General features: G+C 36.8%; 1 pseudogene; it reads left to right on the forward strand.

Annotated features, from left to right (window-relative positions):
* The first annotated feature begins 23,486 nt into the window (after positions 1-23,486).
* LOC100346661 (glyceraldehyde-3-phosphate dehydrogenase pseudogene) lies at positions 23,487-24,592 on the forward strand (annotated as a pseudogene).
* Positions 24,593-72,089: the final 47,497 nt, after the last annotated feature.

Raw genomic sequence — 72,089 nt, forward strand, 5'->3', positions numbered from 1 at the left:
TATTTGGTGTTAGAAAAACTGTTTATTCCAGATCTTCAACTTTAATGATAAACAGACATTAACCAAAAATGCATTAAAGATTGAAATGTAAAATATAAAACTAAAAATTGTCTGGAAGAAAAAATCATTGGCCATGGAAATGATTTCTGCTATAAATTTGTAAAATATATACAACAAAATAAAAAAGTAGACAAGTGAAATTTTATCAAATGAAAAAACTTGTATTACAGTAGAGCCAAATAAAAGGTCAACTAATAGAATAGTAAAAAAATATTTACAAATCATATATCAGAAAAAATGTTAATATACCAAGTATACAAGAAAATCCTTAAACTCAAAAGTGCAGTAAACTGATGAAAAAATAGGTCAAGAAACTGAACAAGCATTTCTCTGTCAAAAATATACAACTGTGTAACAAGTATTAGTGAAAGTGTATAGAAAAGGAAACATTTGTACACTATTAATGAGAATGTAAATTGACCTGTACTTTTTCTACATATAGGAGCATGTCATGGTCAGACACAGATAGTTTACCTTCTTTCTTTTTTTGTTCAGATGACTTTTATTTCCTGACTGACTGCTTAATTTGGCCTTGGTACATTGTATATTTTTAGGAATGTATTCATTTCTCTTTTTTTTTTGCTCTATAAATATTTATAGCAATTTCTTATGACTGCTTCTGGAATCATAATATCCCGACTTTCTTTTATAATTTCATTTGAATCTTCTTTTTTATTGTAGGTCTAAGTAAAGTTTTGCCAATTTTGTTGATATTTTCAAAAAACCAACTCTTAGCTTTGTTGATTACTTTGTTGTTTTATATTCACTATTCCATTTTTTTTTTTTTTTTTTGGACAGGCAGAGTGGACAGTGAGAGAGAGAGAGACAGAGAGAAAGGTTTTCCCTTGCCGTTGGTTCACCCTCCAATGGCCGCCGCGGCCGGCGCGCTGCAGCCAGCGCACCGCGCTGATCCGATGGCAGGAGCCAGGTGCTTCTCCTGGTCTCCCATGGGGTGCAGGGCCCAAGGACCTGGGCCATCCTCCACTGCACTCCCTGCCCACAGCAGAGAGCTGGCCTGGAAGAGGGGCAACAGGGACAAAATCCAGCGCCCCGACCGGGACTAGAACCCTGTGTGCCGGTGCCACAAGGCGGAGGATTAGCCTAGTGAGCCGCGGTGCCGGCCCACTATTTCATTTTAATTGCTCTAAAATTTGTTCCTTAATTCTGCTAGCTTTGGCTTACTGTTCTTGTTTTTTAAGATGTAAAGTTAGCTTGTTTATTTGAGAAACTTCCTTTTGATAAGTACTTTTTCTAATTTATTATTTATTGTTTATTTAATTTCACTATGGTTGTAAAGGAAGTTTGGTGTGATTCCAATCTTCTTAAAATTACTAGGACTGTTTTGTGAGCTGCATGTGATCTATTCTGGAGTATGTTCCTTGTATGTTTAGTATGGATGTGCATCTTGCTGCTGTTGAGGGAGATGCTCTATAATGTCTGTTATATCTGTTGGGTCTATAGTGTTCAAGTCTTGTGTTTATTGATTTTCTGTATGGGTATTCTATCCATTATTTAAGGTGAAATACTAAAATACTCTACTGTTATTGCGTTCATGTCTATTTCTCTCTTTACACATGAAATGGTTGTGTTATATATTTTTCTGTATATATTTGTAATTGTTTTATTGTCTTAGAGATTTGGCCCCTGTATCATTGTGTAATAGCCTTCTTGGTTTCTTGTGATAGCTGTTGACAAAAAGATTTTTTTTGGTCTGATATGAATATAGCTAACCCTACTTTATTGTTGTTACCATTTGTATGGAGTATTTTTTCCATCCCTTCCATCCCTTTCCATCTCCAGGTACCACAGTTAAAGGAAAGAAAATGAGCAAATGACTTTGCCTTGAACCTTAACATCAGGCCTACCAAACTAAAAGTCAGCCACAGGTCTATGGCATCTAATGAATCTAAATTCAATTTTCTAAATATTTTGCTCCATAATTTGTTCTTACCTCTTTTAATTGTTTCTATTTGATTATTAATACTCTCATTTTGTTCATGTATCATTTTCCTGATTTTATTTCGTAGTGTTTTCTACTAACTTAATGAGTTCCTTTAAGCCACTTATTTTGAATTCTTTGTCAAGTAATGAATAAATTCCTTTTTTTTCTAATTATTCAGTTGAGATTTATTTTCCCTTTGATTTTTTGGTCATTTTTCATGATTCTCAATTTCTTGAATGTTTCTTTTTTGTCTTCATATTTGAATAAACAGACCCCTCTTCCAGTTTTATGGATTGTGTTCAGCAGTGAACGACCTTCATCAGTCAGGTTAGGGATTCTGGGAGCTTTTCAAACCATTTGTATGAATATGTCTTCCCTGGAATTTGCAAGTAGGTTGTTAATTAAAGTGGATTTACTGGTTTCTTTTCTTCTTTTTTCCCCAAAATCCATAATCTCTACTTTTTCTGGTGTGTGACTTCTATACCATTGCCTGGACTTTAGAAGTTAACTCCACTCCTCTCCCTTGTTTCAGGTGGGAAAGCCTGGAGTTCTGTTTCTTCTCCAAGGCTTTCTGAGCCATGTTGGGTGCAGAAGATCACATGAGTATTTTCCTTTGTGCTTAATTTCCCCCATTCATCCAATTTATTCCTCTTCTGTCAGTTTTCCGTGTGAAGTGAGTTCACTGACTCCTTTATCAGCAGGGCAAGAGGCTGAATTTTTTTTTAACGATTTTCATCTTTATTTCCTCAATCAATAATATACTGACAAGGTTCAAAAGTCAAAATAATATCAATAGAGATATACTGAGAAGTCTCATTGCTACCCAACTCCCAGTCACATTCATACCATCCATTCTCCCCAACAAGGAATAATTATATTAGCTTGTTTTTCTTTTATATATATCTGTAGGTAAATACAAGAAAATATGAATATATATCTTATTTACCCCAATTTATACTATCAAATAGAGTATATATTGTTCTCTTTTCACTAAAAATCTATACAGGTGATCTCTCCATATCATACATAGTGATGCTCATTTTTGTTGCAATTTAGGTTTTGATTATTTTGCATCTGGATTTTTGTTTGGTGTCTGTTTTTTTCCTGAAAGAACATATTCTGTATGCATGTCATGGTACATATGGAAATTTGTACATACATTTTTTTAACTTTTATTTAATGAATATAAATTTCCACAGTACAGCTTATGGATTACAATGGCTTTCCCCCCATAACGTCCCCCCCACCCGCAACCCTCCCCTATCCCACTCCCTCTCCCCTTCCATTCACATCAAGATTCATTTGCTATTCTCTTTATATACAGAAGATCAGTTCAGCATACATCAAGCAAAGAGTTCAACAGTTTGCTCCCACACAGAAACATAAAGTGAAAAATACTGTTTGAGTACTAGTTATAGCATTAAATCACAATGTACAGCACACTAAAGAAAAAGATCCCACATGAGGAGTAAGTGCACAGTGACTCCTGTTGTTGACTTAACAAATTGACACTCTTGTTTATGGCATCAGTAATCACCCTAGGCTCTTGTCATGAGCTGCCAAGGCTATGGAAGCCTCCTGAGTCCACCGACTCTGATCATATTTAGACAAGGCCATGGTCAAAGTGGAAGTTCTCTCCTCCCTTCAGAGAAAGGTACCTCCTTCTTTGATGATCCGTTCTTTACACTGGGATCTCACTCGCGGAGATCTTTCATTTAGGTTTTTTTTTTTTTTCCCAGAGTGTCTTGGCTTTCCATGCCTGAAATACTCTCATGGGCTTTTCAGCCAGATCCGCATGCCTTAAGGTCTGATTCTGAGGCTAGAGTGCTGTTTAGGACATCTGTCATTCTATGGGTCTGCTGTGTATCTCACTTCCCATGTTGGATCATTCTCTCCCTTTTTGATTCTATCAGCTAGTATTTGCAGACACTAGTCTTGTTTATGTGATCCCTTTGGTTCTTAGTCCTATCATTCTGATCAATTGTGAACAGAAATTGATCACTTGGACTAGTGAGATGGCATTGGTACATGCCACCTTGATGGGATTGAATTGGAATCCCCTGGTATGTTTCTAACTCTACCGTTTGAGGTAGGTCAGCTTGAGCATGTCCCGAATTGCACATCTCTTCCCTCTCTTATTCCCACTCTTATATTTAACAGTGATCACTTTTCAGTTAAGTTTCAGCACTTAAGAAGAATTGTGTATTGATTACAGTATTCAACCAAAAGTATTAAGTAGAACAAACAAAAAAAATACTAAGAGAGATAACATATCAAGTTGCTCATCAACAGTCCGGGTGAGGGCTGATCAAGTCACCGTTTCTCATAGTGTTCATTTCACTTTAACAGGTTTCCTTTTTGGTGCTCAGTTAGTTGTCACCTATCAAGGAAAACAAGTGGTATTTGTCCCTTTGGGATTGGCTTATTTCACTCAGCATAATGTTTTCCAAATTCCTAACAGGGATCACTTTTCAGTTAAAATTTAAACACCTACGAAGGCTGAATTTTTAGAGTCCTGCTCTGCTCTCTCGCCTCCATCTTAGGGCAGGCAGAGTTACAGACAGTGAGAGAGTGAGAGAGAGAGACAGAGAGAAAGGTCTTTCTTCCATTGAGTCATTCCTCAAGTGGCCATTATGGCCAGAGCTGCACTGATCTGAAGCCAGGAGCCAGGTGCTTCCTCCTCGTCTCCCATGCGGGTGGAGGGCCCAAGCACTTGGGCCATCCTCCACTGCCCTCCCAGGCCACAGCAGAGAGATGGACTGGAAGAGGAGCAATCAGGACTAAAACCTGGCACCCATATGGGATATCGGCACCACAGGTGGAGGATTAACCAAGTGAGCCATGGCGCTGGCCCCACAGGCACCAGTTCTAATCCCATCTGCTCTTTTTCCAATCCAGCTTTCTATTGTGGCCTGGAAAAGCAGTGGAAGATGGCCCAAGTTCTTGGGCCCTGCACCTGCGTGAGAGACCTAGAAGAAGCTCCTCTCTCCTGACTTCAGATTGGCGCAGCTCTGGCTGTTCCAGCCAGCTGGGGAGTGAACCAGCAGATGGAAGACCTTTCTCTCTGTCTCTCTCTCACACTGTCTGTAACTCTACCTCTCAAGAAAATAAAATCTTTTTAAAAAAGTGACAAAAAAGAGCATGCATAATAAATATTTTAGTGTCCCTGTACCAGATAAAAATCAGAAGTCAAGTTCTCCCTGATCGGTGATAACTGACTGAACACCAAAAAGGAAACCTGTTGAAGTGAAATGGACAGTATGAGAAACGGTGACTTGATCAGCATAGCCCTGACTGTTAATGAACAACTTAATACATTATCCCTCTTAGTAGTTTTTTTTGTCTGTTCTACTTAATATGACTGGTTTAATTCTGTAATTAATACACAGTTATTCTTAAGTGTTGAAATTTAACTGAAATGTGATCCCTGTTAAACATAAGAGTAGGAATAAGAGAGGGAAGAGATGTACAATTTGGGACATGCTCAAGCTGACTTGCCCCAAATGGTAGAGTTAGAAACATACCAGGGGACTCCAATTTAATCCCATCAAGGTGGCATGTAGCAATGCCATCTCACTAGTCCAAGTGATCAATTTCAGTTCACAATTGATCATAATGAAAGGACTAAGAGTCAAAGGGAGCACATAAACAAGTCTAGTACCTGCTAATACTAACCGATAGAATAAATAAAGGGGAGAGTGATCCAACATGGGAAGCGAGATACTCAGCAGACTCATAGAATGGCAGATGTCCTAAACAGCACTCTGGCCTCAGAATCAGCCCTAAAGGCATTCTGATCTGGCTGAAAAGCCCATGAGAGTATTTCAGGCATGGAAAGCCAAGACACTCTGGTAAAAAGATCTCTGTGAGTGAGATCCCAGTGGAAAGAACAGGTCTTCAAAGAAGGAGGTACCTTTCTCTGAAGGGAGGAGAGAACCTCCACTTTGACTATGACCGTGTCTAAACAAGATAAGAGTCGGAGAACTCAAGGGGCTTCCATAGCCTTGGAAACTCATGACTGGTGCATAGGGAGATTACTGATGCCATAAACAGGAGTATCAATTTGTAAAGTCAACAACAGGAGTCACTGTGCACTTACTCCTCGTGTAGGATCTCTGTCCTTAATGTGCTGTGCATTGAGACTTAATGCTATAACGAGTACTCAAGCAATATATTTCACTTTGTGTTTCTATGGGGGTGCAAACTGTTGAAATCTTTACTTAATGTATACTAAACTGATCTTCTGTAAAAAAAAAAAAAGCAGAAATTATCAATTCCCAACTTGACTCTCACTGGGATTAAACATGACGATAGGTCTGATCTGATTTCATCATCATTAAAAAAAAATCATCTATTATTTTTCACTTTATGTTTCTGTGTGGGAGCAAACTGTTGAAATCCTTACTTAATGTATACTAAACTGATCTTCTGTATATAAAGAGAATAGCAAATGAATCTTGATGTGAATGGAAGGGGAGAGGGAGTGGGAAAGGGGAGGGTTGCAGGTGGGAGGGACGCTATGGGGGGGAAGCCATTGTAATCCATAAGCCGTACTTTGGAAATTTATATTCATTAAATAAAAGTTAAAAAAAGTATATAAATTTAAACTTAAGCTTATCAGTGAATAATTATTTATATTTCTTGGAAATAATCTAGATATTAAATGAATATCTATCATTTTTGCATAAGTCTAAGTTTGCAAGTTATCAAACGTTTTGAACACTTTTCTGGAAGTTGAATTATAACACTAAATAAAACAATGCATCATCTCAAATTTTTGCTGTTAACCTTTGTACACCACAAGCTGATTAGCAAGTATAAAAAAATAAAAATAAAAAATAAAGAAAAAACCCCCAAATCATTACATAGATTTTTACATGGGTTATTTTTAGCTTGTTTTATTATTGTGCTTAAAATATATATAAAGTAATGGATATCAAATAATTCATTAATACTAAATATTTATTTGAACATTTACTCTTAGGAAAATTTATAAAGAATTCAACCTTAAGTATCTAATAGATATACCTTATTGAGCTAATAAGCAAATAAAGTAAAAATGTATAATTATATTACACTAAATACTGATAAGAAAGAACACGTATCAATTTTGATTCAATCAATAGTATTAATCTACTCTTTTTTGCCAAAATTGTGCTCAGATTAAATGAATTTGAAAAGCATTTGAGCTTGGATTTCTTTTAATATTTCTGAGAATTTTATGATTGTTTAATTTATTAGAATGCTTATTTTGTCAATTTTAATACATCTTCTTTATGAGACTTTACATGTTAATTTGGTAATATCAGTTGAAGAAAATGATTACATGTACATTCCATACATATTTGGATACACATAAATATACAGGTGTACATACGGACAGAGGGACACAGAGTTGTCATAGTTTTAATTCTGTAATTTTAACCATGATTGAGTCAAGTAATGATACTCCCATCTTTGCTTGTGGGTGGCAGTAATCTAGCCTTTTGGGCCATTACAACTGCCTCCCAAGGTCTGCATTAGCAGAAAGGTGGAATGAAGAGCCAGGAATTAGGGTTGATTCTTGTGGGTTAAGCCACTGTTTGTGATGCTGGCATCCCATATTGGAATGCCAGTTCAACTCAGCTGCTCTGATTCATATCCAGCTCTCTCTAATGAACCAGGGAAGGCAGTGGAAGATGACCCAACATTTGGAGCCCTGGCACATAAGTGGCAGACACAGATGGAGTTCTGGGCTCCTGGCTTCAGCTTAACCCAGGCCTGGTCATCGTGGCCATTTGAGGGATTAAAGCTTGATGGAAGATCTCTGTCTCTCTCCCTCTTTATTTGTCACACTGACTTTCAAATAAATAACTTTGATGTGAAATACAGATATCTTAAGTAGTAAGCTAAATGCCCAAATCTAGTCAGAATCTCAAGAATCAAATATTTCCCTTTCTGTGCTTAAATATATTGACACTCAGGTTAGTGATTCAGGAAATGGACTCACCACGGACTTCTCAATAAATCAGTCATAAGGGAAGACAAAGGCTTCAAGGTGAGCTCCTAGGGTCCTTAGTGAATAGTTGAGGCCTAATTGATGAATTTGATCCTGTCAGAGTTGTGAAACCATAACTGTCAAATATAACCAAGGTAGACTATAGTTAAAGTAGTAAAAGCAGATTTTATTCAGAAAATATTGCAATAGGGTAGAAGAGACCTCAGTAGAAAATGAAACTCTCTTCTGTTTACAAGTAAAAGTGAAAATTCATACTTAAAAGGAGTGGCTGATTGATATGAAACTACCAAGAGTAAATACCATTAGTAAGGGGAGATTTTGGTTAAACTAAACTTCTTGATTCTTGCTTAAGAAATGGAAGATGAAGAATTTCATCAGTTGGCTTAAGATTGATAGTGAGTTTTTCTCCCTAAAACCTACTTAGCAGGATTTTTTTTCTCTGCTAAAATTGGATGACATAAAGACAGACATAGAACTTAAAAGGAACCTCAAAAGGCTCCAATCAGAACCAATCCAAAGACTACTGCAAAACATTATAGTCGAATTGTTAAAAAAAAAAAAAAAGACAAAGGGGATTCTGAAATCAGCAAGATAAAAGAAACAAATTGGCCATAAGGGAATTCCAATGGGGTAACAATGGATTTCACAACAGAACTATTTTTCAGGTCATTGGAGACTGGCATGATATTCTCAAAGTGATGAAGAAAAACCCTACCAGGCAAGAATACTTTATATGTAATGCCAAAATGAATTCTTAAAGGTAAAAGTTAGAGGTGGACATTTGGCACGACAATTAATATATGGCTAGGAATGCCCGCATACCATCTCAGAATGCCTAAATTTGAGTCCTCACTTTGCTCTCAACTCCAGCTTACTGCTTATGTGCACCCCAGGAGTCATCAGCTGATATTTCAAGTATTTGGGTCCCTGCCACTCATGTTATCTGAATTGAATTCCTGACTCTCAACTTGGGCCACAATCCAGAGGTGGTTTTGAGTATAGAAGAAGTGAATTGGCAGATGAGATCTCTCTCTCTCTCTCCCCCGTCTCTTTCTCATTATCAGAATGACGGATGTCTATATATAAAGTAAATGTAGCAAAATGTTAAAAATTGCTAAATTTTAAAGCTAAAAATAATAAACTTTTAAAAATCATTATCTCAATATCTCAGTGGATGCAGAAAAATCATTTGAAAAAAACCAGCACCTTTTCATGACAAAATCCATCAATTAATTAGGTATAGAGGGAATGTACTACAGCAAAATAAAGATTATGTATGACAAACCCATAACTATTAACACAGTCAGTGGTGAAAAATTGAAAGCTTTTTCTAAAATCAGGGAAAAAAAAGATCACACTTTCATCACTTTTATTCAGGAAGTACTGATGGTTTTAGCCAGAGCAACCAGATAAGAAGGAAAAAAAGGAAGCATCTATGCTGGAAAGGAAGAAATTAACATTCCCTGTTTGTTGTAGACAGCATGGTCTTTTATCTAGAATACCCTAATAGTTTATCAAAAATGCTTTTTACATTAGTTAGTGAATTTAGTAATTTTGGAGGGTATAAAATAAATATATGGGGCCAGTGCTGTGGCATAGCGGGCAAAGTCACCGCCTGAAGTGCTGACATCTCCCATGGGCTCCAGCTAAAGTTCCGGCTGCTCCACTTCTGATCTAGCTCTCTGCTATGGCCTGAGAAAGCAGTGGAAGATGATCCAAGTCCTTGGGCCCATGCACCCACAAGGGAGACCGAGGAAGAAGCTCCTGGCTCCTGGCTTTGGACCAGTGCAGTTCCAGCCATTGCAGTCATCTCGAGAGTGAACCAGCAGGTGGAAGACTTCTCTCTCTCTCTGCCTCTCTCTCTGCCTCTCTCTCTGTTTAACTCTGCCTTTCAAATAAATAAATATTTAAAAGAATACCCTATAGATTTCATTTAAAAATAAATATATAAAAAATCAATAGTTTTTATATGCTAAAATGAATTATAAAAAATGAAATGAAGAAAGTATTTCTTATGCTCTTTGCAGCACTATGCACAATAGTCAAGACATGGAGGGGCCAAATTTTGGCACGTGGGTTAAGCCACCACTTGTGATGCTGTCATGCCAACTCAGAGTGCCAGTTTGAGTTTTGCTTGTTTTTCTGAAAATTCAGCTTCCTGCTAATGCACCGTGGAAAGCAGCAGAAAATGACCCACGTACATGGGCCCCTGCAGCCCCCATGGGAGACCTGGATGGAGTTTCTGGGTCGTATTGCAGCCATTTGGGAAGTGAACCAATGAATAGATTCTCTCTCTCATCTCTCCTCTCTTTTCTCTCCTTTCTCCTCTCTCCTTCTCTCCCTCTCTCTCTCTCTCACTCTTTCTCTTCCTCCCCCTACCACTCTGTCTTTCTAATAAGTAAATAAAATAATTTAAAAAAAAAACAAGATATGGAATCAACAGAAGTGTCCATCAATGGATGAACGGATAAAGAAAATGTGGTATAAGTATCCAATAGAATATTATTCAGACATATAAAAGAATAAAATCCTTACATTTTCAACAAAGTTGATATAATGAAGTTATATCAAGTGACATAATTCAGACACAGAAAGACAAATATGACATGCTGTTGCTCACATGTAGAAGTTTTAAAAATGTTTATTTGAACTTAGAGCAGTAATTAATAGAGTCTGGGAAGGGTGGAAGGAGGGAAAACGATAGCTTCTAGTGTTCCATAGCACAGTAGGGTGATCATAGATTACAAGAATGTGCTATATGCTATATAAATAATAACCGAAGGAAAGGATCTGGTAAATTCCAGACATAGAGAAAGAATGAGGAGGCTGATGGATTTGGTCATTTTATGCTGCATGTATCTGTTGAAATATTGTTCTCAATAAAGGTATACATGTATTACATGGTAACCAGCATTTTAAACAAGCAAAATAAAGAAGGAAAATAATTCCAATTTTAACAGCTACATAAAGGAAAATACCTAGAATTAAATTTAACCAAAATGGCAACAGATTTGTACACTGAAAACTATAAACATAGATGAAAGAAACTATTGAAGACATAAGTAAAGTCTCACACTGCTTAATATTTTGGCAGATACAATGGACTACATACACAATGCCAATTTCAAAATAATCTAATTCCCAATTATAGTATAGTTATACCCGTTTGTGATAACAATACTCAATAATCTAGGAAAAATTCCCTGCAATTGATTAAAGGACACATATGGTAAAACCATGAAAGATTTCCTCACTATGATCAGAAACAAAATAATGATGTGTAACTTTATCACTTTTATTTAACATTGAACTAGAGGTTCTAGTCTAGGAAAACTGGGTGAAGAAATGCAAAAATGCATATTGGAAGGGAAGAATTAAAACAATCTCTCTTGGTAGATCACATGATTATGTGTAGAGAAAACCCTAAATAACCATCCAAAATCTATTAGAAGTAGGAAACCAGTTCAATAAATTTCAGGGGACAAGATCAATATATAATAATCACTTGTAGCAAAAATTATCAGTCTAAAATAAAATTTAAAAAATTACATTTAATATAGTATAAAAATGATAACATTCTTGGAAATAAACTTCTCAAATGTAGTATAAAATTTTAACTCTGAAAAATTTTTAGATACTGTTGAAATAAAGAAATCTCCCTAAAATAGAATGGTGTTCTGCTTGTGTACCAGAAATTTAATATTGTTAAGATGGTAACAAACATCAAAACACCTAGCACTAAGTTACTTTCCAGATGCCTAGTTGTTATCTTTGCAGACATTGGAAAGCTAATCCTAATAGTCCTATGAAACTTCAAGACATTCAAAATAGCCAAAATTACATTGAAATACTTTTATTTTTCGGATTAATTTTATTTATTTGAAAGACATAATTGAGAGAGAAAGAAAGAGAGAGAGAGAGAGAGAGAGAGAGAGAGAGATTGATTTTCCATTCATTGGTTCGTTCTCCGAATGACCAAATGGCCAGAGCTGGGCCAGACTGAAGCTAGGAGCCAGGAGCTTGTTTTGGGTCTCTCACATGTATACAGGGGTCTAAGCACTTGAGCCATCTTCTGCTGCTTTCCCCATGCATTAGTAGGGGGCTGGTTCTGACATGTACCAACAGGCACTAGAACTGGTGCCTATATAGGATGCCAGCACTGCAGGTGGAGGCTTTACCCATTACATCACAACTCCAGGTCAGAAAATGAATTTTAAAATATTAAGGACTTAGTCTTTCTCATTTCAAAGTTACAGTAGTTAGGTTAGTTTGGTACTGGCATAAAATAGACACATATGTCAGCAGAATAAAATTGACCGTGGAGTAATAAATCTTCACTTTTATTCTCAATTGACTTTTGGCAAGGTTACTAAGACAATGTGACATAAAAAAATATTTGAAATAAATGGGGCAAGGTAAACTTGCTATTCATGTGCATTAAAAATTGAATTTTAACTCCCATTCACATCATACAAAAATTAGGTCAAAGACCTAATCAAACAAAACATGTTAAAGATTTAACTTAAGTAAGAGGTAAAGCCATAATACTCTTAAGAAAGTTCTCTATTATTTTGTATCATGTAATAGTTTCTTATACATATATACATACATACATATAAAAACATACATAACAGAAGAAAGGGTGGATAAGTTTTATATAATCAAAATTTGTTTTAAAAACGAAATTCAAAAAGCTGTCAAGAAAGTGAAAAGATGGGAGAAAATATTTGCAAATCATATGGCTGATAAGCTATATGCTTAATAGTAAGGAATCTTTGCAACAACAATAAAAGATAAATAACCTAATTTATTAAAAGGGTAAAAGATTTAAATAAGTATTTATCAAAAATGGCTGACAAACACAGGAAAAGAATCTCATAATCTCAAATGAAATGAATATGTAAACCAGAATATGATATCTACTGTGCATTCATACATTCTAGGGTGCTTATAATAAAGAAAAGATACACAATAAGTATTGGTAAGTCTTTGTGAAAATGGAACACTGTTAGTGGGAATGCAAAATAGTGCAATTGATTTGTAAAACTATTTGACATTTCACACAAACTATTAAGAAAAATTTACCAGATGATTCCAAAATTTCACACTCAGATATATGAGGTACTTGAAAAGTGTTTGAGGGAACTTGTGAGATATGTTTATTTCAACATAAAAACTCTGTAAATGCATGTGTAGTTTTTTCATAATACCTAATTTTTGTGAACTCCTTTGGTTAACTCATATTATTATGACTATACGAACAGATATAGAAAGTAGGTGGTTGCTTAGGTCTGAGGTTTGGAGGGAAATAGGAAGTGGTATATGTTTGGGATTTTCTTTTTACAGTAATATAAATATTATAAAATTGATTGTGATGATGGTTGCATAACTGTGGATATATTGCAAACCAATGACTCATACATTTTTAATGCATGAATTCCATGGAATGTGAATTATATCTTAATAAAGTTGTTATAAAAATGAGTACCTCCATTCATCAAAAAATACTACTGAGAGAATTAAATGTAAAGCCAACACACAGGGTGGGAGAAGTTATTTAAAATCTGAATATATCTGACAAAAGGACTTTTAGACCCATACTTGTATACTCATACAATTTAATAAGAAAATGACTGCCAGCCCAATAGGAATGTGAAAAAACATTTTCACTATGCATTTCACAAAAAAAGATGATTAAATGGCCAATAATAATATTGTACAGTACTCAACTTTCTTATTCATTAGAGAAATGCAAATGAGATGCCATTATATTATTACTAGAATGACTAAATGGAGACTCCGAATACTGCATGTTACTATGAAACTGTATAAACTAAATGAATATAGCTGCATATGTAAGTATAGGTTTGTATAATCCTTTTGAAAATTGTTTGGACATGGCTGGCGCCGCGGCTCAATAGGCTAATCCTCCGCCTGTGGCGCCGGCACACTGGGTTTTAGTCCCCGTCAGGGCGTCGGATTCTGCCCCTGTTGCTCCTCTTCCAGGCCAGCTCTCTGCTGTGGCCCGGGAATGCAGTGGAGGATGGCCCAAGTGCTTGGGCCCTGCACCCCATGGGAGACCAGGAGAAGCACCTGGCTCCTGGCTTCGGATCGGCGCAGCACGCCGGCCACAGCAGCCATTGGGGGATGAACCAACAGCAAAGGAAGACCTTTCTCTCTGTCTCTCTCTTTCTCACTGTCCACTCTGCCTGTCAAAAAAAATTGTCTGGACAATGTCAGTTAAGCTAAATATCACAGTGGTTCTCAACAGCTATATTCCAATGAAATATGTGTCTATATTATTCAAAGACCTTTCTAAGAATTTTCATAGTGATTTTCATAGTGTTTGGTCCACAATTTAACAGCATATATATCAACCTTAATGGTTAAAAAAAGTAGCTTTTTGATTCAATGAAATACTATGCAGCAATGAGTTTGAAGAACTCTTTGCTATATGAAACACCATGGATGCACTAACAAATATAATGTTGAGAGAATGAAGTTATACACAAGAGTACAGACTATGTGATTTATTTCAAGTTCAAAGAATACAGTTATTTACAGTGGAAGAAGGTAAAATAGTAATAACTCAAGAGGGTAATCACTGGAAGAGTGCATTGAGAGCTTTCTGGAGTGCTAATAATGCTCTACTTTTAAAACAGGGTGCTGATTACATGGATATGGTTTCTAAATGATATGTTTACATTCTTTTATTTTTCCCATATTTAAAATAAAATAGAGATGAATTAAAATACTTTAATTAAAAGAAAATCATAGAAATCACCCATATGCTAGAACCACGATCCTTCCTGATTGACCTTGGAATGAATATAATGTGTCAAACAGGTGAAAAAAATAATAATATTAAATTTAGAGATATTCAAGATGTATCACTTAAAACAAGCTGACAGAGTACTAAGAAAATAGATAATCAGATAGAAAGTCAACTCTTGGAATAAAAAAGTAGATAATTGCAGATGTTACAGGTTGAGTAGGACTTGTCTCCCCAAAACTCAAGTGGATGTTTAAGTTATATTGCCATAATACTAATGGTTCATGGAGTAAGGGTTGAGATTTGATCCAATTACGGCATCTGAGACATGGGTTTGATAGGAGGTCTTTAGGTCCTTAAAGGTCTGCCCTCTCAGAGGGTGTTTCTCATGAGAAGGTTGATTATTTGAGTTAAAATTCTGCTTAGGTGTTCTCTCCACTTCCTGGATCACCATGTGATTATTCTTCTGCTCTACCATTCCAGGTACAAAAAGGAAAAGAGTGGGGCCAGTGCTGTGGCACTATAGATTAATCCTCTGCGTGCAGCACTGGCATCCCATGTGGGCACTGGTTAGCATCCCAGCTGCTCTTCTTCCTATCCAGCTCTCTGCTATGGCCTGGGAAAGCAGAAGAAAATGGCCCAGGTTCTTGGGCATCTGTACCCATGTGGGAGACCTGGACGAAGCTCCTGGCTTTGGATCAGCTCAGCTCTGGCCATTGTAGCCATTTGGGGAGTGAACCAGTGGATGGAAGGATGGAAGACCTTTCTCTCTCTCTCTCTCTCTCTCTCTCTCTATCTGTAACTCTACCTCTGAAATAAATAAATGAATATTTCTTTTTAAAAAAGGAGGGGAAGAGAGTTAGAAAGGCATGCTCACACTTTCACCTTACAAATTAAAATATAAAGAAAATTCTCTATAATTGATAAGAGGAAAAATTAAAATGGAATTTTGACAAAAAATTAACCAATAAAAGAAGTGATGATTCAATATTTGAAGGGAAAAGAAGAGAAAATAAAATTTCTCTCTGTCTCTCTCTCACTGTCCACTCTGCCTGTCAAAAAAAAAAAGAAATTATTAGCAAAATAGGTTGAGGCCATAAATGTGATTTTCAAAATCTGATTAATGCATTACTTTAAATTATTAAAATAGATTTTAAAAATGTAAAATTAAAGAAACACAAGTATATGTAAAGAAGCAGAACACAGCCCTTATGGATACTTCAATTCTATCCCTAATCAATTTATTTGCAACCTAACTTTTCAATTTATTGGTTTCTGTTAGCTTACTATAAATTTTGTTTTTAGAATTCCAAAAGAACACATTTTGATTTGTATTCTCAACTTTGTGTTTTTCTTTCCTACTTCTGTTCTCAATGTGCTTTAGGTAGCCAGAAGTTTAATAATGTAGGATATTTCATTAGCTGACATAAAGTTATTCAAATCTACATATTATCAATTGGATAACAAGCTAATTTATAGTTGAGAAAAGCAAGTTTTATTTATTTATGCTTCACAAACAAAAATTATACATATTTATGGTGTACAATGTGATGCTGTGATGCTTCACTATTTATATATATATATTATATATATATATATATATTTAGAAAGGAAATGTATTTAAGATGAGAACTGGACAGCCATACATAAAAGGGGGTATTTCTGCTAAACTTATTTAAAAACCTGTCTTAGGTAACTCTTTATAATCACAAGCAATGTCTATATGTTGTAAATATACAGATAAAATGAAAGACTTTCAATCACATGCCCAGATGTAAGGGCAACCAAAGTCAAACAGCAGGTAATAACTGGAAGTCTGACCTAAATATTTAAATTTTATGCAAATATTTGGAACCACAAAGTGGCAATGGAAATTGATAGCATTCAAGGTATAATTTTTTTATTTCTATACTATAAAAATATTTCTGTTCCAATTTAATAAATTCCACACTTATGATATTTTGACAACTAGCCTAAGACTACAGTAGATAAATAAACAAATTATTTTTGTGTGTAGGAACTGTTTGTCCAGCAACACTTTGCCAGGCCTAGAAAGAATGTAATCAATCCTACATCCTACCCTTAGACTTCTTCTTGCAGTTATGGATCCCAATGGGATAGAGATACGGTAATAATGTGAGATACATATGATGAAGTCACACAGAAAAAAAAAAAACTGATTCTCTCTTGGTCTCTGACTTAGCAAGAAAGTTACTACTGTGCCTCAAAATGTAGCCCTCATCCAGCTGACTCAAAAAAGGTGTTTATGAAAGCAGAAACTCAATCCAGTCACCTGACCTTGAAACATGTCCTATCTTACCTCACCATATGGAACTGCCAATTCTTTCCCAGGATACCCTGTTTAGACACTTTCATAATTGTGAGTTAGTTTTGTAAACATGAAAATCCCCTTCAGTGGACATTATCATCCTCTGCCCCTTAAAACACGTTTGCAGGTTTTAGATCAGTGACCCTTGCATTTCTCCCAGCATCCTATTCTATTTCTGCATCAATCCTGGTTGCCAACAACTTTCCTGAGACTTAGTTTCTTTGTTTATAGAGTGGATTGTGTTTAACCAACCAAGGGCCTGATGTCAACTCTCTTGTAGTTGTTTATGTACCTTCAGCCTTGGAAAAATCTCCAACTTCAATATACATATGAACTGGTTTATGTATAAGTACTTATCATGCCAGTGTACCTTTCCATGTCACCTCAGATCCAAAACTATTCTGTCCATAATCATTGATATAAAATAAATTATTGAGGCCAGTGCTGTGACATAGCAGGTAAAGCTACCTACTGCCTGTGACATGGGCATCACGTATGGTGCCAGTTCATGTCTCAGCTGCTCTACTTCCTTTCCAGCTCTCTAATGGCCTGAGAAAAATAGCGGAAGATGGCCATCTATGTGGGCGACCTGGAAGAAGCTCTTGCTCCTGGCTTTGGTGTAGCCCAGCCCTTGTCATTGCAGCCATCCAAGGAGTGAACTAGAAGATGGAAGATATCTCTCTCTTTCTCGCTCTCTCTCTCGGTCTCATTCTTTCTCCCTCTCTGTAACTCTGACTTTCAAATAAGTAAACAAATCTTTTAAAAATAAATTATTAAGTTGTTGATCCCAAAGCACTTAAAATAGTGAAGTAGTGAATTTACTTGAATTTTATGTCACAACAATTGTAAAATTCATTCTCAGATAAATTTTCCTAGAGAACAGTAGTGAGAAGGAGCTGACACATGTTAGCAGGCATATTTCTATAAAAATAAGCAGGGAAATTGATGATGAAAAAATAAGTTATTAAGTGAAACAGCTTTAGAGGAAGGTAAAGCATTTTGATAGTAGAGCTACTTTGTATGTGTAAAATATTAGCAATATTTAAGAATACACTATTCTGAACTTAACAATCAATGTAAGATTGTTGATCGATGATATTAGTTGGATTTTTTTTTTGTAGAAATGGTTATTCCACTTGAAAATCTTATAATTCTGAAAAAACTTAACAGTAATTTCAACTTAAATTTTCATAACAATTTGATTAATTTCTCAATTTATTTAGGACAAAAGACAAATCAGTATGACATGTGGCATAATGTGGCTCCACTTCGCATACAATGAACTTAATGGGTTAAATGGAGATTTTTGAATCCTAAGGGATTTAAAGTAATTTAATTTTATTTTCCTGTGTTATTATTTCAAGAAAAATATTTAATGTCCCAAAAATCTATTCAAAGTGATTTTATAAAATAGGAAACAATAATTTTACTATTTGATCTTTTGTCCCCTCTGTTTTCCCGCATCATATCTTGATATAGCATATTCTTTGGAAACATTTTTATTATATTTCATAGAAAAATTTTATCAATACTTTTGACATTACATTCCATTGTGGAATTTGAGTCATTTAATAACTTGTATAGTTCTTATTTTGTACCTTGTTTTCATTTATAAGTACCTTCTTTGTAATGTTTATCAGTTTACTATAAAGTATGTCCAAAGAATACAGATGAAGAGATGTGTAGGGTAGGGTAGGGGAGAAGGAGTTCAGAGCTTCTATGTTTTCTCAAGGTATGCTACCTTCCTGGAATCTCCTTGTCTCCAGCTGTTTGGAAAATCTCTGTATCTTTCATCCTGTCCTTTGTTTATATAGAGAACTCATTAAGTAAGTGTGATTGCTTGCAGACTGGATAGGGAGAACCAACAAAGTCTGTCCAGATTCTTTAAGTAATCCTTCTGCACAGGAAGAAGACAAGAACTTCTGGAGTGAAGAGATTCTTATCTATTATCAGACAAGGTAAGTCAGAGAAAGACAACAAAGATTCAATTTTTGTCTTTTCTGGGGAAGAGAATTCTAGTTTCAATGGCCTACCTTGGGGAGAAAGTTTTGTACAGTTAACTTATTTTTCTAAAAGACTATTTATTTGTTTGTTTGAAAGGCAAATTGTGTGTGTGTGTGTGTGTATGTGAAAAAGAGGGAGAGAGAGAGAGAAAATTTTCACTCCCTAAATGGTCCCAAAAGCCAGGACTGAGGCAGGCAGAAGCCAGGAGCCAGGAATTTCCTGCGTCTTCCATGAGGATGGCAGGGGCACAATATTTGGGCCATCTTCCACTGGTTTTCCAGGTGCATTAGCAGGAATTTGGATTGGAAGCCTAGAAAACAAGACTGAAACCAGCACTCAGATACGGGATACTGGAGTCATAAATGGCAGCTGAATTTGCTGCACCACAAGGCCAGCCCCACAAATAACCTTAGTGATGATTACTGCTACTAGTTGATATGTTAACAAAATTTCAAAATGTAACTCTCTACCTCAGACATCTTTACAAGTGTGAGTAAAAAATGAATAAAGAATTAAAATGATTATCTGGATACCTTGCTTCCCACATTCTTTTTTCTCAATTATCTGAATTTTTCCCAAGCTCAACCTAAACTGGTTTAACACTAAATGTTCTGTTTGATGGCACCAATTTTCCACTTCAAATAAGCAGATGGTTTTGTTTTTGTTTTTTAAGATTTTATTTATTTACTTGAAAGTCAGAATTACAGAGAGGCAGAGGCAGAGAAAGAGAGAGGTCTTCCATGTGCTGGTTCACTTCCCAGATGACTGCAATGGTCGAAGCTGTGCAGATAAGAAGCCAGAATCCAGTAGCTTCTTCCGGGTCTCTCACGGCGGGTGCAGGGGTTCAATGACTTGGGCCATCTTCCGCTGCTCTCCCAGGCCACAGCAGAATGCTGGATAGGAAGTGGAGCAGCCGCTATTCGAACTGGTGTCCATATGGGATGCTGGCACTGCAGGCAGCGGCTTTACCCGCTATGCCACAGCCCCGCAGATAGTTTTAACGTCATGAAATGCAAATCTATTTGAAACCTATTTTTTTTATGCTGTGAAACGTAGGACTGTGCATGTACTTGGGTTTCCATTTACTCAAGGCAGTTATAGTCATATGCATAGGCAAATACAGGCATGCATCTATAAGTAATCATATCTATGTTCTTCTCCATGAACACATTTCTTTCATCATAACAGTACAGTACTTTCTATTTGCAATTGGATTGAGTTCTGCTTCCAATCATTGCACATAATTTACTATTAATCTAACCAGTATGGTCTGTATCTCCCTTAATGCTGATTTTCAAAAATACTTAAAGGAAAGGAACTTATTTAAAAAAAAAAAAGTCTAAGTCATTCTGTAATTTACACATTTTTTGTATCAACCCACTTACTAGTGACATACATAAGTGTTTCCTCTGAACAGATTTAATTTTTAATTTTCCTGAATCAGTGTTAACCAGGAAAAAGGTAATTGTTGTCAAGAGTATTCAAACTGTCAGAATATCCTTCAATCTAAAAGCTGTTAGAATCTGTGCAAAAGTAATTACTGAAACTCTATTCAACTGTAATAATAACCTGCCACTGATGACAGCAATTACTGGGAAAGTGTAATAGAAATCAAAGGCGCATTTTTCTCTGACAAGTACATTTCTAACTAAGGTTTACATTGGCTGAATAGTGTTGACAATGATGATGTGCTGTATCATTCTTAATCACGGCTGGCATGATGTTACAGTTTGAACTGCTCACTGCTAGAGAGAGACTAATTGCTTGTTTCATTTGACACTGTCCAGGCTCTCTGTACATAAGAATATATATTTTAGATGAATAGAGGTTAAGTGTTATGCTTCCTTGCCTGTTTTACATCTTTTTAAGTGCAGGTTTAAAGTACATTTTACCTCAAATAAAAGAAACTAATTGCAGTTAGGCCAAACTGGCAGGGCCAATTTCTAAGATTTTCCAAAGGTTTGGTAACCCATAATTAGGTCAAATTATGGGTGCCTCTTTCAATTCAAACCTTTAACAGTGGTCATCACTATCAGCATTCTTGGACATTCTCTCTACCTTGTTTTTAAAGTGATATTGCAGAGATTCTTTTCAAGAGAATTTAGAAAAAAAATGTTTTATCTCTAATAACAACAACAAAAGAGGTATGGGATGGCCTATTTTCTTCAATGAATCTGAAAGTAAAACTATGATTTCTTTGGAAAAATTGAAATATATATGCAAACAGTAAAAGGAAAGAAATGAAATTCCATTCTACAGAAGAAAAAAAGTATGAAGCTTTAAGACTATCAATAAAAGTTATTTAAATTTTTTACCCTGTTCAAATGAATTGAATTCTTCTCAATACTTAAATTCTAAGGGACTTTCACAGCAATTTAACCTTTTATTAGCTTATTGGTGAATGCACCACTAACAAAGTTGTAAGACAGAAATAACAAATGTTTTGAAGATTTTTTTGGCTTATTAGAATGTCAGAGTTATGGAGAGAGGGAGAAACAGAAACACAGAGAAAGGTCTTCCATCTGTTGGTTCACTCCTCAGATGACTGCAATGGCAAAGGCTGGAACAGGCAGAAGCCAGGATCCTAGAGCTTCTTCTGGGTCTCCCACATGGGTGGCAGGGGCCCAGTCTCTTGGGCCATCTTCCACTGCTTTCCTCAGGCCATTAGCAGGGAGCTTGATGGGAAACAGAGCAGCTTGCACAAGAACTGGCACTCTTATGGGATACCTGTACTGCAGGAAGTGATTTTCCCTGCTATGCCACATTGGCAGCACCAACACAAATTTTTAATAGAGAGAAATCATATGGCTATTTGTCTTAGTGCTCAGGATACAAAGTAATAGTTTGGATAAAGATATTTACTTATTTGATTTGAGATTAGGCTCATCTTGCTAGGACAAATTTTCAAGACCAAGCTTGAATGACACCATGGTGCTATTGTTCTTTGTTCCGGGCTTGACTCTGGAGGGTTCCCAATGAATTAAAGCCCAGTTCCTGTTAATAATTTAACTAGCAACACTCAGTTGATTCATCATCTCTGGTATATAGTATTATAGACTGCAGTCTATAGAAACTACTAGGAAAATGAAATCTGCATCTTATACAGATACAGACAGTAAATAAACTATCCTTTAAAAAGCTATGGGGTCAAATTATGGGTATATACACATTTACTATGATAGTATAGGTTTTCACAGCTTAATCCACCATGAGTTAGAAGAACAAGAATAATGAAACTTTGATGATAAAGATCTTTCAGTTGACTTCAGCTCTCTAGATTTCCAAAGAACAAAATTACAAAAAAAAGTAAATTGTGTAAATGTAAAATGTAAATTGTGATTTATATACATTTTAAAAGAAATTACATTTAATGAATTGGACAAGAACTATTCCTTCTTTTTTAGCATAGTAAGAATTATAGATGTAGAGACAACAGTGAATTAGGCACTAAAGAGACTTGAATTCTATCAAGATAGTGGTAATTATCACTATGTGAATTGGGAAGGATCATAATATTGATAATCCTTGGTTTCTTAATCCATAAAATGGGATAATAATATATATTCTATCTGTTCTATACAATCATTAAAAGAATCAAGAGAGAATGCATATTAGATTAATTTTAACGTATAAAGCATTTCACAGCAATAATGAAGTATTATAATGTTATCCTTTCAAAAGCTGGAGTTGTTACCCAGAATTAAATAAGTTGTTCATACACTTTCAGAAGATGCCAGTTATAAATTATTAGAGTCATAATTATGTAAATATGAATTACAAATAAAGTTCTGTTACAAAGCAAGCTAGGAAAAAAACAGGTGAAAACCATACTTTGAGAGTCGCTTGTGTAGTAATGACATGGCATGAAACCCTCTGAGAGTCAATGTCCTCCAAACAGAAAGCATTGATTGGACAAAGGAGTTTTAGCTTGGAAAGGAAGTCAAGGCCTCTTAGGATGCCATCTCGCAGCATATTCCAGTTTTCTTCATGTCTTCTCAAGGAATGGTTTTTTGTTTGAGCAAATAATGCTGGGATCGCATAAATCAGTTTTTGATAGTCTGTTCTTCACTGAGCATGTAGCATTACATATCCTCAAACTTAAAATGCTCAATGAATGCAGTTCGCATTTCTGTTTCTTAGAAGGAAAATTTGCAATGGATTAAGACAAAAAAAAAAAAAACTTTTCTGATTCAATTTCCAATGCTGAGCTTTCCCTCAGGCTCTGCCACAAACCATAAAACAAAAAATGGTTGTATTTGCATCTTATTGTATTATAGTGTTTTTAACATTATGCATTTTAACATTATGTACTACCAATGCATCCCCCAAACAGAAAATTATGGCCAGAATAAATAGATTTGTTCCTACTGGGCACCTGGTCACCAAGGCTGCTTTTAACCCTAGCAAAGTGAGTGTGGTCCTGTAAATCTGTGAATGACGCTTTCTTTGACTTCAAATACATAGCCTACATGTTCCAGCATGACTCCATTCACAAGTTCAATGGCACAGTCAAGGCTGAAAAATAGAAGATTTTCATCTATGGGAACCCCACCTCCATCTTCTAGGAGTGAGATCCTGCCAGCTAAGATGGGATGATGCTGGTGCCAAATATGTTGTGGAGTCCACTGGTGCCTTCACCACCATGGAGAAAGCTGGGGCTCACTTGAAGGGTAGCAGTACTAGGGTAATCATCTCTGGCTCATATGATGATGCTCACATGTTCATGTTGGATGTAATTCATTAGAAGCATGACAACTCCCTCAAGAAAATCAGCAATCACTTCTGCACCATCAACTTTGTAGCCCACCCTGACTGAGGTCATCTATGACAACCAGGACAACTTTGGCATCGTGGAGGGACTCATGACAACAGTTCATGTCATCATTGCCACCCAGAAGACCATAGATGGCCCCTCCAAGAAACTGTGCTGATGGCTGTAGGGCTACTCAGAACATTCTTCTTGCATTTAATGGTGGCACCAAAGGCGAGGGCAATGTCATATCTGAGCAGACTGGGAAACATGAGTATGGCCTTCTGCATGCCCATCACCAACAATTTGGTCATGGATCTGACCTGCCATCTGGAGAAATCTACCTAATATAACCATATCAAGAAAGTGATGAAGCAGTCTTCAGAGGGCTACCTGTAGGCAGCCTGGGCTACATTGAAAACCAGGTTGTCTCTTACTTTAGCAGTGACATCCACTCCTCCACCTTTAATGCTGGGCTTAACAATGCCCTCATGAGCTTTGTCAATCTCATTTACTGGTATGACAGTGAATTTGGCTACAGGAATATGGTGGTGCATCTTTTTGTCCCAGAGCCTCCAAGAAGAGGAGAAGTAAAAATCTGTGGAGCACCAGCCCCAGCAAGAGTTCCAGAGGAAGAGAGAAGCTCTCACCTGCTGAAGAGTCCTTGCCCCTACTCAGTCCTCAACACACTGAAAATCTCCCCTCTTCACAGTTTCCATCCGGGCACCCTGGAGTAGGAGAGGGCTCATGAATCCTTTCATTGTCTTATTATCATCAATAAAGTCTGCTGCAACCCTTCCACTTCCCCTCCCCTCACAAAGGAATGTCTCCTCAGAAGGATTCTAAATCTGATCTAATTACTTGTTTACAGTCTCACTGAGCTAATATCATCCAAGAGTTCTCTATGTAGAGTAACAATAAGAAAAGAAAAATTAAATTAAATTAAATCTGAAGCCCTTGAAAATAGGTTGCTCAGTTAGGGGGTGTGAATTTTTTCTTGTATTTTGCTACTCTGTATTGAAATGCATCTTATTTAATTGTGCTTGCTCCCTCCTGTTCCATGGATAGTGCACAGCATGTACTTCACTGTTGTGACATATCAGCAGTATGAATCATCCCCTAAAATCATCATGTGCTTAAATCACTTTGGTTCTTCTGCTCCTTAGATCTAGGCAATTCTGCCAAAGCCCAGCAGGAAGGATTATTTCACAGCCTGAGCCATTGACTTTAAGACAGGGATTATTGGAGTCATGTTATGTTGCATACTTCAGCCGATAGGCCATTTTCATAGAGGCCCACATAGTTCTCTATGTGGGAAACCTAAAAGCCTATGTAGATTCACAACTTATATATAGACGTTAGGATGCCCTTAATGAATTTAAAATTTTTTTCTTATATTTTCTTTATTTTCATGCAGGAAAACGTTAGGTGAGAGCAAAATCTAGTGGAGATCTTTATAGTCCATCTCTTATGTGCAGTATTTCTCAAAATGTAATTGTTTAACCACCTGAATTGCAACCTTCTGTTGTTCTTGTTCAAAACTGTAGTTTGTTTGTTAGAAGTCACAAATTTCTTCTTTTAATATGCTATTGCAATTTATCTGGAACTAACTCATTAAGCCATTTTGAAAGTATCTTTTGTGTAAACCAAATATATCCTGCTATTTGCTAAATATTCAATTAATGCTTTTATAACAGTAACTGGGCACAGATCACAGCAATATATTTCCTAAGCTATGAAAAAATAATCAATATGATAGTTATTAGGCCCAGATATTCATCTGTTTTAAAAATGTTCTCTATTTCAGTAGCTCCAAAACATTGGGCCCCATTGTGGACAAATTCAAACCACTGTAGGTGGCTTAGAGAATCTGAATTTTAAATACAAAACCAAGGTGAGTCTGATACGAAAAGTCTTTGAGGAGCCAGTGCCAAGACACAGCAGGCTAAGTTTCCACCTGCAGCTCCAGCATCCCATGTAGGCACTGGTTACTGTCCCTGCTGCTCCTCTTCTTATCCAGCTCTCTGCTTATGACATAAGGAAGCAGTGGAAGATGGCCCACATGCTTGGGCCCCTGCACCCACATGGGAGACTTGGAGGAAGTTCTTGGCTCTTGGCTTTGGATTGGCTCAGCTCCAGCTGTTGTAGCCATTTGGGGAGTGGACCAGAAGATAGAAGATCTTTGTCTCTTCATCTCTCTGTCTGTAACTCGACCTCTCATATAAATAAATAAAGCTTTTTTAAAAAGTCTTTAATATCATTCTAGCTACTATATGTTCCAGAATTTTTATAATATAATTTGTAAGCATCTTGAAAACATGTAAATACTCTTGATTCTTCAATTTTTATGTATTCTGACATATTGGTAGATGGGCAAAGAGATGGATAATTCTTAGGATTACTGTTTCTTCCATGATCATTGTCAGATTAAAACTGATATTATACACCATCTAGTCTGGAAATTTTCTACATAATTAGATGTGAAGCTCATCAAGAAACCCCTGATCAAAGTATTTCCCCTTCCACATAGTCATAGTTCTCAGAAACCTAACATTAGGAATGTATTCTGGTGAATCATGAGGACTTTTCAATTCATTCATTTTGCAACTTTCTCTCTACATACCTACTACTATGTGCCACAAATTATACCAATTTAAACAATCTCCCAGAGTTCTCCATTAAAATACAAAGATACATGTGAACAGATTTAGAATATTTATTAGCTAGTAGAAAAAATAAGAACTAACATTTATTGACCACTATTTTTGTCATAGATATTTCAAATGCTTTATGTATAATATTAACTCTCCAAACAATCCTATTGCAGATACTATTTATCATCATCATCATCATCATCACCATTTTATAGATTAAGAAACCACAGCACAGAAAGGGTATATAACATGTTAAAGATCTCAAAGCTAGAAAATGGCAGCATTTGGATTCAAATGTGTGTAGTCTATCACCTCAGCCTTACGTCCATAATTACTGCTCTCTCTGGAGATAGTCAAATTTGTTTCTCTGGGACTAATATGGTCCTTAGGAAACATGATGCTTAGCATTGTAACTACGCTTGAGGTGAAAGCAGAGAAATGCATAGGGAGACACAAAAACAGGAAGTGGAAATAAAATCTAAATTTAGCCTTCTCTGTCACCTTGCTGAACCTTATTTGTGAAGCCACAACAGACTATCCGCCTCTTTATATCAAAACAAGAACAATGGTCCTCCAGTTTTATGTAGCACCTGGTAATTCATTAATCCTTTCCATACTTTTTACTTTATTTGGGAATCATAGTTCCATGAAGCAGACAGGATTAGCATTATTATCTATAGTCTTTAGTTGAAATTGAGGCACAAAAGAATAAATCCCTAAGTTGCAGAGGTAGTTTTGATCTAATTCTTTGGATTTTAGTCTGACTATTGTAAATCCCTTGGCATATTTACTCTAATTTTATCCCCAGCCACACAGAAAGAAAATGAGGTAGAATATTTGTCGAAAAAGAATACTATATTTTCTGTTTTTCTCTTATCCTTTTCAATAAATCAGAACTGGGGGGCAGGAGAGAAAGATTAAATCTGACATGTGGTACAACCTGAAGGCATCACCATTCCTTGGATGCTATTAAGGGGTAGCTCAGTTTCAAACTTCCTTGGGAATTTATATAAAACAGTCTCATATTTTCATTTTCATAGCTCTCTCATGCCTGCCTTATCTTCTCTAGTTTCCTCTGAGAAGAATATTTAAAATTCAAAAATGAAAGATGATTCATGCTTCATCAGTTCTGGTGCCCTACCTTCAAACATGACAGTACCAGCAGATAGGAGAAAACTAAAGAAACTCTCACACCTACACAGCTGAAGAAGGGTTCAGGATGTAAGGAGACTATTTGATAATTTCACAGTCATAGAGAGGTGACAAAGTAATCTGCTCAAATGTTGAAAATAGTGACACATACAAAATCATTTCAAGGCGGCTCTTGAACTCTGTTCTCTTTTGTTACTTTCCCTGTTATAAAGGTCTATATAGGAAATGAATAAGACTTGTCAATCTCCAGGAGATAAATACTCCTGTCTCAATAGGGAGCTATTCAAATTGATAACTAATACCACTAAGCAAAATTCTATAGAGTTGGCCCAGGAAATATTAACCTTAGATTTACCTGCCTACTGAGGATATTCATATTCTAACAGCTCACATATATTTGGGAAACAACAATTACAGGTTTAAGCATTTTTGTTAATATGTTCTGAACTTTGCAAAATTGAAAAGTAAAGAGAAAAAAAAGTGTATTTCAGAAACGTTAGCAAGCTATTCCTCCAAGGAATCAAGGAGAGACTTCAGACAAATTCACAATTTAGCATTTCACATGTCCCCAAAATTTGAAGTATTGTATTCAGACCATACAATCTCTACCTCTTAAAGTTGTGGCCATGCAAATTGGTGAGTAAATGAACAAACATATTTCCAATAAGCATCTACTATAGGCCTAGTATTGTGCTGCAACTTTAAGTATTACTCATATTTGTCACCATGCCTGAAGCTCTGGGAGACAGACCATAATCATATGGTTAACAAGAAGCACAGTTAGTTAAATGCTCTAAAATTTCTGGATGTAAAACACCACGGTAAAGATCACTACTTAAATCACTGATTGTTCCAGAAAACACAACATTGTTATGTTACCTGAAAAGTATGATCATATAAGTAACAACTATAGCTCTGTGGGATAAAAGCAACTTAAAGAAAATAATTGCCAGTAAGAGTCACCATAGCCATGGATACTAAAAATGCATAGAAAAGTAACTTAACAAATTTCCACAAACTGAAACCTTCAGTTATTAGCAATATCCCCTGGAGGAAATATGCCTATCAATATTACAGAAAAATCCTGTGAACACTCTGGAAAAAAACATGTGGAACCCCCAAATTATGTGTGCTTGCAGTAGTTAAGATTGCTTTGGAAAGGTCTAGAGGTCATGCTCTAGCAGAAATGGTGAGATACAGAAAAGCACAACTTAACATTGTTATTAACGTAACTTCATTTTGATCCTTCACTGTAAGCTTTATGGTCTGAGGAAAGATGCATTTCTGTCAAATAGCCAAGTACTCATCAAATACTAAAATATGGTTTTGGTAACATCTGCCATGTTTATCCAGTTTAATATCCCTCTACTACTCTGATCTTATTCAGGAACTCTTCAGTTTTCCTGAGACTGTCCCAAGCTATTAAATAGCTTTCTGCTTTCCTTTGCTCATACTTTCAGCTCAACAAATTTCAATTACTACCCACATCCATGTTTAGGAGACAAAGTAAACATTAGAAAACCCAAAACTATCATCATCAAAAGCCTGAAAAAAATTTAGTATTTTCTTATTTAATATTATCTCCAACAATTTTCATAAATGTAGAATAATATTCCATATACTTTGTACCATTAACTGTGACTTTGGGATTCAAAGTCCACCACACTTTAGAGAGGCAAATTGTATTCAGACTACAGCAGTTATTTGTCTTTTTATGCTATTGTTTATTTTGCTGTTCAGGAAGTTTTTAATTTGATGTAGTTTTATTTTCTATTTTTGCTTTTGCTACATACATTTTTGTGCCATACTCAATGAATCACTGCCAAATCCAATTTCATGAAGCTTTTATCTCTGTCTTTTTTCTAGGAGTTTTACAGTTTTAGATCTTATGTGTTTGTCTTATATAAAGTTTTAGTTGGTTTTGTGTATGATGTATGATAAAGGATCTTTTTTATTAACTTGTGGATATTCAGTTTTCCCAGAAAAATTTCTTGCAGAGATTATCTTTTCCCATTGTGTATTCTCGACACCCTGGGGAAAGATCAGTTGACCAACTATATATGGATTTATTTCTTGATGCTGTATTTCATTAGTTTCTATGTCTGCTCTTATGCCCAAACCATATTGCTTTAATTATTATTGTAACTTCATATTTTTAAATCGGAATGTATAGAAATCTGTTGTCTTTTTATAAGATTATTTTTACTACATACCATACTTTCTGGTTCCAACAAACTTGTAGGTTTTTTTCTTCAATTTGTGTATAAAATGCCATTGAAGTTTTAATAGCTATTATATTAAATCTGCAGGTAAATTTGTGTGGTATAGACATTTTTAACAATATTAATTCTCCAGTCAATAACCATGAAATGTCTCCATTTATTGGCTTTTTAAAAATTTTTTTCATCAATGTTTCGTAGTTTTTAGTATACAAGTCTTACAGCTTCTCAGGTAAGTTGTTTCCTAAGTGTTTTATTATTTAGATAGTATTGTGAAGGGAATGATTTTTTTAAAATTTTTTCTTTGGAATGCTCAATAGAAATACAACTAATTCCCACATGTTAAATTTTTTATCCTGCAACTATATTAATTTGTTTATTACTCTAACAATTTTTGTGGGATCTTTAGGGTTTTAAATATGATCTGTAACCAGAGATAATTTTACTTCTTCCTTTCCAATTTGGATGCTTTTTTTCATATTAAATTCCTTTGACTTGGACTTCCAGTAGTTTGTCAAATAGAAGCGTGAGATTGAACAGCCTTGCCTTGTTGCGTGGTCCTTTTCCAAAAAGGTTTCATATTTTCACCATTGAGTATGCTGTTAACTATGGGCATTGAGTACACGCCCTTTACTGTGTGGAACAGAGATAGATTTCTTTCTATTCACAGTTGTTGAATTTTTATCATGAATGGATGTTAAATTTTGTCAAAGGCTGTCTTCTGCACATAAAGAGATAATCATGAGATTTTAACCTTCATTGTATAATACTCTATATCACATTGATGTATTTTTACAGGTTGAAGCATCCTTGAATCTCAGAGTTAATTCTCACCTGGCCATGGTGTAATATTATTTTAATATGCTTTTAAATTCTGTTTGCTGATATTTTATCAAGAATTTTTACATTGACATTTTTCGGGGATATTCAGTAGTTTTCATTCTGTTAGTTTATTTGGTTTTGGTATCACACTAAAGTTGGTCTCATAAAATGAGGGCATTTTTGTATTCCTTCCTCAATTAGAAGAGTTTTAGAAGAATTGGTATTATTATCTATATGTTTGGTAGAATTCACCAGTGAAGTTATCTGGTCCTGGGTATTTTTCAAAGGGAAGGCTTTAATTAATGACTGAGTGTCCTCACTAACTACTAGTCTGTTCATATTTTCTTTCTTCGTGATTCAGTCTACATAGGCTTTATAGTTGTACATACTTGCACCTTTTTAGGTTATTATGTTTGTGAGTATATACTTGTTCACAGCTACCTCTTATGATCCTTTTCATTTCTATATAATCACTTGTAATGTCACCTCTTTTTTTTTAACTTTTATTTAATGAATATAAATTTCCAAAGTACAGCTTATAGATTACAATGGTTCCCCCCATAACTTCCCTCCCACCCACAACCCTCCCCTTTCCCTCTCCCTCCCCCCTTCCATTCACATCAAGATTCATTTTCAATTCTCTTTATATACAGAAGATCGGTTTAGCATATATTAAGTAAAGATTTCAACAGTTTGCACCCACACAGAAACAAAAAGTGAAAAATACTGTTTGAGTACTAGTTATAGCATTAAATCTCAATGTACAGCACACGAAGGACAAAGATCCTACATGAGGAGTAAGTGCACAGTGACTCCTGTTGTTGACTTAACAAATTGACACTCTTGTTTATGGCATCAGTAATCACCCTAGGCTCTTGTCATGAGTTGCCAAGGCTATGGAAGCCTTTTTGAGTTCACCAACTCTGATCATATTTAGACAAGGTCGTAGTCAAAGTGGAAGTTCTCTTCTCCCTTCAGAGAAAGGTACCTCCTTCTTTGATGACCTGTTCTTTTCACTGGGATCTCACTCGCAGAGATCTTTCATTTAGTTTTTGTTTGTTTGTTTGTTTGTTTTGCCAGAGTTTTTTGGCTTTCCATGCCTGTAATACTCTCATGGGCTTTTCAGCCAGATCCCCGTGCCTTAAGGACTTGTCACCTCTTTTTTATACGGTTGCATTCTCTCTCCTTTTAAAATTCATTTAGCTAAGATTTTGCCAATTTTAGTGACCTCTTCTAAAAAGCAACTTTTAGTTTTATTACACGTTTCCTTTTTTTCTAGTCTCTATTTCATTTAATTCTGCTATAGTCATAACTTATTTCCTAATGGCAATGTTGGACATGGCTTGTTCTTCCTGCTCTATTTATCTGAGATGTAAAGATAGGTCTGTGATTGGCATTGTGACACAGTAGGTTAAGCTGCCATCTACAATGCCAGCATCCCATATTGGAATGCCGGTTTGATTTTCAGCCATTCTGCTTCCAAACCAGCTCCCTGGTAAAGCAGCAGAAGGCGATCAAAATGTTCACACCCCTGCATTCCATGTGGGAGACCCATATGAAGTTCAGAGCTCAGGATTTGGCCTAGACAATTCCCAGCTATTGCCGGCATCTGGGGAGAGAACCAGCACATGAAAGATCAATCTCTCTCCCTCTCTTTCCTCTCTCTCACTGTCACTCTGCTTTTGATATAAATAAAATTAAAACTTAGAAAATAAAAATATAGATAAGGTTTTTATTGGAGTATTCTATTATTTAATGTTATATATTGCTCAGCATATACTTCTCTCTGTTCTGCTTCTGCTGCATTCAATTGATTTTGGTATGCAGTGTTTTGTTATTTTGTTTTTATCAAGGAACTTTATGTATTATCCTTCGATATTGTTTTTGAATCATTCCTTGTTGTGATGGATCCTTAATAATTTGCACTTATCTATGTTTTGCAGCTTTCCTTTTGTTATTGATTTCTAGTTACATTCTTCATAGTTGAAAAGATTTTGCATGCTTTCAATCTTTTTTATTAGTTTTCATTGGGGTATCATTGAAAATAAAAATTATGTTTTTTTTCCTTTTTTTTAAACTTTTATTTAATGAATATAAATTTCCAAAGTACAGCTTATGGATTACAATGGCTTCCCCCCCTCCATAACATCCCTCCCACCCACAACCCTCCCCTTTCCCACTCCCTCTCCCCTTCCATTCACATCAAGATTCATTTTAGATTCTCTTTATATACAGAAGATCAGTTCAGCATACATCAAGCAAAGATTTCAACAGTTTGCTCCCACACAGAAACATAAAGTGAAAAATACTGTTTGAGTACTAGTTATAGCATTAAATCTCAATGTACAGCACACGAAGGACAAAGATCCTACATGAGGAGTAAGTGCACAGTGACTCCTGTTGTTGACTTAACAAATTGACACTCTTGTTTATGGCATCAGTAATCACCCTAGGCTCTTGTCATGAGTTGCCAAGGCTATGGAAGCCCCCTGAGTTCACTGACTCTGATAATTTTTAGACAAGGCCAAGGTCAACGTGGAAGTTCTCTTCTCCCTTCAGAGAAAGGTACCTCCTTCCTTGATGACCTGTTCTTTCCACTGGGATCTCACTTGAGGAGATCTTTCATTTAGTTTTTTTTTTTTTCCCCCAGAGTGTCTTGGCTTTCCATGCCTGTAATACTCTCATGGGCTTTTCAGCCGGATCCGCATGCCTTAAGGGCTGATTCTGAGGCCAGAGTGTTGTTTAGGACATCTGCCATTCTATGGGTCTGCTGTGTAGCTCACTTCCCATGTTGGATCGTTCTCTCCCTTTTTTATTTTATTAGCTAGTATTTGCAGACACTAGTCTTGTTTATGTGATCCCTTTGGTTCTTAGTCCTATCATTATGATCTATTGTGAACTGAAATTGGTCACTGGGACTAGTGAGATGGCATTGGTACATGCCACCTTGATGGGATTGAATTGGAATCCCCTGGTATGTTTCTAACTCTACCGTTTGAGGTAAGTCAGCTTGAGTATGTACCGAATTGCACATCTCTTCCCTCTCTTATTCCCACTCTTATATTTAACAGCGATCACTTTTCAGTTAAGTTTCAGCACTTAAGAAGAATTGTGTAATGATTACAGTATTCAACCAAAAGTATTAAGTAGAACAAACCAAAAAAAAAATACTAAGAGGGATAACATATCAAGTTGCTCATCAACAGTCAGGGTGAGGGCTGATCAAGTCACCGTTTCTCATAGTGTTCATTTCACTTTAACAGGTTTCCTTTTTGGTGCTCAGTTAGTTGTCACCTATCAAGGAAAACAAGTGGTATTTGTCCCTTTGGGATTGGCTTATTTCACTCAGCATAATGTTTTCCAAATTCCTAACAGGGATCACTTTTCATTTAAAATTTAAACACCTAAGAATAATTGTGTGTTAATTACAGAGTTCAACCAATGGTACTAGAACAACAACAAAAAAAACACTAAAATGGATAAAGTAAAAATAAAAATTATGTTTTACTATCAAGATGCACAATGTGATGTTTTCATACAAGTTCTATTGTAAATTTATTATCATAACCGTTAATAAATCCATTACCTCATATACTTTCCTTAAAAGTATGTATATTATAGATAATATATACATATATATATATATATATTTGGAAGGCAGTTATAGACAGAGGGGAGAGAGAAAGAGAGAGAGAGAGAGAGAGAGAGAGAGAGAGAGAGAGAGAGAGATTCAATGAGTTTACCTCCCCAAATGACCACAATGGCTGAGACTGGGCTAGGCTGAAGCTAGGAGCATGGAAATCCATCCAGGTCTCCCACGTGGGTGCGGGGGCACAAGGACTTGGGCCATCTTCTACTGTTTTCCCAGGCACATTAACAGGAAGCTGGATTGGAAGTGGGGCAGCTGGCATTCAAATCAGTGCCCATATAAGATGCCAGCATTGCAGGTGCCAGCTTAACCAAGTGAACCACAACACCGACCCCCATAGCTGTCGCTTTATGTTTAGAATACCTATGATCATCTCTATTCCTGCATTTTAAGTTTATAAGAAATTATTATGTATTATCACCATGCTGGCCACTAGATTTCTAGCACTTTTTTTATCTTATATCTTTATACCCTTTCACCAATATCTCCCATATACCTCCAGTTCTACTAAGTTTCCTTTCTACCCTCTGTATCTTTGAGTTCAATTTTATAAATTTCAGATAAAAGTATAATCACTCAGTATTTTTCATGAAGTGTTTGGTTTATTTAATTTAGTGTAATGTTCACAATGTTAACTTATTTTTCCACTAATGGCAAAAATCCCTTTATTTTTTCAAGATGTATAATATTTTATTGGGTCTACACAATGACTTTAACAAGTCATTCATTGATGAACAATTAGATTATGCCCATATCTTGGCTACTATGAATAATCTTGCAATGTGCATAGGCTTATCTTTTTGGCTTACTGGTTTAATTTCTTTTGGATATATACCCAGCCATGGAATTACTGGATCATATGGTAATTCTGTTTTTAATTTTTGAGGAAACTCCATAATGGCTATGCTAGTTTGCAAGCCTCCACAATAATACATATGGGTTTCCTTTTCTCCATATATGTTCTAACACTTGTTATCTTTCTACTTTTTGATAATAGCCATAAAAAAGACATGAGATGGTATCTCATTGTGGTTTTGATTATCGTTTCCCTATTACTAGTGAGTTTGAGCATTTTTCATATATCTCTTGCCTATTTGTTGATACTCTGGGAAAGTGTCTATTATATCTTTCACTAATTTTGAAATCAGGATATTTTGATTATATTTGCTATTTAATTGTATTATTTATTTATTTTAGATAGTAACTTCTTACTGGATGTATTCTCTACTCACCACAACACAGAACATTCTGTCACCCCAGTGACAATCTGTCAAGTGCCATGTAATTTAGTTGAATTTTGATACTATCTGCCTGGGGATAGTGACAGATTCCATAGGCTGAGGCGCATATTTCTGCGAAAAGAATGAAAATTCAGTTCATTTTCTAGAATGGATCATAGAAGTTATAGAAATACTTTACTGACATTTACCCATTTATTAAAAGGGGTATTACAAAGGATACAGATAAACAGGCAAATGAAAGAGATGCATAGACCAAAGGAGAAGGGCCAGTGGACTTCCTTTTTTTTTTTTTTTTCTCAGCAGACTAGCCTTCAGGAACCTACATGTGTTCAGCTGTCCAGAAGCCCCCATTAACTCAGTCCTTTTGAGTTTTTATGGGCGCTTCATTATGTAAAGCCAAGTTGTTAACCACTGACTTATCAACTCAACCTCCAGCCTCTCTGCCCTCTTAGTTTTTAGGTTTTTCTGTTGTTTTTCTAGGTTGCATTTATGTGCTGATCTCTGTTATTTACTTCTTGGACATATTTGTTGTTCTTTTCATGGTTTCTGGAGGTGTACTGCTATTTAAAGTTTTTGTGTGTGTGTGGTATAAGTATTTGTGACTAGAAACTTCTCTCTTAGAAAACTGCTATTGCTGTATATCCCAAGTTTTGTTCAGTTGTGCTTTCCTTTGTTTCTCTCAATGCATTTTTTCCTGTTTTTCTTTTTCTTTTAAATAATTTTAACATATATATAATTGTTCATATTTATATGTACTATGTGATTTTTTACATGTATACATTGTGTAATATCCAATCAAGGTAAATATATTTATCCTTTCAAGCATGTAACATTTGTTATTATTGAAAATACCTTAAATGCTATCTTCTAGATTCTTTTATAGAGAAATACACACTACACGAACACTACAAGTACTCACCCTACTGTGTGGCAGAATCCCAGAACTTCTTATTCCTATCTAGCTAGTACTTGCCAACCAAACTTTTGCACCCCATGTTGGAAAGACTAGAGACTCATTCTGTGAGGACCAACAGGACCTTGAGGTCTTTGAATTTTATCGGGTGCCAGATTTTGGAGCCGTAGCCCCAGCTTGGAAGCACGTGGCCTCTCCATGTGGCAGCAGTTTTGCTTTCTGCTTGTAGTTAGGGAGATGGGCTGTGGCAGAAGCACCTGGCTGTGGGCGCTACACAGTTATGGGACTGCGGGCAGGGATATGGTGCTCCTTCTGACAGAATTTTTCACAATGGGCCAGACCCAGGAGTCAGTTCACTCTCCCTCTCCCATGTGGGAGGTATCTCTCCTCCATCCCATGCTCCCTAGAGCTGGGTGACTGGCGATGTGAGCAACTCTTCCCTTGCTCTCTTCAATATGACTTGTCTTATGATTAAAACAAGACTAGAGACTGTAATATCTCACGTGGATTCCATATCCCTTGTGTGTATGACTTCACATTCGTGTCTCTGGAGGCTTTTACTCAGCTCTTACCTTGCTTCCCTCCTGTGCTGTCTTCTTTCCGTGAACTTTCTAAAGCTGCCTTAAGTAGCTTGCTGGACTGGCTGTCTTTTGGATTCCATTTGCATTGAATATCTTCCCAGCATTTCATTTTCAGTCCATGTGTTCCTTAAAGCATAAGTGAATGACTCATATACAGGATATACTTAGATTTTGTTCTTTTTTAATCCAGTCAGCTATTTTATATCTTTTAAAGGAAGTAATTCTTCCATTTCCTTTGAAGATAATGATTGGTAAACGAGGACTTACTATTGCTATTTTGTTAAATGTTTTCTTACTGGTTTGTAGATCCTTTGCTTTTTTCTTTCTCTTTGCTGTCTTGTTTTGTGACTTGACGATTTTCTGTAGTGACATTCTATGATTCCTTTCACTTTACTTTTTGTGTATTTGCTTCTGAACTTTGATGTATGGTTCCCATGATTCTTGTATTTAACATTTCATGATTAAAAGCTATTTTAACTAATAACAGATTAGCTTCAATCCCACACAAAAACTCTTCACTTTTACTCTTCACTTTCAATTTTTTTCAATGCCGCATTTTACGTTTTTGTATTGTGCATCCATTAACAAATTATTGTAAGTGAAGTTGGTGTTGGTGAACGTTTCAAGAATCCTCAGTGGTCAAAGCTATGTTTCTACTGTCTGTGAGTACTGTTGGGTTCTTCAGTGGTAAATCGTTCTGGGTTTCTCCCAATCTCTTTTTTCTAATGGGAAATCATGGCCAAAGGGATTAGTCTTGGCACTAAGTCCAGCTTGCCAGGTTGCTCATTGTAGAATCAGTGTCGGTTGCATGGCGTGCACTGAGCAGCCACAGTACTGGAGTCTGGAGCACAAGCGGGAGCACTGAAATCTCTGTTCTAGGATTCCTGGCATGGATGGAGCTGCTGCAGTGCTTATTCTGGTGTCTGAAGTCCAGGCAATGGCCAGCCAGTTATGCAACTGGAATCAGGGGCACAGGTGTACTTAGAACTACCAGCTCCAGGTTGAGGACACAGACTAGCCTAATGTTGTGGTTGCTCTTATGTCATAGTCATTGGCACTCCCTGAACCACAACAGAGTCGGGGGCCGAAGTACAGGCATGCTCAGACATATACCAAGATTCTAGGGTCCATGGTGTGACTACTCCACAGAACCAGTGACACTGGTGTCTGCTGCATAGTACACAGATGATCGGAGTATACGCAAACATGGTGCTATTGCTTCACTTTCCAAGGTATGCATGGGGTGCAGAAGTGGCTCTGATCCTGGGGTGGTAAAGAGTGACTCCTCCTCATGGGCAGTGCAGCATCATCTCCCTTTTCAGGGGATGCACCGTGGCTACTGGTCATCTCTGAAACATGCCAGTGACCTCTGTAGTACAGACCACTGGAGTCCACACTGATGAACACTGCGACTCTGCCATAAAGTTTGAGAAGAGTTCACAACTGCTGTATGGTCTGTGCTGAAGTCCTCAACGACAAAGGCTAATGGGATTCTCTGCAGAGCAGGCCATTAGATATCACATGTCACCTGCCCACAGGCTGATACTAATAGCCTCTGTCCTTCTCTGTTTCAAGCCCCCTCCAGACATTTCAGACATGCCAATCTAACCAGTGATCACTGCTGTGAGGTTATTTTCTCATTTTTGTTCCACAATGTTACTGCAGGCTCTTCATTGGACTTTTGAGTCTTCCCTTATCTGTTGTTTATTTTGTGCTAGTGTTTTTTTTTTTTAATTTATACGATTGGTAGAGTTATAGACAGTGAGAGAGACAGAGAGAAATGTCTTCCTTCCATTGGTTCACTCCCCAAATGACTGCCACGGCCGGCGCTGCACCGATCCGAAGCCAGGAGCCAGGTGCTTCCTCTTGGTCTCCCATGCGGGTGCAGGGGCCCAAGCACTTGGGCCATCCTCCGCTGTCCTCCCGGGCCACAGCAGAGAGCTGTACTGGAAGAGGAGCAACCGGGACTAGAACCCGACGCCCATATGAGATGCCAGCGCCACAGGCAGAGGATTAACCTAGTGCACCACGGCACCGGCCCCTGTGCTAGTATTTTCTAAACATACATGTCACTTATATCATTCCTCCATTTTGTTAGTGGTCACTTCATATATTTAGATGATGATAATTGCAAACATATGTTTACAATGGTTAAATCCTTTTTGTGACTTGATCAATTTATTATTTTCTAATATCCTTTGTATCTTATAAGAATTTTTTAATTAAGGTCTATTTTGTGTGATATTCATTTACCACCTTCATATTTTCTTTTTGCTTACTGTTTTTGTGGAATCTCTTATACTCTTTTTTACTTTTATCCTCATATCTGTACCATTATATCTAAGTTGAGTCTCTTGTAGACTGTACATACTTGGATCCTACATCTATGACTTTTGACTGAGGAGGTGGATTCACTTACATTTAAAACAATTACTTATAGGGAGCTATTTTTTTTAAAAAAAGATTTATTTATTTATTTGAAAGGCAGTGTTACAGAGAAGCAGAGGCAGAGAGAGAAGTCTTCCATCTGCTGGTTCACTCCCGAGATGTCCACAACTGCTAGAGCTCCACCGATCCAAAGCCAGGAGCCAGGAGTTTCTTCTGGGTCTCCTACATGGAAACAGAGGCCCAAAGACTTGGGCCATCCTCTACTGCTTTCCTAGGCCACAGAAGAGAGCTGACTCAGAAGTGAAGCAGCCAGGACTCAAACCGGTGCCCATATGGGATATCAGCACTACAGACTGGGGCTTTAACTTGCTGCGTCACAGTGCTGACCCTGTAAGGAGCTATTTGGTGTTGCCATTTAATTTCTATATATCTTTATAGCTTTTTTGGCCTTATTTACTCACATTTTATATTCGTTTGTTTTTTATGGATAGTTTGTATTGACACCAAGGATTCCCTTTTCTTTTCTTTTGTATTTCTTTTGTAAATGTTTTGTGGTTATCATTGATTTTTACATATAATACCATAAAGATATGACAGTCACATTTAAACTGATACAATTTAACATCAACACATACAAGAACTCTACTGCCTTAAAGCTACCACTAGTTTATATTGTTGGTGTTACAAAATATGTCATTATTTATTGTGTCTCCATTAACATATATTTATACTACTGTTTTATTCTCTTTCTTTTAAATATTATAAAAGTGAAAAGTGGTTACATATCAATATTTAAATAATACCAGTTTTATATTTGTCCACATATTTTCTTTTATCAGATAATTTTATAATTTCATATGGCTTTAAGTTACCTTTTGTTTCAAGTTAGAGGGAGCTCATTAACACTTCTTTTTTGTATGGCTGGTTCAGTAGTTGTGCAACTTCTTTTGCTTATCTGGGAATTCTTAATTGATACATTATTTTGAAAGGTTGTTTTGTTAGATATGATTCTCAAATAACATTTTTTCCCAGCACATTAAATTTATTATCCCACTGCCTCTGGCTCCCAAACATTCTACTTAGGTATCCATTGATATTCTTATTAAAGAATCTTTCTATGTTATGAGTCATTTTATTCATTCTGCTTTTAAGATTTTTGCTGCTAGTTAAACTACAATGTATCTCAGTGTGAGTTTTATTATATTCATCCTACTGAAGTTCACTGAGTTTGTATTTGTAGATTCATGTTACTCCTCAAATTGCGAGATCATTGTCCATTAGTTCTCCAAACAACTTCTTCATTAAATTCTTTCTTTTCTTTAGGACTCCCATAATGAATATTTTGGTCCTTTGATGATATCTTATTAGTCACCTAGATCTCTTCTATTCATTTTTCCTTTTATTTTTCTTTTTTCATTCTTAAATTCAGTAATTTCATGTGATTTGACTGTATAGTTTTGATTCTTTCTTCTTCCTGTTTAATTCTTTGTTGAATTCTTCTAGAAAAATGTGGATTCATTTTATATTTCAGTTCTAGAATTATTGTTTTAACTAATTTCTATCTCTGCAAGTATATCCATTTTGCTCATATATAATTTTACTTATTTCCTTTAAGTCTCTGTTTGTGTTACTTTTTGGATCTTTGAGCATATTTAAAACCATTGTTTTAAAGTTTTGTGTGTTAGGTACAAAGGCTATCTTTCTTCATGGTAAGTTCCTGAAAATTTATTTTGTTTCTAAAAGTGGGCCTGTTTATTTTTAAACCACATCATCATTGCTGAAAAATGTGCATTTAAATAAAGATCCACTCTCCCAGAATGGTTCTTTGCATGGGACGATCTTCACTAATCAGCTTAACGTGAAAAATTCCCTAGGTCATGTGAGGCATATATTTTCCTGTGTGTGTTCTCTTTTGCCAATTCCCAAATCCATGGCTGCCATTAATATCTTAATTTCCCTGATAATCTCACCTCTGTTTCTTCTTTAGACCATTTATTTTCTATTGCCATTTCTCAGCCTGCAATCTCTTGCCCACAGGCTCCTGCATATCTGTAATCCCCCTGAATTTTTCCCATGATATTGCATCCACCACGATTTTCTGTGGTCTTTTCTCAGGTTAAGTTCTGAGGTATTCCTAACTATGTAGCACCTTTCATCTTAATTCCAAGTCCATCAGGACATAACCCAGTCTCTCATCAGCTCCTAGATAGACCAGAATGTTACAAATGTCTTGCATTCTTTCCTTTCCACCCTAAAAGAGAAATCACAAATTAGATGGCTTCCTTCTGAGCACACTATGCCAGGGAGAAGGCTTGGTAATTTTTTCAGAGATTTATTTATTTATTTGAAAGGCAGAGTTGCAGAGAGACAGAGGCAGAGGCAGAGGCAGAATGGAGAGAGGTCTTGCATCCACTGGTTCACTCCCCAAATGGCTGCAATGGCTGGAGCTGGGCCGATCCGAAGCCAGGAGCCAGGAGCTTCCTCCAAGTCTCCCACGCAGGTGCAGGGGCCCAAGCACTTGGTCCATCCTCTGCTGCTTTCCCAGGGCATAGCAGAGTTGGATTGGAAATGGGGCAGCCAGGTTTCAAACTGGCACCTATGGGATGCCGGTAAGGCAGGTGGCAACTTTACTAGCTATGCCACAGTGTCAGCCCCAGTAATTTTGAATAAAAACATCACTGCATTTCCTACCATTCCGAGTATAGCTTTTTGTTGATTCAACATTTCTGGCATCTCTCTCAAATTAAAAGCCTGAACTTTGTATTACTGACTAGACATAATCTTTTGTCTGTCCCTCTGGCATTTTGCTTGGCTTATCCAAACATTAACTGTCTTATCATTTTGCTACAAAACAAACTAGCACCTCTGAAACTTTAAAATATACAGATTCAACAATTCACAATAATTTCTAAATTATATCTATTTTCCCCTCAGCATTCTCAATCCAAGTCTCAGATTCTATCAAAACAATGAATTTTTAAAGTTAAAAGTGAGAAAATTTAAGAGATTTTTGCATTAATCATCTTTCCTTTCCAAATGAGCAAACTATCTCCCACTGAGATTCAGATGATTCTCAAGTTTGTGTAAGTTACGATAATGTTAAGTTAAAATGTAAATCCCTTGAGTCTAAATACTGTGCTCCTTGAGAAAGGGTAAGATTATACTTTCCAATATAGTGTCTCTCATTTTAACTTTTTCTAATTATTTCCAAATATTTCTGGCCTAGATCATGACTTGTTATCACATGCCTTGACCACTGTACTATACCCCAATATATTTGTTTGTCTTCAGTTCTATAGTTTCCCTCATTGCCCCATTTATTCCTATTTTCTGTAACATTCTTCCTATAACACTGTTATATCAAAACTGTTCAAGGACAGTTCAGGTCTCCAATCTTAATTTTTGAAAGTTATAACTCTATATTTGATTAATTAGTTCATTTTATGCTCTATAATCTAAATCCCACTTTCAATTTTTTTTTTAAGATTTATTTATTAGAAAGGCAGAGTTACAGAAAGACAAGGAGAACCAGAGAGAGAGATCTTTTTTTTTTTTTTTTGACAGGCAGAGTGGACAGTGAGAGAGAGACAGAGAGAGAAAGGTCTTCCTTTGCCGTTGGTTCACCCTCCAATGGCCACCGCTGCAGCCGGCGCACCGCGCTGATCCGATGGCAGGAGCCAGGATCCAGGTGCTTTTTCCTGGTCTCCCATGGGGTGCAGGGCCCAAGCACCTGGGCCATCCTCCACTGCACTCCCTGGCCATAGCAGAGAGCTGGCCTGGAAGAGGGGCAACCGGGACAGAATCCGGCGCCCCAACCGGGACTAGAACCCGGTGTGCTGGCACCGCAAGGTGGAGGATTAGCCTATTGAGCCACGGCGCCGGCCCCACTTTCAATTTTCTTCTCTACTCTTTTCCATACTTTTTGTGATCTGAGTTCTCCTTACTGCTCATATATTGCCAATCTATCATGTATAGTTTTAATTTCACATGCAGTAAGAAGTCGCTTTGGTCACTTTATTCCAATTTAGAAATTTTGTAGCATGGAGTTTATGTATTCTTCTTCTGACATTTAAAATCAACAGCCTTGAAATTAATACATGTTTTCCAATGTCATTAATGAGCTGGTCAGTTCTTGAATGCAAGGACCATATCATATGCTCCTTGAAAAGTCCTTCTTTCCCTGGCATAGAGCAATATTTAGAGCAAGCTCTTAATATTTGTTAATTGCTGACTGACATGTAAAACCACTAAACAAATGTTGAACAAGTAAATAAATTAATTATTTCTACATCCTCTGAACATGCAATAGCATATGTTTACAAGATACTTAACACAGTATGAAAAGCGGCTGAAACAATCTCCCCAGTCTATTCCTTTGGCACAAAAAGGAACTTGTAATTACTTCCAGGTACTCCATCATGATTTTCTGCACCAAAAACTGGAGCTCATCCACAGATTTCCCCAACTTTTTTCTATTCTTTTACAGAAAAAATTTCCAATACTGCCATTTTTTTTTTTTTTTGAATTAAGCTCTTGGCAAAGACTTCCAGTTTGACCCAGTTCTTGTTGCTGCTTCCCTGTGGGGTTTGTGGCTGCTTTGTCTGCATTTGATTGTTGCCACATGCAGTATACTAAACTCTCCTGCAAGGGAGTGGTGCCCAATTTCCCAAGAGAAAGTCTTTGTCACCACTCCTGCTGTCATGTTCCTAAGCCATTTGGATCTTAGCCATAGAGTGGCACAAATTGTGATTTAGTACTTTTGCCCTCAAGGGCCAAATTTGTATTACAATTTAGAAAGAAAAAGGAAGAGAAGAATAAACTGAATTTTGAGCCAACTTTCCTGAAATCAATAAATCTAGTTTCTGCTACATGCCGTGGTTCCTGGCTTTGCCCATAGAATGCAGTTCTGGCAATGTTAACAATGCATATTTTCCCTTGTCAAACATTTCATTTATTCAACTCTGTTTCAACATCTTTGGAGCTTTATCCATTTCCCCCCAATGCTACTACAACTGTCTGTTTCTTTCATACGAAGTTCATACTCGTACAATATATAACCACCAACAATCAAAGTACTGCAGAACCTGTTTCATGTTTATTCCTTTGCTGCTTTTCTCTAGAAAGACTAATTCCACAAGCAGGAATCTAAACTGGTTTTTCATTTCCAGTGGGTGGTAAGAAGGCCAACATCAGTCTTTCTTAGCAGTTTGCCTACATAGCCCAACAGTTAGTTCTCTATTGTTCCAGGAACCGTTCATGCATATAATAAAGTTCCAATGAGTTCAGACCTCCAGTTTTCAAAGATGTTTTAGGGAGGTTTTTTTCCTAGCATAGCTTGAATTGCATTTTCTCAGATGGCCACAATAAAATATCTATGGATTATCCATGTTATTAAAATACATTATTGTGTTTCCATAATTCTCACTGTCTTCTAGGAATAGGTTAGGTAGTTGTTCAGATGTCATTATAGTGAAAATATATGCCTCATTCTATTTACACTTCAGAAAATTATTGAATAACAATCCATAGTCAAATACCTACAGTATGTGATAGGAATAATGTTTTAGAGAAAGACTCAGATAACACCCAAATAATTTTAATCATTACCTTCCCCAAATATTTGAATGATATAAAGTAAAATTCAAGTATCATATGTAATAAAGTTTAAGACAGATCATTAATGTTGGAAGGGTTATTAGAACATGGTATATTATAGTATGTAATCTGTTGTAAGACATCACTATCCTGAATTCTACTCTAACATTGTCAGAATAATTTTCATCAAATCATTCACTCCTTGGGTAATTTTTCTGCCTAACCATTTTTAGCAGGTCCCTCTTATATTCAGAATAAATCTCAAAATATCCATTCATCTTCTAAAGCCCACAGTCTTCTTATTAATCATTTCTGTAAAACCTTATCAGAGACTTACCTTCAAAGCAAGCTCCCCTATCTATTATGATGAAGTTTTTCATACATTCCACCACTAATGACCTCCTGTATGCCTTTACTTACACTGTGCTCCAGGCTAAATACCTTTCTTCAACCCTCAATATTTAAAAAATGAGTTAATATTTACAGATCCAACTGAGATATATGCCTCTACAAAATCTTCTCAGAATTATTATAACCCAAACCATACCCACCTACGTAAGTTCCTTAACATGGCACATGGTAAAGGATTGATATTTAACTCTTATTGCTCTATTCCCCCCTTTTTGTGTTTTTTTATCTTCCTATGTAAGCTATATGCTCCTTAGCGACAATAACTTTTCTTTTATATTCCCCCTTAATAACTAAAATACATTTCTTGGGAAGTCCACAATAAAGTTTTTCTTAGGAGCAGACATTTCATACCATCCTTCTCCAACTCCATCAACACATTTAATGCACAAGTTCCGGAGAAAGAGAAACAATACAGAATACTCTGTTTGAATTGGCATATCAGTGAATGAAAATTTTTGCAAATATCTACCCACATAATGCAAGCAAATTTGTAATACATGAAGTCTCCTTTGATCATCTAAGAGCAGCTTTTTATAGGATGAATGCATTTCACTAACTAGTAAATGAGAAAAACTGGCGTGGTGAAGCAAGGCAGAAATCGGAAAGAGAGAAGTGGTAAATAAAAATCCTAACAAATTTTATAGACATTAGTCCAAGTTTATAGAAAATGCTATTAGTATCTGAGAGGAATAATATAGATAAAATATCAGTGCATTTTAATGGCAGGCAGAAATTCAGTTTCCCATGAAAAGAGATGACATGGAGAAAATAGTTTTTAATTCAGTGTTTATTTTAGATTTTAAACTAGTGAAATTAAATATATTAATTTGTGGGCTCGTGCTACAAGGCCCACACTGTCAGGATGGTGGGGTGACGGCATTCTTTAACAAGAAGCACCGGAGACAGTTTTGGTGAACATGTCCGTTTATTAATAGTTGGACACAAGCTTTTATAGGGCAGGCAAAGGGGAGTAGCTAGCTCAGGGTGGCAACACTAATTCTATAGGATAAAGCTGATACTGGAGCCTCTACACTTCTCCAATCAACTTGAAGGTCACATAGCCCGTGTAGCATTCCATGTTGTCTTTATGGGTCTGGGCCACACCTGAGTGCTGTTTACCTAATTGACAACTACAAGGCCTCTCAACAGGAAGTGGGGGTGGGGGAAATGTGCTTGGGGCCTCTTCCACCTGCCAGCAGTCAGGTCATATATGGGTCCAAGTGAGCTCAGCCCCCGACCAGGGTCTTTCCTTGGAGGAATGGCGTGTCATGCCTTCTTAACCTCCAGCATGGGCTAGGCAGGAAGTCTCCCATTCAGGCACAGGATCACCCACGTTAATTAAGAACATTTTAGAGTATTTATCTTTAAATCAGTAATTAATGGAATTTTTAGTTTTCTTAACAAATGAAAATAATGAATCATATCTGCCACATTTTGAGAACTCTGAAATTGCAAATATCTTTTTGAAGTTTCACGCTAGTCTCATTTTAACTTGGTGGTATGATTGATGTTTTCAGCCCATGTTTACACTCCTGTGGAACTGTGGTCTTCCTACATTTTCCTTGTTGAATATTATGATTAGTGGTGAATTAAGCATGTGAATATAGAGTGGATAAAAATTATGTCTGCAAAAACTGATGAAGAGAGGGGAGGGAGGGTTGCTATTTTTTTTTGGGAGGGGAACAGGAAACAGGAGAGTGAGGGAAGTGTGGTTGTTTCCTTGGAACTGACCCTATGGAATGTATAAAATCTATTCTCCCTAAATTAATAAGGAGTAAATTAAAAAGCCTTCAAATTTCATAATTTCTTTTTTTTTTTTTTTGACAGGCAGAGTGGACAGTGAGAGAGAGAGAGACAGAGAGAAAGGTCTTCCTTTGCCGTTGGTTCACCTTCCAATGGCCGCCGCGGCTGGTGCACTGCGTTGATCCAATGGCAGGAGCCAGGTGCTTCTCCTGGTCTCCCATGGGGTGCAGGGCCCAAGCACTTGGGCCATCCTCCACTGCACTCCCTGGCCACAGCAGAGAGCTGGCCTGGAAGAGGGACAACTGGGACAGAATCCCGCGCCCCGACCGGGACTAGAACCTGGTGTGCCTGCGCCGCAAGGCGGAGGATTAGCCTAGTGAGCCGCAGCACTGGCCCATAATTTCTTAGAATTTTTCTGGTGTAACCAAATTTAAATGCAACACAATTACAAAATTAATAGTATTTCTACATTAGTAAAGTCTATAGTATTTACCAAGATACAATAACACTGTGATAGACTACTTTTTGTTACAAGCCACTTTTTAAAAGATTTACTTATTTATTTATCTATTTGAAAGGCAGAATAACAAAGAGGCAGAGGCAGAAAGAGAGAGCTAGAGACAGAAAGAGAGAGAGAGAGGTCTTCCATCCACTGATTCATTCCCCAGATGGCTGCAACAGCTGGAGCTATGCCAATCCGAAGCCACGATCCAGGAGCTTCTTCTGGATTTTCCACGTGAGTGAGAGGCGCAAGGACTTGGGCCATCTTCTACTGCTTTTCCAGGCCACAACAGAGAGCTGGATCGGAAGTGAAGCAGCCATGACTTAAAACCAGCGCCCATATGGGATGCTGGCACTGCAAGCGGTGGCTTTACCCATTATGCCACAGTGTCAGCCCCACAAGCCACTTTTAAATATGTGTATGCTACCATTTTAATCAGTGTTTCCACTTGGCTATAGACTCTCACCCCTACACTGCCTAACTGATGACTCTTTAAATGTCTTATTTTCTCTAAATACGATATACAAATAAATAACATAACTCTAATAAAATAGCTTCATTTCCCATAATATCGGACAAAACATATTTCATAGTAGAACAGATTGCCAGCCATGATTAAGGTTGATTTTTAATGTCAAAAACATTTAACCATAAATAGAATAGGAGCAACATTTGACTTAGTAAGCATCCAATAGCAGAGTGCCTGGGATCAAATCCTGACTCCAATCCCAAATCCAGTTTCCTGGTAATGAACACCCTGGGATCCAGGAGCTGATCCCAGAAGGAAATGACTGGATCATACGGTAGATCTATATTCAGACAGTATTGCTATACTCTTTTTCACAGTTCCCATTCCCACCAACAGTGGATTAGGGCACCTTTTCTCCACATCCTTGCCAGCATTTATTGTTTGTGGACTTCTCTATGAGAGCCATTGTATCTGGGGTGAAGTGAAAGCTCATTGTGGGTTTCATTTGCATTTCCCCGAAGGCTAGTGATCCTGAGCATTTCTTCATGTGCCTGTTGGCCATTTGAGTTTCCTCTTTTGAAAAGTGCCTATTCAAATCATTTGCCTATTTCACAACTGGATTGTTTGTTAATCTATCTAATGATGAACCTGGTGTGTTCATGACCTCCATTATTATTGTATTGGAGCCTATTTCCCACTTTAGATCCATTAACATTTGCTTTAAATAGCCAGGTGCCCTGGTATTGGGTATATATAAATCAATTATAGTCACATCTTCCTTTTCAATTTATCTCTTAATCATTAGATCATGCTTTTCTTTGTCTCCTTTAAGTTTTTGTTTAAAATCTATTTTGTCTGATATTAAGATGGCTACACCTGCTCTTTTTGCCTCCATTAGCATGGATTATCTTTTTCCATCCTTTCACTTTCAGTCTGTGTATATCTTTGTTGGTGGGGTGTGTTTCATCTAGGCAGCAAATACATGGGTCTTATTTTTTAATCCTTTCACCAAAGTCTGTACCTTTAAATTGGAGAAGTTTATATTTAAGGTTATTATTTATAAGTAACAACAAGGCCCCACCATTTTCCCATACATATTCTTATTGTTTGCTTTGGATTTCCTTTGTACTTTTTCTAAGAGATTTTCTGCCTTCAGATTCTTTCTTAATGTTGACTATCTTACTGTGTTTCTGTTTGTAGCACATTCTTAAGCAGCAGTTGTAAGGCTGGACGAGTGGTTTGATTTCAGTTTGATTTCTCATCAAAATATCTTTCTCATGGGATAATTTTTCATTCACATCATGTATGGAATTCGCTGTTGAATTTTCTTCTCATTGAATTCTTTTGAAGGCAATTCATCAGTCTCTTCATCTTCACATTCTATTATTGAAGTGTTTTTGTGTACTTTAGTGGAATTACATTTTCTTCTTTGTTCTTGTTGCTTATATTTCTGCAATTATATTCAGTCAGTTGTGGAGATTTTACCTTTGCACTATGCCTCTGTGGCTAAGTGGAGTATCTGGTCTCAGATGCTGGCATGTCCTCCAGACCCCGGCTGTGGAAGCCCTGTGTGTGGTTTCCTCGTTTGCTGATGTGCTTCTACACCTTCCACACTGTTCCGCAGCACCCTTCTTCCTTCTGTAGAATTTCCTTTGCAGACTCCTCTCCAACTCTCCCCTGGGAATGGACTTTCTTCACTTTTCTGTTGTTTCCATATTCAGTTCTCTTGGAATACTAAAGAGTTAAATTTTAAGATTATCTGGATGAGAAAGAATAAATAAGTTCACTGAGACAGGGTAATGCACAACATGGTGACTATAGTATATTTCAAAGAGACTTAGAGTTATATTCAAATATTATGACTCCCCCAAAAAACTATTTGAGGCTGTGGATGAATTAATCAGCTTGACTTAATAATTCTGTATTGTGGGGCCTGTGCTGTGGTGCAGAAGGTTAATGCCCTGGCCTGAAGCGCCATCCATATGGGATGCCGGTTCGAGTCCGGCTGCTCCACTTCCGATCCAGCTCTCTGCTATGGCCTGGGAAAGCACTAGAAGATGGCCCAAGTCCTTGGGGCCCTGCAACCCTGTGAGAGACCAGGAAGAAGCTCCTGGCTCCTGGCTTCGGATCAGTGTGGCTCTGGCCATTGCAGCCAATTGGGGAGTGAAACATCAGATGGAAGACCTTTCTCTCTCTCTCTGTCTGCCTCTCCTCTCTCTGTGTATCTCTGACTTTCAAATAAATAAATAAATATTTAAAATAATAATAATAATTCTATATTGTAGGGGTCAGCACTGTGGCGTAATGGGTAAAGACGCCTCCTGTACTGCCGGCATCCCATATGGGTGCCAGTTCAAGTCCCTGCTGCTCCACTTCCAATGCAGCTCTCAATTATGGCCTGGGAAAACAGTAGAAGATGCCCCAAGTCCTTGGGCCTCTGCACCCTTATGTGAGACCCGGAAGAAGCTCCTGGCTCCTGGCTTTGGATCGGCGCAGCTCTGGCCGTTGCGGCCAACTGGAGAGTGAACCAGCAGATGGAAGACCTCTCTCTCTCTCCCTTTTCTTCTCCCTCTGTGTAACTCTGACCTTCAAATAAATAAATAAATCTTTTAAAAAATAATTCTATATTATATACATTTATCTTAACATTTACTTTCCCTATAAACATAGGCAATTTTAATTTGTTCAATTATAATTAAAGGATTAAAATACATGAAATTAACATTGCATTGTTTATATTTTTATTTATTTATTTTCACTGTACTTGGAGCTGAGAGAGGGAGAGAGAGATCTTCCATCTGTTAGTTCACTCCCCAAATGTCACTAAAAGCCAAGGCTGGCACAGAACAAAACCAGATGATTGAAAATGTAGGTCTCCTACATGGGTAGCAGGGACCCAAGAACTTGAGCCATCATCTGCTGCCTTCCAAGTTCATGCATTAACAGAAAACTGCATTTCAAGTAGAGTAACTGAGACTGAATTGAGCACTCTGATATGGGATGTGGGCATACCAAATGTTAACTTAATTGCTGTACCAAACACCCACATGTAAATAAACATTTATTATATCCGAGTTTAAAAAATGAACCAGGTAAATGGTTAATATGATATACCCATGCAATGGAATGCTTATTAGAAATAAAGAATAAATGAACTATTACTATGTGCAACGTGATGGATGTATCTCAATAATTTTGTTTACAGAAAGAAGCCAAACCAAAAAAACACATAATATATGATTCCATTGATATATTTATATAAAGCGCCAAGTTACCCACAGTAACAGAAAGCAAATTACTGGTTGTCTAAGGCTGAAAGCAGGTAAGGAGTAGGTGTGTGGTTGATATTGGAGGGAGAGATTACAAAGAGGTACAAGGAAACTTTTGGGAGATTAGGGAAGGGTACATTTTCTTGAGTGTGGTGATGGCTTAATAGTTGAATATATCACTAAGTATACATTTTAAATATGTGTATTCTGTTTTGTGTGCTCTATACTGCATTAAATTTCTTAAGAATGTTAGTAAGATGGAAATATTTTGAACAACTATGTGAAATAAAATGAGCGAAGAGATTTCATATATGTTATCTCATACAAAATCTGGTAATTTGTGGGGTCACAATAGATGTAACATGAGCTAATCTGAACTTTCAAATGAAAATTACTTTGTACTGAAACTGTCATTACTAATATCAAAAATATAGCAGTATGAAATGTTAAAAAAAGAGAAAATTCATTTGTTAAAATGTGAGCAAACATACTCCTTTTTCCTCTATGTGCTTTTGCTTTGATCAAAATTGATTTTCATGACTTAGTATCTTTTTAAAATTTTGCTTCCTACAGGAAATTTCACATTTAAGGTGAATTAAAATGTGTTAATGGCATAATTTTCCTGAATGTTAAAAATAATATTTTAGTGTAAAGCTATGTCAATATTGTGTATGGCCTGATTGCCAAGTTTGCATTATTGATGTCCATTAAAAATATTGATTGATTGGAAACCTAATAGTAAAATCCTCAGGTAGAAGTGGAAAATAAAAACATTTCTTTCTTTCTTTCTTTCTTTCTTTTTATTTGACATGTAGAGTTACAGACACTGAGAGAGAGAGACAGAGAGAAAGGTCTTCCTTCTGTTGGTTCTCTTCCCAAATGGCTGCTACGGCTGGCGTTGCGCCCATCCAAAGCCAGAAGCCGGGTGCTTCCTCCCGGTCTCCCATATGGGTGCAGGGACCCAAGCACTTGGGCCACCCTCCACTGCCCTCCCGGGCCACAGCAGAGAGCTGTACTGGAAGAGGAGCAACCGGGACTAGTAGTACCCGGTGCCCCAACCGGGGCTAGAACCCCAGGGTGCCGGCGCTGCAGGCGGAGGATTAGCCAAGTGAGCCACGGCGCTGGCCAAAAATTTATTTCTTAATCTAGATGCTTTTGTTCTTAAGAAGACAAAGTTCATTTTTACTTGTAAGGGTTTAACTTTGATGCCCCAAAATATGAAACTATTTGAAGGAAATACACAAGGAATGCTTCATTGTATTGGAATTATAAAGGATTTTTGATAACATTTCAAAAGGATAATCTACAAAAGCAAAAACACATAAATGAGATTTCATCACAATAAAAAGCTTCTGTACAACAAAGGAAAAAAACCAACAGAGTGAATAGACAACTCACAGAATAGAATACTCTTGCAATTTATACATCTGAAAATGTGTTAATATCCAGGACATATAAGGACACAACACAAGTTCAATACCAAAAAATCCACCAAAACAATGAAATAAATAGGCAAAAGATTGGAGTAGACAGTTTTCCAAAGAAGACATTTAAGCATCCAATATATATATGAAAAAATGTTCATCACTAATCAACAAAATCAAAACGACAATAATATTAAATTCATTGCAATTAGAATAGCTATTGGGCCGGCGCCGCGGCTCAATAGGCTAATCCTCCGCCTAGTGGCGCTGGCACACCGGGTTCTAGTCCTGGTCGGGGCTCCGGATTCTGTCCCGGTTGCCCCTCTTCCAGGCCAGCTCTCTGCTGTGGCCAGGGAGTGCAGTGGAGGATGGCCCAAGTGCTTGGGCCCTGTACCCCATGGGAGACCAAGAGAAGTACCTGGCTCCTGGCTTCGGATCAGCGTGGTGCGCCGGCCGCAGCGGCCATTGGAGGGTGAACCAACGACAAAGGAAGACCTTTCTCTCTGTCTCTCTCTCTCTCACTGTCCACTCTGGCTGTAAAAAAAAAAAAAAAAAAAAAGAATAGCTGTTATCAAAAATAGAAAACACTTATTGTGGAGAATGTGGAAAAAGGGAACACACATTGTTAGTAAGATTGCAAATTAGCACAGTCACTATGGAAAATAATATAAAGGTTTCTCAAAAAATTAAAGTAGAGCCGTCATATGACTCAGCAATCCCAATACCGGGTATGTATCCAAAAAACAATGGAATAACTATGTCAAAGACATTTCTTCCCTTCCATATTTACTGAAGCACTGTTAATCACAATAAATATAAAAAATCAACTTAAGTGTTTCTCAAAAGATGGTCAAATAAGGAAAGTGGGGTATATATACACAATGGAATAATAGCCATAAAAGATGGAAAAATGTTATTTGTGAAGCAGGGATGAACATGGAAGATAATATGTTATGTAAAATAAGCCAGACACAGAGAGACAATAACATATGATATTACTCATATGTTAAAACTAAAAATGTTGGTCTCATAGAAGAAGAGTGGTTACCAGGCTCTAGAGAAGTGAGGGGAAAAGTGGAGGGGGAAAAATTAGTCCATACATTTACACTTGATCTTAGCCAAAAGGCTGAGAAGCAATAGTCTATCCATTTAAAAAGTCATAGTTAGATAGGAGTAAGACATATTGTTGCTCTATTGTACAGTATAGCGACTATAATTAACAGTAATGTATATTTCAAAATAACCAGAAAAGAGGATTTTGAATGCTTCAGCACAGATAAATGATAAATGTTTGAGATGGCAGTTGTGCCAATTGCCATTATTTGATCATTATATAATATATACATTTATTGAAACATCATGTTGTGCCCCACACATTGCACAACTATGTACTTCACATTGTACAATTATATGCTAAATAAATTAAAATGAAAATGGTAACATAAAAATATTCTAAAACTTCCTTCTACCTTTCTTAATAATTGAATATAAACAGTAAATAATTTTCCAAAAGTGAATGTACTCACACAACTCATTTTTTTGGTACATTTTAAAACTTTTCATAAAAAATCTTAAGCTAAATTTATTTTTAAGTTTGAAGCATTATTATTACTAATCAGCTATGAATACACATACTCAAGAAGAGTAAAACAATATTAGAGTATAACAGCGCAGAATAAGAGCAATTCCCATAACTATTGGATCATTTAAATATTGTTTGTTTTTAACATCGCTGAGTTTTCCTTCTCTTCAAGTCTTTCTTCTACCTGCTATAAAAGCAATACAACTATTACGAAAAAAACCAAATTGACAAAATAGTTGACTGTTAAAAGCCTATGTATGCAGCTAAATTCTAAGAGCAGATTTTTTCAGCTCCATATTGACCGAGTGACCTATTTTGCCGAAGTTTTTGATCAAATATCAGTTATTTTTTTAATTTTTTGTTCTACTGTATGTTGAGTTTATTTGTAACTTTTCTTATTTCTTACTCATATATCTTCTTTGATAAAATGTCTACTCAAATCTTCTGCCAATTTTTAAAATTGGGTTATTTTCTTATAGTCAGTCGTTCAGTCCATGACTTGACATTGCATTTTCTTCATGATATCTTGTCTTTAAAAGTATAATAGGTTCTGATTTTGATGATATTCAATTTATCAATTTTCTACTTCTGTGGATTGTGCTGTTGGTATTTTATTCTTTTTTTGATTTTTTAACTTTTACTTAGTAAATATAATTTTTCAAAGTGCAGTTTATGGATTACAATGGTTTTTTCCCCCCATAACTTCCCTGCCACCCACAACCCTCCCCTTTCCCACTCCCGCCCCTTCCATTCACATCAAGATTTATTTTCAATTCCCTTTATATACAGAAGATTGATTTAGTATATATTAAGTAAAGATTTCATCAGTTTGCACCCACACAGAACATAAAGTGTAAAATACTGTTTGAGTACTAATTATAGCATTAATTCACATTAGACAACACATTAAGGACATGAGAAGTAAGTACACAGTGACTCCTGTTGTTGACTTAACAAATTCACACTCTTGTATATAGCGTCAGAAATCTCCCGAGGCTCTAGTCATGAGTTTCCAAGGCTATGGAAGCCTCTTGAGTTCACTGATTTCAGTCTTATTTAGACAGGTCATAGTCAAAGTGGAAGTTCTCTCCTCCTTTCAGAGAAAGGTACCTCCTTCTTTGATGGCCCGTTCTTTCTACTGGGATCTCACTCTCAGAGACCTTTCATTTAGGTTTTGTTTCCTTTTGTTTTTTTGTTTCTTTGTTTTTTTTTTTGTTTTGTTTTTTTTTTTTTTTTTCCAGGGTGTCTTGGCTTTCCATGCCTAAAATACTCTCATGGGCTGTTCAGCCAGATCTGAATGCCTTAAGGGCTGACTCTGAGGCCAGAGTGCTGTTTAGGACATCTGCCATTCTATGAGTCTGCTGTGTATCCTGATTCCCATGTTGGATCGTTCTCTCCCTTTTTGATTCTATCAGTTAGTATTAGCAGACACTAGTCTTGTTTGTGTGATCCCTTTGACTCTTAGACCTATCAGTGTGATCAATTGTGAGCTGAAATGGATCACTTGGACTAGTGAGATGGCATTGGTACATGCAATCTTGATGGATTGTATTGGAATCCCATGGCACATTTCTAACTCCACCATTTGGGGCAAGTCCGATTGAGCATGTCCCAAACTGTACATCTCCTCCCTCTCTTATTCCCACTCTTATATTTAACAGGGATCATTTTTCAGTTAAATTTCAACACCTAAGAATAATTGTGTGTTAATTACAGAGTTCAACCAATAGTATTAACTAAAACAAAAAAATACTAAAAGGGATAAAGTATTAAATTGTACATCAACAATCAAGACAAGGGCTGATCAAGTCACTGTTTCTCATAGTGTCCCTTTCACTTCAACAGGTTTCCTTTTTTGTGGTTGGTTAGTTGTCACTGATCAGGGAAAACATATGATATTTGTCCCTTTGGGACTGGCTTAATTCACTCAGCATGATGTTTTCCAGATAAATAACAGTTATTTGTACAGAAAAATTTTGAATGAAAATGAAAATCTATATTTTAGCTATTTCTTATTTTTTCAACCTAATTTTCACTTGGATTTAATGTTTTTTACTCCAGATAGATTTTTTTTTTTTTTGACAGGCAGAGTGGACAGTGAGAGAGAGAGACAGAGAGAAAGGTCTTCATTGGTTCACCCTCCAATGGCTGCCGCAGGTTCAGGGCCCAAGTACTTGGGCCATCCTCCACTGCACTCCCTGGCCACAGCAGAGAGCTGGCCTGGAAGAGGGGCAACCGGGACAGAATACAGCGCCCCGACCGGGACTAGAACCCGGTGTGCTGGCGCCGCTAGGTGGAGGATTAGCCTAGTGAGCCGCGGCGCAGGCCCAGATAGACTTTTATGTCATGAATTCTAAGTATTATATTTATTATTGAGGTCTTGTTGGTTCTAATAATGAGTCCTATAGAAATGAGCAATAATTTGTTCTGTAAAATGTTATGATGTATTTGGCTATCTCAGTTGAACAAAGTGTGAAAATGTATGTCTCATTCTGAAATCATTTACTAAAATTCCCAAGTTCCAGTCCTAGCTGCACCACTTTGAATCCAGCTCCCCAGGTCCCTGCTAATGCACCTGGGAAAGCAGCAGAAGATGACCCAAGTACTTGGGCCCTGCATCCATGTGGGAGACCCAAAAGAAACTCCTGGTACCTGGCTTTGGATCAGCCAAGCTCCAGCTGTTGTGGCCATTTGGGGAGTGAACCAGTGGAAGGAGGATCTCTCTCTCACTCTTTCTCTCAACTCTGCTATTTATAATAAACAAATATTTTTAAAAAATTTAGATGAGAGTATATTTGAGTACATGCTTTTCAATACAAACATACTGCAATTGCCTGTGAAATAAATGATTCAAATTGTTTAAATCCAGAATTCTGGGGGCCAGTGCTGTGGCTCACTTGGTTAATCCTCTGCCTGTGGCACCGGCATCCCATATGGGTGACGGGTTCTAGTCCCGGTTGCTCCTCTTCCAGTCCAGCTCTCTGCTGTGGCTTGGGAAGGCAGTGGAGGATGGCCCAAGTGCTTGGGCCCTGCACCCTCATGGGAGACCAGGAGGAAACACCTGGCTCCTGGCTTCCGATGGGTGCAGTGCCGGCCGTGGCGGCCATTTGGGGGGTGAACCAACGGAAGGAAGACCTTTCTCTCTGTCTGTCTCTCTCTCTCACTGTCTAACTCTATCTGTCAAATAAAAAAAAAATTTAAAAAAATCCAGAATTCTGAATTTACAGATTAATCTGCTTGTAAATTTGTGACTGTTTCAATTGCTGAAAGTCTGTGCAATAACATTGTCCTTGTTATTTTACAGTAAGAATAAGTGAGAGGGGATGCAGAGGATTGTAGAAGTCAATGGGTATGATTAGCTCACTAAATTCTCAAACATTAAGTATATTTGATTCAATAGTCTGGGTTAAGTGAATATTGAGTGAAATATGTTGAAATGTCCAATAATTCAAAGAGTCAGATCAAAGTATTTAAAACCAGAAGCTCATTATTAATAGATATCAAAAAACCAATATATAACATTCTTAAATATTATATGTTTCACACAGAGATGTGAAAAACAATTGGTACATGGAAAGCCTCATCTCAGGTACAGTGTTTTCTGAAAGTACATATGGACTTAAATTATCAGCCTTTTGGCAGTAATTTCAGCATTGTATGGTGTCTAACCAAATTATTGGCTTTGCAGATTAACTTAATGAAAAAAATTGCTGGTTGTCATATTTCTACGGATGTGAAATGTGGGTTGGTAATGAAAGAGAGAAGCTTTTATTGTACATGGAATTCAATCTCTAATTTTGAAAACCCTATTATTCCACTAGCATTTTGTAATAATATTAACCATTCTACAGACATGTTAGAAAGGCTTTTTTTTTTTTAAGTTTTTCATGTTTCTTTAATGGAGCTGGCAGATCCTTCCAAGTGAGTGAAATGATTATCCCCCTTCTAGTAGCTCTACTCTCTTTCTCTTTTAGGTATTTCTCTGCAAACCCTCCTCAGGCTTCACCAGAGTGACTTCAGGCATGGCCTCACACATAGTAAAGGTTGTCTCAAGAATATAATATCCTCATTTACAGCAGAGTCTCGGCCAACCTCAGAGAAATCTTCCTAACATGGCAGTTCCCATTTTGTTGCTTATCTTCACGGGAGTGAAAATACCCTTTCCTGCATTCTGCGGATGCCCTCTCATTCTCACTCCCTTGCGTCACAGAACCTGCCTGACTTCATTACTACATTTGTTGAATAATAACCCCAAGTTAAGTATATATTCGATATTATAGGAGTATAAACAATTATCTATTGGATCAAAACTCTGTTTTGGACAGTTCAAGAACAGTGAGTAACATACAGCAGCAAGTAATTGTTGTATTCCCAGAGGTCCATTCTAGCATTTAAGTATAGTCACTAAACTCCCTGCTTTTTTCTGACAATAGTGTGTGCTTCTGTCATTACTGAATAAAAATATTTACTGTATTTATATATTCACACTATATAAACTCAAACCAAATCTAGGTGGGTAATGAAGGGCAGAATGGATATGGTGGGCTCCAAAAACATCTTTGCAGACATTTTTATTCTTTTTGTCCATCTGGGAACCCAGTCCAAAAACCAGCCATCCTAGCAAGCATTGTTTTTTTGTTTTGTTTTTGCTTTTTTTTTTTTTTTTTTTTTTTTTTTGTGGTGGTGGTGGTTTAGGGGGAGCAGATGGGAGAGTGCCTCTGAATATACAGAGTTATCATATATAAAAGAAAATTTTTCATAGATCAGGGAAAGGAAATTATTGTACAAGTTTAATTATCAAATAGAATACAGTTTATATTACCTTTCAAAAGTATTTTTTGTCTCTACAGCTCATTTTCTAATCTGCAAATTTAGCTTAAAAAGTGGCAATGTGGCAAAAATACAGCTATCAAAATCACATATTTGAAAATCATTGTTAGTGTAATTTAAAAGCTCACCACCTCATTGTATTTTCCACTGGATGGAATACCCTGTATTTTTTGTCTACTACAGAAAAAAGGAAAGGCTCTAATGCATACTAGTGACAAGTATTAGATGTTTTCAGCTTGGAGAGTGACTTCTCTTTTAACCATTCTGCAACCATCAATATTAAACTAGGGCTTTCACAGAAATAGAGAAAGGTTTTAGAAGTATAGAATAATGAGTATGTTCATTTATAATCACAATTTCATGTTAATGAGCAGGAATAGTGAATTGTGGGTAAACTGTTTCCAGCCAAAGTTCATGTGATATGATTTGGTTACCCCTTTAGCTAATTGAAAGTGCCATATTTTTCTGTTCAAGTTTTACTTTTTAATTTATTTGTATTTTATTAATATTATTTAAGACTTTTATTAAGAAATTTACTAGTATGTTAGATTCTTAGGGTCACAGAAAATGTACAATAACTACTATAACACAATTCTCATTAATTCTTATGTTAATGTGGTAACAATGCAAAGAAAACAGATTTAATTTAGTTCATAGATAAAATTCTAAGAATATACTTTTTTTTTTTTGACAGGCAGAGTGGACAGTGAGAGAGAGAGAGAGAAAGGTCTTCCTTCCATTGGTTCACCCCCTAATGGCCACTGCGGCCTGTGCTATGTGGCCAGCATGCTGCGGCCGGCGCACCGCGCTGATCCAAAGCCAGGAGCCAGGTGCTTCTCCTGGTCTCCCATGCGGGTGCAGGGCCCAAGCACCTGAGCCATCCTCCACTGCACTCCTGGGCCACAGCAGAGACTGGACTGGAAGAGGAGTAACCGGGACAGAATCTGGCGCCCCGACCAGGACTAGATCCTGGGGTGGTGGCGCCGCAGGCGGAGGATTAGCCTAGTGAGCCACGGTGCTGTCCTAAGAATATACTTTTAACCAATTTTACCACATAATAGTAAACCTCAACTGTATTACTGGTTCATTTAATTTGAAAAAGATACATATTGGAAAGGAAATTGTATCCTGACCACTGCACAACCAGTATGAAAATTAAAGACTGAGCACTTTGAAGTTTCAGAATAAAAGACTTACAGGGAATCCACTATTTATACAGTATTGCTCTAGGCAATGTGAATAACACTGTGAGCTATACAAGGCTTCCAGGAGCTCACAGTCTACTGGAGTTGCCAAAAAAATCTAAGCAATTTTAAGCAAAATGTACTGTAATGAGTGACAGAAGAAGGAGGAAAATGTCTTTTGAATTGTGGAGTAAGATAGAAATTGATTTCTAATTAATTAGAAAAATTTTGAGGTATTTAAGCATAGAAAAGATTTCACCTAGCCAATATAAACCAGAGTTGGTGGAGATCTTACTCTTCGCTCTTATTCAGTATTCACTGTACAGTTTGCAGACTTAACTGTTTTCACTTAAGGGAAACAAAAACACAGCCTACAAAATCATTAGTATAAAGGAAGCTGAGGATGAAGAATTGGAGGGCGTGGCAGGTGGACTAGTACATGGGTTTGTACTCTCCCTTTCTCAGACAAATAGTCCATGTATCCATTGCTAAAATATCTAATCCAGAAGTTGTTTTTTAAAAGCTGCTTTAAAAAAAAAAGTTGGCTATAATTAGCAAACATTTATATTATATGTAGCTCCATATTCTCTGCCGTTCCTTGAATCCTGTTTCTTATTTCAGTTCTGCTGGAATATCCTCATTGTATATTCAAGTCCCCTGTGCTCAGTTCTTAAGAGAAAAACTCCATGACGGAAGCACATTCAGAATTTTAGTGTATTGTTAGAAAATGTAGCTGTAATAGATTCAACATAAAAATTCTTTTGTCTCCCTCCTCCACAAAAATTGCTAGTATAGAATTACAAAGACCACAGCATAGTTAAACAATCTAAATATCTCTCACTGTAATCAAGAAGCCATAATGTCTTTCAATCAGTCCAAAGTGTGTCTTCAGGACTAGATTGTAATTAAGCTGAAATGTAAAGAATGCAGCAGCCTAATCAATTACATTATGACCTGACTACCTGAGGTAATGACTTATCAACAGAAGATAATCTACATGGAGTTTAGAAAAAATGAGAGAGAGAGAGAGAGAGAGAGAACATAAAGGACAACTTTCTATGGTATATATCCATTTTCAGATACTCTGAAATATAATAAGTAGTATTTCAAGTACTCTTATTTACTCTTGTTTAATGATATCACCTTGAAGCCAACTTCTTTGCTCCCATTCCATACTCATTAATCTTCAAATTTAACTTGCTTTCCTAAATAAATTTATCCATATAAAATTGTGCAAATATAACACATGCTAGTTTTATTACCAGTTTATGTCTTCTAGAATAAATATATCAGTACTCTTTTTAAATTTTATTGGTATATCTGAGATGCAGAGAGACACACAAAGAGAGACAAACAGACCCAGAGAGAACTCATATCTTCTGGTTCACTTCCCAAATATCTACAAGAGCTGTGATATATCACATCTACAAAATTATTGAAAAAAATCCTATGATTATCTCTATACATTGAGACAGTTTTTGATAAAACACAACATCCTTTCATTATAACAAAAAAAAAAAACTAAAAATTAGGTGTAGAGAGAACATAGCTCAACACAATCAAGGCAATATATGAAAAACCCACAGCTAGCATCATATTGAATGAACAAAGGCTGAAATCACTTCATACTTTATCCATTTTAGTATTTTTTTGTTCTAGTACCATTGGTTGAACTCTGTAATTAACACACAATTATTCTTAGGTGTTTAAATTTTAACTGAAAAGTGATCCCTGTTAGGAATTTGGAAAACATTATGCTGAGTGAAATAAGCCAGTCCCAAAGGGACAAATACCACTTGTTCTCCCTGATAGGTGACAACTAACTGAGCACCAAAAAGGAAACCTGTTAAAGTGAAATGAACACTATGAGAAACGGTGACTTGATCAGCCCTCGCCCTGACTGTTGATGAACAACTTAATATGTTATCCCTCTTAGTATTTTTTGTTTGTTCTACTTAATACTTTTATTGAATACTGTAATCAATACACAATTATTCTTAAGTGCTGAAACTTAACTGAAAAGTGATCACTGTTAAATATAAGAGTGGGAATAAGAGAGGGAAGAGATGTGTTATTCGGGACATGCTCAAGCTGACTTACCTCAAACGGTAGAGTTAGAAACATACCAGGGGATTCCAATTCAATCCCATCAAGGTGGCATGTACCAATGCCATCTCACTAGTCCCAGTGATCAATTTCTGTTCACAATTGATCATAATGATAGGACTAAGAACCAAAGGGATCACATAAACAAGACTAGTGTCTGCAAATACTAGCTAATAAAATAAAAAAGGGAGAGAACGATCCAACATGGGAAGTGAGCTACACAGCAGACCCATAGAATGGCAGATGTCCTAAACAACACTCTGGCCTCAGAATCAGCCCTTAAGGCATGCGGATCCGGCTGAAAAGCCCATGATAGTATTTCAGGCATGGAAAGCCAAGACACTCTGGGGGAAAAAAAAAACCTAAATGAAAGATCTCTGTAAGTGAGATCCCAGTGGAAATAACAGGTCTTCAAAGAAGGAGGTACCTTTCTCTGAAGGGAGGAGAGAACTTCCACTTTGACCATGGCCTTGTCTAAATATGATCAGAGTCGGTGAACTCAGGGGGCTTCCATAGCCTTGGCAGCTCAAGACAAGAGCCTAGGGTGATTACTGATGCCATAAACAAGAGTGTCAATTTGTTAAGTCAACAACAGGAGTCACTGTGCACTTACTCCTCATGCAGGATCTCTCTCCTTAGTGTGCTGTACGTTGTGATTTAATGCTATAACTAGTACTCAAACAGTATTTTTCAGTTTATGTTTCTGTGTGGGTGCAAACTGTTGAAATCTTTACTTAATGGATGCTAAACTGATCTTCTGTATATAAAGAGAATCAAAAATGTATCTTGATATGAATGGAAGGGGAGAGGGAGTGGGAAAAAGGAGGGTTGCGGGTGGGAGGGACGTTATGGGGGGGGGTGAATCCATTGTAATCCATAAGCTGTATTTTGGAAATTTATATTCATTAAATAAAAGTTAAAAAAAAAGATCCGAAACCAACAAGATCTCAACTCTCATCATTATTATTAAATATAGTTCTAAAGTTTTAGCCAGTACCATTAGTAAAGTAAAAGAAATTAAAGGGATACAAATTAGAAAGGGGGAGTCAAATTATCCCTGCTTGCAGATGTCATGATCCTTTATATAGGGGAAATGAAAAATTCCAATAAGAGACTATTGGAACTGATAAGTAATTCAGTAAAGTTGTAGGCTGTAACATAAGTACACAAAAAATAGCATTCTTACACATCAACATCACTCTGGCTGAGAAAGGACTTTAAAAATTGGTTCTATTCATAACAGCTACAAACATTTTAAATACCTTGGGATAAACTTAACCAAAAATGTAAAATATTTTTACAATGAAATTAGAAAACATTAATGAAAGAAATAGAATAAGAAACAGAAAATGGCAAAATCTTTCATGTTAGTGGATTGGGAAAATCAATATTATCAAAATGTCCATACTGAGGCTGACATTGTAGTATATCAGATAAAGCTACCATAAGAACCACAGCATTTCTCCAGGCTGCTCTAGTTTTGATCCAGCTCCCTGCTAATTGTCTTGGGAAAGCAGTGGAAGACAGTCCAAGCCTTTGGCCTCCGCCACCCATGTGGGAGACCCACATGAAACTCCTGGTATTTTCAGTGTGTGGTTATTGTTGTTGCTCTTGTTCATTTTGCTCTTCTTCATTTTGTCCATTATAGTGTGCATGATGTGGTGACTTCATGGTGGATTTCATTTGTATTACCCTATAACGTGATACTGAATACATTTTTCATTTGCTTATTTGCCATAACTATCTCATTTGTGTCCTCTCTATTCAAATCTTTTACTTATTTTTCAAAAATTTGTGTTTTTCATCTTAATTTATAAAAGATATTTATATATTCTAAATGCAGGTACTTTGCTACATACATGTTGTGAAAATATTTTGTTCTGGTGCGAGTCTTCTTTAAGTATATTGTCCCAAAGAAGAAATTTTGATGTAATTCAATTTCTCAATTTTTTATTTTATTTCTTGTGCTTTTTGAGGTCTTACTGAGAAGTATTTGCCTAACCCTAAATTACATATATTTCATCCCATCTTTCCATTTGGAATTTTATTTAAACTGTTAGGTAATTTTATTAGCTCATTTTATAGCTTTAACAGACTGAAGTTCTAAAATTTTAAGAAAATTATCTAAGACATATAACTGATTATATGGCCTAGTCATGATTTGAGGATGGGAGCTATTGTGATGCTTGTATTATGTAGATCATTATGTTCCTCATCATTAATATTTATGTTAAGTATATTTAATTTGTTGATGTATATTTAATAGCTTTAGTGACATATCATTTGGGTAATAAAAATTAAGCCATTTGCAGTGTGCACTCTTATGACTTTTAAAATATACTCACAGTTGGGGAACCATCATCACTACAACTGAGTTTTAAAATATTTACTTCTGGGGCCGGTGCCATGGCTCACTTGGTTAATCCTCTGCCTACGGCGCCGGCATCCCATATGGATGACGGATTCTAGTCCCGGTTGCTCCTCTTCCAGTCCAGCTCTCTGCTGTGGCTTGGGAAGGCAGTGGAGGATGGCCCAAGTGCTTGGGCCCAGCACCCTCATGGGAGACCAGGAGGAAGCACCTGGCTCCTGGCTTCCGATGGTCGCAGTGCCGGCCGTGGCAGCCATTTGGGGGGTGAACCAATGGAAGGAAGACCTTTCTCTCTGTCTGTCTCTCTCTCTCACTGTCTAACTCTATCTGTCAAATAAAAAAAGAACAAAAAATTGTTTACTTCATCTCAAAAAAATTGCCTTATGCTCTCTGGCATTCAATACAGGCTTTCACCTCCTCGTGCTAGGCAATTAATGATATTATTAGTAGTAGTATTGTGCATTTTCTAGAAATGATACAGAAAAGTTATATGAATGAAAGCGTACATCATCTCATAAATTGAACCATTTATCATGTAATCTTTTCTATTTTATTTAGTGTAGCTTTTGAGATTCACACATGTCATTTCAAGTAACAGCAACCCATTCCATTCTATTGCTGAATAATATTTTTTGGTGTCAATACATCACATTTTGTTCATTCATTTACCTGTTAATTGGCATTTGGTATAGTCCAGTCTTGTGCTATTATGAATAATGCAGCTATACCATTTTGTATAAATGTGTGTTGACATCTTTTTATTTCCCTTTGATAAATAACTGGGAACACAATTGATCAATTGTATAATACCTGAGATGCGTTAGTTTTCCATTGTATAATGAAATACCTGAAGCTGAGTACTTTTTATAGAAAGAAGTTTACCATAATTTTGAACTGAAAATCCAGGCGTGGGAAGTTTCAATCAAAACTCAATCCAGGTCTCCCATATGGGTGGCATAGACCCAAATATTTGCGCCATCATTTGCTGCTTCCTCAGGCGTGCATTAACAGAAAACTAAAATCAGAATCAGAGCCAAAACTGAACCCTACTCACTCTGATATAGATGCTGGAATCTGAATTACTGTGCCAAATGGCTGTCCCAAGATGTTTCACTTTTAATTGCTAACATGATCATCAAATACACATTTTCCAACATTGCTTCCCCACTAGGGAAATTTATTTAGCTTATTCTTCCACATATCATTTAAGGAGTTGGGAATTTAGCTGCCCACCTTTTTTCTCATTTTTGCTTTTAAAATATTATTTCTCCATTATCTTCCCAAAGTCCCAGTTTATTGGAGATCCACAAATTTTATCTCAGCCCACTATTGTTCATCCCACTTAACTGTTGTTGGTCACTGATTCCTGGTCTTTCCCCCTCATTCACTGGGAATCTTAGTACCTAAATCACTGTATTTCTCTGATTTAAATTCTACCATTATCTTAGACGATGCCACATATGGATGAAGTTATTATCATCCTGGACAATATTTTCTCATCATTAATGCTATTCAACTTTTTCATGATCATGCATCTCACCTTGCATGATCATAAATTTAATCACGTGTGAACCATAACATCCCCTTTCTTATCACACTAATCACTACTTCTTATGTCTCCAACATTTTTCAGTTTTTTCATATAATGGAAATTCTTCTGAGTATTTATAGTGATTATTTACCTTGGATATCTGTATTTTCCCATTTTTAACAGAATTTAATTATCTTTAATTGTCCTCTATACTATACATTAGTTTCCAACTGATGCTGAAATAAATTACTACAAACATAGTGATTTTAAATAAATCAAACTTACTACTTCCTTACAATTCCAAAAATAAGACATCTTAAACTTGTTGATATAGCTGTATTTTATCTAGTAGCTGTAGCAGAAAACCCATTTACTTGTTTTTTTTTTCCAGTTTCTAGAGTCTACCTACATTTCTTGCCTTAAGCCAACTTCCTTCATCTTCAAAGGAGAAGTATAGCAACTTCCAATCTCTATGAACTCTGCCCCTGTGATCACCTCTGCCCACTTCTGCTTCCCTGATCTCATTCCATCTAGATCCCATGATTTTTGTATTTTCTTTTCAAATTCAAGTCATTAACATATACAATTTCAGTTTCAATGATTTTTGCTATATCTGCAAGCCAGTTGTATTACTGCTAACATTATACCTCCATAAAATGATTTTAAGGGAACATCTAAAAACTCAACTTCATTTCAAACAATGGAAATATCTAATTTGGCATGCTTATTATATTAATGTTAGTATATAAAATAGATAATTTAGTTAAATAGATTATACAGAAGCTAAAAATCATACAATTTACTACTCACAACACACAATATCACTGTTTGTGGTACCAGCATTGTGGCACAGCAGGTAAAGCCACTGCCTTCAATGATGGTCCCATATGGGTACCTGTTCAAATACTGGCTGCTCCACATTTGATCCAGTTTCCTGCTAATGCACCTGGGAAAGAAGTGGAGGATGTTCCAAAATGCTTGGACACCTGCACCTACATGTGAAAACAAGAAGCTCCTGGCTTTGGCCTGGTCCAGCCCTGGGTGTTGTGTGGCCATTTGGAGAATGACTCAGCAGAGAGAGGGATTGAGGGAGGGAGAGAAAAAGGGAAGGAGGCAGGATTATCTTCTTAGAATTGCACCTATAAGATCTGTTCTCTTTATATTAATAGGAATTTTTAAAAATAATTTGAATGTTTTCTCTACACACTCCAGGAATGATTTCATTCACTCTTTTGTGTTCTATTACCACCAATATTCAGATTCGTCAATTGCTTTCTGGACATAATTTGGCACTGAAACATCAATGTTCAACATTGACTTCCCCATGTTTTTCCAATCTCCTAAAAAAAGGCATCCAAACTCTTAAAATCTCACAATGAATCTCTCAAATGAATCCATTCTTCTCTATCTTCAATGCTATTTTTTAAACTGAACCATCACCATTTACTGGCTTCCTCCTTAATGTTCTGCTTGATTTTGACATAGACACCTTTCATTTCACTCCCAACTAGTCTGTGTTCTTTTTCTAATGAAAACCTAGCCATGGCATTTACCTACATATAATTCATCATTTTTGGAAGGAATTTGGATCCCCATAGCATGCTATTCTTGATCCTTAATTATCTGAACCTTACTAGTTTTTCCAGCTTTGTCTCATTCAAATTTCTTCCCTCATAGTCTATGTATCACCCATGCTGAGATATTCATTGATTACTTTTTCTTCTAGGTTCATTCAATCATATTTGTTGCTACTGACTAACTCACCTTCATGCAATTATCTTCTAAATCAACTCATGCTACAGAACTTGATGACAAGTGCTACAGGCAAGCAAGGCCAATTTCTTCTGTCTTACATGCATATCTCTTGGTGAAATGGTTTTCAGAATGTGATGCTTGATTCAGCATCATTATCAACTGGAAATTATTTTGAAATTCAAATTCTCAATAACTACTCAAGACTTACTGAATCAGAAACTTTGTACTTTAACAAGAACTACAGGGGATTCTGATGCATAATAAAGCTTTAAAATCACTGCCTTCAAGCACTGAATTAAAGTATATTGTAAATTTGTGCATGCACAATTATTTTCAATATATAGAGTTATTTGATGAGAGAGCTGTACTTTATTCAACACTATCATGTCAGTGCTAACTACAGAGCTAGGAAAATTGCTGATAATAAAAAGTAGCTGTTGGGGCCAGCGCTGTGGCTTAGTGGATAAAGCCGCCGCCTGCATGCCTGCAGTGCTGGCATACCCTATGGGCGTCGGTTCAGGTCCCTGCTGCTCCACTTCTGATCCAGCTCTCTGCTGTGGACTGGGAAAGCAGTAAGAAGATGGCCCAAATCCTTGAGCCCCTGCAGCCCCATGGGAGACCTAGAAGATGCTGGCTTCTGGCTTTGGATGGGCACAGCTCCAGTTTTTGTGGCCATCTGGGGAGTGAACCAGCAGATGGAAGATCTCTCTCTCTCTCCCCCTCTGCTTCTCTCTCTGTGTTACTTGACTTTCAAATAAATATATAAATCTAGAAAAAATAGCTGTTGTGTTATTGAATGAATGAATATATGAAAAACATGTTTCTAAATTTAATAACACACCATGCATGAGTTAAACTTTGAGACAAAGTCACTTTTGACATACCACTGAAGTACTTAAGAACATGTTCATGGGCATTCCAGAGTAACTTTATCATAAAACATCATGAGAATGCCCAGATTTTATATCAGTTTATTTGAATAGATTCAATTACACACTTCCAAACACACACTTTACTCATGCAAATAAGCACATCCAGTTTTCATTTGAAAACCAGAAAATAAAATCAATAAAAGGCCAGCATATTCAGATCCATACATAGCTGATGCTTCTTAAATACCCATTTCAAGCCATATTCTTACTAGCTGTTCCAAAAATCCTAACTGAAAATTTATATCTAGATATGAAGAAAAATAACAACAGTAAATTTCCTTAAAAATTATTTTTAGTTAGTATTTGTTATCGAGAATATATTTCATACCCATTGTCAGTTTATCCTCACAATTCAGCAGTTAGGGAAACTGGTAAGGCATTAAGTAACCATTTCATAAATGATAAAATTGAGATAGAGATTTTTGAAACACATTCCCAAGTCACATCAAAATAATGATGAAGCCAGACTAGACCCGTGTCTTTAAGTTTGAGGTCACTGCTATTACCAATAGACCATGATACCTTCCAAATAACAACTAGCTTTTCTTTTTTCTCCCTCAATTCCCCCTGCTTCCTCCCTTTCTTTTTTTTTCCTTTATTTTTTGCAGTAACATACTTTTCATATACTTTATTTTTTCTTTGACAGGCAGAGTTAGACAGTGAGAGAGAGATAGAGAGGAAGGTCTTCCTTTTCCATTGGTTCACCCCCCAGATGGCCGCTATGGCCGGCACACTGCGGCCGGCGTACTGCGCCGATCCGAAGCCAGGAGCCAGGTGCCTCCCCCTGGTCTCCCATGCAGGTGCAGGACCCAAGCACTTGGGCCATCCTCCACTGCACTCCCTGGCCACAGCAGAGAGCTGGCCTGGAAGAGGAGCAACTGAGACAGAATCGGCGCCCAAACTGGGACTAGAACCCAGGATGCTGGCGCCGCAGGTGGAGGATTAGCCAAGTGCGCCGTGGCACCGGCCATATACTTTATTTTTTAAAGATTTATTTGCAACACAGAGTTACAGAGAGAGAGAGGGAGAGAAAGAGAGAGATCTTCTATCCATTAGTTTACTGCCCAAATGGCTGCAACATCCAAGGCTGGGCCAGGCCAGGCCTAACCTAGGATCCAGGAGTTTCATTGGGTCTCTCATGTGGGTGCCAGGGATGCAAGCACTTGGGCCATCCTCTGACACTTTCCTAGAATCATTAGCAAGGATCTGGATCAGAAATGGAGCAGCCAGGACTTGAACTGCTAAGCCACAATGCCGGCCCTTCAATTTACTTTATAACCACAGGCTTAATGCACAAGTAATCATAGTGGTCAACAAGTAAGAAGCGCATACATCACTGTTCCACAGGAATATGGAGAAGTGCTATAAACAATAATAAAACCAGAAGATGTCAGTTTCGTTCTTATATGTTGTTTATTTTTATTCCGTATTAACTACCATATATCACAGAAAACATGATACGTGTCTTTTGGTTTATTTCACTAAGCAGAACTGGTTTTTCTAAATGCAGAATTGATATATGTACATTCCCTAGTGCCAATAGACAGAATCCCTTAAAAGAAATGGTTCTAAACAACTTCTATCTTATTCCATTAAGAGGCTTCCTGTTTCATTCATCTGCCAGCTGGGGCAAAATTAAGGCCAACAACCCAAAGGCAACCAACTGACTGACTAGAAATACACATGCAGGATGAGATATACAAACAAAATTATACTAATAAATTAAAAGTATTTATTTTTAAATCACCTTTTCAGACTACTCTTCCATATAATTAATATGATCAATTTCCAATATTTTTACTTTATGTAAAGAAACAGCATAGTCTTTGTTTTTGCTTAAACAACTATTATTTTATGAAACCATGAATTGTTTTATGCATAGTCAATAATTTCAAGACTTTAAATAGAATTTTAAGTAAAATGATTTATCAACATTAGCAAATAAAAGGTAATTTTGCATCAGGAATAACTGAAGCAACCTTTGAGATATGATATTTTGTTTATACATTCCTAGGCATAGTTGTCATTTATACTGTAGTTAAGCTAACTAATTAGTAAATCCATCAGAGAAAGTGTATGAAAATTAATTTATCATTCAAAAATATTAATTTCTTTTAATTTTCATTTTTATTTTTTGTTTGACTCACTTTTTACAAATATATACAGATATGAGTCAAACTTCTTGCTGCCTTGGGATGCTGTGAAAATGGTAGTGATAGCAATTGAAATAGGTGTGCAACTCATTCTCACTTTTATGTTTTAAAATTTTTTGAAATTAGACTGTGCTGATGGTCATGTAGCAACATAAATATAATAAAAAATCATGGGGTTGTTCACTTAGAAGAGGTGAATTTTATCTCAGACAAATTATATCTTAATAAAGCTGTTTGAGAACAAAGGGACATTGCTATCAAGATTGTGTTCTTTCAGAGAGACAGAAATATAGGTCAATAGAAGTATCAAACAGTTCAGAAATAGGTCTATCTACCTATGAGCTATTGCTATCAAAACTTTTCTTCCAGGCCGGCGCCGCGGCTCACTAGGTTAATCCTCCGCCTTGCGGCGCAGGCACACCGGGTTCTAGTCCAGGTCGGGGCGCTGGATTCTGTCCTGGTTGCCCCTCTTCCAGGCCAGCTCTCTGCTGTGGCCCGGAAGTGCAGTGGAGGATGGCCCAAGTCCTTGGGCCCTGCACCCCATGGGAGACCAGGACAAGCACCTGGCTCCTGCCATTGGATCAGCGCGGTGCGCCAGCCGCAGCGCGCCGGCCACGGCGGCCATTGGAGGGTGAACCAACAGCAAAGGAAGACCTTTCTCTCTGTCTCTCTCTCTCACTGCCCACTCTGCCTGTCAAAAAAAAAAAAAAAAGAAAAAAAAGAAAACCAAACAAAAAAAAAAAAACCACAACTTTTCTTCC

The sequence above is a fragment of the Oryctolagus cuniculus genome, chromosome X (assembly GCF_051225735.1).
Source record: "Oryctolagus cuniculus isolate XC-2025 breed Fujian yellow rabbit chromosome X, ASM5122573v1, whole genome shotgun sequence".
In the NCBI taxonomy this organism is placed as follows: Eukaryota; Metazoa; Chordata; class Mammalia; order Lagomorpha; family Leporidae; genus Oryctolagus; species Oryctolagus cuniculus.